Raw genomic sequence first — 72089 nt, forward strand, 5'->3', positions numbered from 1 at the left:
TACGGCCCATGTTATTCGGCCCATGTTCCCCTTGTATATATATAGGTGTTAGGGGTGAGGAGTAGAGATTGATGAACAGAAGAGAGTTTACGGCCTAGAGAGAGAAAAAAGAGTGTGTGTTGTGTGTGAATCTTGTATTTGGATCTACATTCTAATCATCAAATAATACAAGATTCATCTTCTTCTTCTTCTCCTTCTCTTCTATTTAATCTGACATCATCCGTCTGATTGAGATTCCGCACCATCAAAACGGATCTGATTGATACACAAGTAGATTAGGCACTTACATTAGGGTTACACCATGTAAACCCTAATTGTCATGGCCTTTCATTTCCATGATCCATGGGTACAAAAACACCATGGAGCATCCTATGGGTTTTAGCCTAACTTGATAATCCATGGATCATTAGCCCATTATACAAGTATGGATGATTTACACAATCGACTCATATTTAATTAGTTTCCTTTTGATGACTTAATTAATTCCAAATTAATTCTTGATCAATACTAATTAAATAATCTTATTAATATATTAGAACTTATAATACATTACCAAACCTTAAGTGTTCTTTCTCTCAGTTTAGTCTTTCTAAATGCATGATGCCATGCAACCCAAATAGACCATGCCGAGTCGGGTCAAGTGCATACCAAATATAGTTATGGACTTAGACACTAATCCAACAATACGTGGACTCGGGATGTTACAATTCTCCCCCACTAGAATCATACTTCGCCCCCGACGTCATGCTCCCCAAATAACTCCGGATGCTGCTCCCACATCTCGAACTCTAGCTCCCAAGTCATCTCGGACCCTTTCCGTTGTTGCCACTGAACTTGAACCAAGGGCACTTCGTTGTTCCTTAACACTTTCACCTTTCGACCCATAATCGCGATAGGTCTCTCGATATAATTTAGGCTCGCATCCACTTGAATGTCCTCTAAGGGTACCACTGTCGTCTCATCGACCACACACTTCCTCAACTGGGACACATGGAAAGTGTCATGGATCTGACTCAACTCCGCAGGTAGCTCCAAGCGATAGGCTACCTTACCCACTCTAGCAATCACCCTAAAAGGGTCGATAAATCGGGGCCCCAGCTTGCCACTCTTCCTAAACCGTATTACCCCTTTCTACAGGGATACCCTCAGGAGAATGAAATCTCCAACCTAAAACTCAAGTTTGGATCGTTGCCTGTCCGCATAACTCTTTTGGCGACTCTGAGCCGTCATTAATCTCTATTTGACCTGCTGAATCTGCTCAGTCTTCTTGAGCACTATCTCAGTGTCACCCATCACTCGCTTCCCTACCTCCCCCAACAAATAGGGATCCAACACCTCCTCCCATAAAAGAGCTCAAAAGGAGGCATGTCGACACTGGAATGGTGGTTGTTGTTCTAAGAAAACTTAGCCAGGGGTAGGTATGTGTCCCAACTTCCTCCGAAGTCCATAACACATGCTCGAAGCATGTCCCTGAGCGTCTGAATCGTCCGCTCGCTCTGTCCGTCTGTATGTGGGTGGTAATCTGTGCTAAAATGCAATCGCGTGCCCAACTCCTCATGAAACTTCTTCAAAACTTGGAAATTAACCGCACATCCTGATCTGACACGATGAATATCGGCACCCCATTCCAAGCCACCACGTCTCTTATATATAAATATATATATATATATATATATATATATATATATATATATATATATATATATATATATATATATATATATATATATATATCCGCCAACCTCTCCGCAGAAGAACTCTCACTAATAGCAAGAAAGTGAGCGCTCTTCGTCAACCTGTCCACAATCACCCAAATTGCGTCAACACCCTGCGCGGTCCTCGGCAATTTGGTGATAAAATCCATAGAAATTTGTTCCCACTTCCACTGGGTAACCTCTAGTGGCTGTAACATGCCATGTGGATGCTGGTGCTCGACCTTGACCCTTCGATAGGTCAAGCACCTCTCACCTACCCACACAATGTCCCTCTTCATACAGGGCCACCAATATTCTTTCTTCAGATCCAAATACATCTTAGTGGCCCCGGGATGGATCGAGAATTTCGATCTATGCGCCTCTTCCATCAGGGTATGTCAAGCTCCGCCTGTATAGGGCACCCAAATCCTTCCTCGAAAGGTCATAAGCCCTCGGCTGTCCATCACAAACTTGGAAACCTGCCCAATCACCCGCTCCCTTTTGCAGTTCTATGGTCTCACGGCCTCCGCCTGGGCCTCTCGAATGATACCTAAGACTGGAGTCATCACTGTCATCCTCATACACACGTCTCGGATCGGAGCACTCTCTGCTCTGCGGCTAAGGGCGTCGGCTACCACATTAGCCTTGCCCGGATGGTACAGGATCTCGCAGTCATAACATTTCACCACATCCAACCATCTCCTCTATCTCATGTTAAGGTTGGGCTGATCCATAAGATATTTCAAACTCTTGTGGTTCGTGTATATGGTACACCGAACCCCGTACAGATAGTGACGCCAGATCTTGAGGGCAAACACTACTGCCACTAGCTCCAGATCATGGGTGGGATATCTCGTCTCATGAGGCTTCAACTGCCTCAATGCGTACGCTATCACGTGCCCTCTTTGCATCAGAACCACACCCATGACCGTAATAGATGCGTCACAGAAAACCACAAAATCCTCCATCCCCTCCGGGAGGGCCAACACGGGAGCCTCGCACAATCTCTAGCGAAGGGTCTCGAATGAGGTCTGCTGCTCGGGACCCCAAATAAACGCGACACCCTTCCGGGTCAAATTGGTGAGTGGGACCCCAAATACACATTCGGTGTGAACCATCTTTTTTCTTGACAAAAAGGATCGGGGCTCCCCTTGGCGAGCTACTCAGCCTGATAAATCCCTTCCCCAACAGCTCCTACAGTTGTGAGGATAACTCCTGCATCTCCGGAGGCACAAGGTGATAAGGTTCTATGGTGATAGGCACCGCTCCCGGTACCAAATCAATCCGAAACTCTACTTGCCTCTCGGGAGGCATTCCCGGCAACTCCTCCGGAAAAACATTTGGAAGCTCGCACACTATCGGAACCTTGATCTCTCTGCAGAAACCCGAGCATCAAACACATACGCCAGAAACCCCATACATCCCTGCTGCAAACTCTGCCTTGTCCGGGCAGCAGAGCAGAACGTTGATCCAAATCTAGTGCCCTCTCGCGTACACCGTAATTACTCCCCCACTAGGGTCTCGTATAGTCATCAGCTGGCGCTCATAGTCGATCACAGCTCTAAATCGACTCAACCAATCCATGCCCACGATGACACAGACATCCCTCATTGCGATCGGCACCAGATATATCGGAAACTCGACTTCGAAAATATCAAGCACACATCCTCGAAGCACATCAGTCGCAAACACCGAATAGTCATCAGCTATGGAAACTCTCAGCGGTCGACTCAACGCCTCTCGATGGATACTGAGGTGACGACTAAAAACTAAAGATACGAATGACTGACTCGCACCCGAGTCAAATAAAACCAAGGCAGGTACAGAACATACAAGAAAAGTACATATACATAATCACAATATAAGCACACAATATCTCAAAAAAATATGATAAGAATACCTACCGGCCACAACGTCAGGTGTTGCGCAGACCTCCTCTGCTATCAGCTGAAAGGCTCTCCTACGAAACTTCGGTGTCTCGGCCTTCACTGGCCAGCTCTCAGTAGCATGCACAGAAGTAGGTGTAGTTCCCTGCACTAACTAGGGGCACTTGGCCTTCCAGTGGCTGGTCTGGTTGCAATGAAAGTAAACCGAGAATCCCTTGGGGCAATCCTTCGCCATGTGCCCCTCCTTGCCACATTTGTAACAGATCCTTGTATGACAAGAACCCTCGTGACTCTTGTCGCACTTGCCACAAGTGCGGCTCTTATGGCCCCCAACTATGGAATCAGCGGGCTTGGCCCGCTTCATCGCCGGCTGCGACTGCACTGGTCTTCGGTCCCTCCCTAGGACTCCTCCTCATCCTTGCTGGTCTGTAACTCAAGCTCAATCTCCCTCCTCCTGGAATTGGCCTGAAGCTCGGCAATGTCCGGTATGACGAGTTCGCCACGAGCTCTCGTATATCCCTCCTCAGTATGCTCAGATAACGGCTCACACGTGCCTGCTCAGTGGACACGTGTTCAGGGTAAAACAACACCCTCTCATGGAACAACCTCGAGATCTCAGTCACTGACTCTGTCTTCTGCCTGAGAGACAGAAACTCATGTGCCAAACGTTCCCTCTCCACCAGGGGAACATACTCATCTCGAAACATTTGAACAAACCTCTCCCATGTCACTGCAGCATGATCTATAGTGGTAAAGCCAATTGTCGCAAACTTCCACTAGTCCTTCGCTACCAAGCGAAGCTGGTTCAGCGCAAACCAAACTCTCAAATGGTCGGGACAGGAACACGGTTAAAAACACCCCTCGATATTGGAGATCCACCTCATCGCAACAATCAGATCCTGTGTCCCATCAAACTCTGGTGGCTTCGTGTTGCTGAACTCTCGGAACAGCAACGAGTCACCTCCCTGTGGCCTAGCAGCAGCGATGACTGCAGTGGCCGTGGCAGCAGCAGCCTTAGTGATAGCAGCGTATCGCTCGTCAAATGTATGAATCAAAGGTGGTATTGATAGACCCAAACATCTTTGGAATCTCTACTCGGATAGCTGCATCCACCTCCTCGTGGATCATCCTCCGTATCTCCTCGTTGCTACTTCCACTGCTCCCAGGGTTGTGGCATGTCCACACCATGACGTCTCTGAAACACAACATAATATCATCAGATACTCGCTCGAGCATACTCATACTCGATCACCCACCCTACTTGTTCCTTAGCATCCCTAGGATTCTTACTTGGGCCGCTTATTGATACGGTGCTTCCAATAGTACGGGCCCAACACTACCTTCCACACCGCATCAGTGTTCACCGCAAGTCCTCCTCCTTGGATCCCAATTTACAAGTACTCTACGCCTTATAAGCTACTCTCACAGTATTTCTCTCACATGACCTCTAGCAGACTATGAAGACGGTGGCCGAGATCACCGCTTTGTTCAGGGAGAGGGCCCTTCTCGTTCCGCACTACGTGGCAGCCGAGGAGATGAAAAAGGCCCAATATCAAGAAATTCTGTTAAGTGATATTCTCCAGTTTGTGAGCCGATCCAGCTACAAGACGTTGTAGGATATGATTTCTAGGCTCGAAAGAGGGAGCTGGATTTGGAGATGGAGAGGAAGAGGAAACCATATGGGATTCAGACAGGTAGTTCGGGCAGAAAACCCAACATATCAGATCACAGATCGAGGTGCCAGCAGGGCCGCAGCGGGTGTGGCAAGTGCGAGAAGATGCACAAGGGGGCGTGCAGGGCAGGGACTTCGAGCTGCTTCAAGTGCGGCCAAACTGGTCACATGACAGGGATTGTATAGCTACCACCGCCACCATAGTAGTTTCAGATCTGATTTGCGTTCAGTGCAATAAGAGGGGCCACAAAAAGGCCCAATATCCGAGTTTAGCACCAGCAGGACAAGTGGCTACACTCGCTCCTGCCACGTTGAGGATTACAGATGGTCGTCAGGGTCAGGCAGAGGCGCCGACGGCGAGGATCAGGGCTTTAAAGCTTACTGCAGAGGAGACACGTGCGGCTCCTAATGTTGTGACGGGTAATATTCTCTCATTATCTCTTTATTTGTATTGATTATCTCTTATGTTTACTTGTTTTGCTATACGATCGTTCTTAGTGAACGATATATCATCTTTGGTACTATTTGATTCGGAGGCTACCCGATCTTTTGTGTCGCTCGCGCTCAGCAAGCAATTCGTAGGGGATCCGGGGGAGCTGGATTGTCCACTTGATGTGTAGATAGCAGATAATAGGATCGTTCGGGTTGCGAGGGTGCATTGAGGATGCACACTATAGTTTTTCGACGAACAGTTTTCCGTGAATTTGGTCCCCATTTCCATGTGATGGAATAAGATTATAGTGGGTATGGACTAGTTGAGCCCCAATGGGGTAGTGATCGACTGCTAGTAGCAGCTAGTGAGAGTTCAAACTCCTAGTGGAGGAGGGTTAGTGATTCAGGGCAAGAGGCCGCAATGTGGACCAACTGTATGTTTAGCAACGAGAGCGAGGCGTTACCGTCAGCAGGGTTGCACAGGGTATGTCGCCTATGTTATGGATACCCGGGATAAGGGTAGGGGGACAGTGAATAATGTACCGGTCGTGCGAGAGTACCCGGATGTATTCCCAGAGGATTTTCCTGGGATACCTCCAGAGAGACAAGATGAGTTCAGGATTGACCTAGTCCCTGGTGCGGCTCCAATAGCCAAGGCACCATATCGGTTGGCTCCTCCCGAGATGCAGGAGTTGTCTACACAACTACAAGAGTTGCTAGACAAGGGATTTATCAGGCCGAGTAGTTCACCATGGGGAGCCCCCGTCCTATTCATGAAGAAGAAGGACGGGTCACATCGGAAGTGCATAGACTACCGGGATCTGAATAAGGTAACGGTGAAGAAACGTTATCCCCTCCCGAGGATTGATGATTTGTTTGACCGGCTACAGGGTGCATCTTGGTTCTCCAAGATTGATCTGTGATCGGGTTATCACCAGATACGAGTCAAGGACGAGGATGTGCAGAATACAGCTTTTAGGACTTGCTATGGTCACTATGAGTTTGTGGTGAAGTCGTTTGGGCTCACCAATGCTCCAACAACATTCATGGACCTTATGAACCGCGTGTGCAAACCGATGCTGGATCGGTCTATGATAGTCTTCATCGATGACATCTTGGTTTACTCCAAGACCAAGGAGCTGCATGAGGAGCACCTGAGGGAGGTGTTGGAGACTCTGAGGAGGGAGAGACTTTTCGCAAGGTTCTCCAAGTGTGAGTTCTGGTTGCGCGAGGTGCAGTTTCTGGGGCACCTTGTCAACCAAAAGGGTATTCTGGTCGATCAGGCCAAGATAGAGGCTGTAATGCAGTGGGAGGTTCTGAGGTCTCTAACTGAGATTCAGAGTTTTCTTGGTCTAGCGGATTATTACTGGAGATTCATCCAGGACTTCTCCAAGATCATTGTTCCTTTGACCCGATTGACCAAGAAGTCGGTGACATTCTGCTAGGGACCTGAGTCGCAGGCAACCTTTGAGACTCTCAGACAGCGGTTATGCGAGGCAACTATTTTGACTTTGCTAGAGGGATTTGATGACTTTGTGGTTTACTGTGATGCTTTGATCATAGATTTGAGCACGGTATTGATGCATCGGGGTCATGTGATAGCATATGCTTCAAAGTAGTTGAAGTCTCACGGGGCTAACTATTCGACGCATAATTTAGAGCTAGGGGCTGTGTTTTTCTCCCTCAAGATTTGGCGGCATTACCTCTATGGGGTCCGTTGTACCTTTTACATGGACCACACGAGTTTGAGGTACCTCATGGATCGGCCAAATCTGAACATGAGGCAGCGTCGGTGGTTAGATGTGGTGAAGGATTACGATTATGAGATCCTTTACCACCCAGGCAAGGCCACTGTGGTGGTCGATGCTCTGAGCCGCATGACAGTAGCGGCTCCGATTCGAGATATATTTCTGAGGATGACAATGATTACTCCATTGATGATGGAGATTAGAGAGGCGCATGTTTAGGGCTTGAAGGAGGAGCATCGGAAGTGGGAGTGGATCATAAGCCAGGTGGCCTCATTTGATTATGACAGTCGCGGGTTGTTGACCCTGTATGGGAGAGTTTGCATTCCATACTAGAGCGGAGTACAACATGTTCTGATGGTTGAGGCCCATAAGTCGAGGTTCTCCATCCATCTCGAGGCGACGAAGATGTATCGGGATATTCGCCCTGGTTGTTGGTGGTCCTACATGAAGCGGGATGTAGCATGGTATGTGGAGAGGTGCTTGACCTGCAGGAAGGTCAAGGCCGAGCACCAGCGACCCACGACAAGATACAGTTATTCGATATTCCTGTGTGGAAATGGAAGGATATCACCATGGATTTATCACCAAGCTTCCCAGGATCGCACGTGGAGTAGATTCAATATGGTTCATTATTGATCGGTTAACCAAGAGTGCTTATTTTATCCCGATCCAGGAGAGTATATCGGCTGAGAAGCTGGCCGAGATCTCTGTGCGTGAGATAGTGGCATGACATGGAGTGCCTGTCTCGGTGGTGTTAGACCGAGATGTATTTTTCACTTTCAGATTTTGGAAGCGGTTTCACGATGAGATGGGTACTCATCTCCACTTCAGCATCGCTTTCCACCCTCAGATGGACGGAGAGAGTAAGAGGACGATACATACTCTCAACAACATGCTACACGCATGTGTCTTGGATTTCGTTGGCAGTCGGGATACGTATCCTCTGTTAGCAGAATTTTTGTATAACAACAGTTACCATGCCAGCATAGACCGACCTCCCTTCAAGATGCTCTACGGGAGGAAGTGTAGGACCCCAATCGGTTAGGGCGAGGTCGGTCAGAGAGTTATGGGGAGTACTGAGGTAGTACCCAAGACTACAGAGAGGATCCAGCAGGTCCGAAGCAGGCTCCAGACTACTCAGAGTCGACAGAAGAGTTATGCCGACAAGCGATGTTCAAACTTGGACTTTTAGGTGGGCAACATAGTCATCCTGAAGGTGTCACCTTGGAAAGGTGTCATCCAGTTCAGGAAGCGAGGGAAGCTAGGCCCCAGGTACATCGGGCATTTTAGGGTTATAGCCCAGGTGAGCAAGGTGGCGTACCGATTGGATCTTCCTGCAGAGCTCAACCAGATCCATAGCACCTTCCATGTTTCTCAACTACATAAGCTCTTAGTGGATGACTCAGTGGTTGTGCCTCTAGAGGACATTCAGGTCGATAACATCCTAATTTACATCGAGATACCAATAGTTATTCTCGAAAAGAAGACGAATGAGGTGAGGAACAAGAGGGTTGAGCTGGTGAAGGTGCAGTGGCAGCACCACAAGGGTTCAAAATGGACTTGGCATCCCTAGGAGGAGATGAGGGAGCACTACCCGGAGTTGTTTCCCAACGCAGCAGACTTCGAGGATGAAGTCTAAGACAAGTGGGGGAGAACTGTAACGCCTGATTCCTAATACACATTTAATTAGAATTTATTCATTTTTGAAGAGCTACTCGACGAGTTTGAAGCCCCAGACTCGTCAAGTAGAAATGGGATTGGATGTAGGCTTTAGGTCTCCTACTCGACGAGTTGAGAGCCTCGACTTGATGAGTAGCGCTGTCAGGATGAAACCCTAATTTTAGGGTTTTACACACTATTTAAGCATCTTAATCCCCACTTTATGGCTCATTTTCAGCCTCCAAGTCCCAAACCCTAATACACGAAACCCTAGATCCTTATGTGAGCTTGTGAGCCATTTTTTAGTGAACTTAGTGTGATTTAAAGCTTGTAGAAGAAAAAGAAGCTAAAGGATTCCAGGAGAAGATTATAGATCCAAAAGCAACAGCTCATCCTCTTCATTTTCTAGTAAGCAAGCCTCAACCTTTCTTAGTAGCTTGTTAGATCTCCTTCTTATTATTTCAAGAGGTTTTGGTCCAAGAAGCTTAGTCCTTGGGATATGGACGTCCTAAGTGATCTACCTTTCAGATCCGGGGTCTAGAAGCAATTTCATGGCATAAAGGTGCAAACTTTATGACCATGGAAGCCCCATGAAAGATTTAAGGTATTATTATGGCCTTTTAAGCCCCAAAAGGCCATACATGGAAGGAAAGCTAGGAGCTTTACGTGTTCAAATGATGTCTAAGGTGTAGACCTATGTTAGTATGCTTTAGTTCGGAGAATTATGGCTTTTGGACCATGATCTACGTCCTAGAGAACTAGGGTTTTAGCTAAACCGATTAAGAAGGACTAATAATGGGGAAGGTTGGAAACTTTACACTTAAAAGGGCATTTCCAGTATGTGGATGAAATATGGAGTATGGATTTGGAGAATATGGGCTTAATCCTTTAAGATGGTCTAAACAAGCTGAGGGACTCGGCGAGTGCAGAGAGGGACTCAACGAGTTGAGTCGTTCTGTCCCGATTTAGTATAAGGTAGAACTCAGCGAGTCTGAGAATGGACTTGACGATTTGACTCGCCAAATCGCGACTATGAGTAGTCAGGGAACTCGACGATTCAGGGGGATGACTCGACGAGTTAGATCACAATTTTAAGTTTTTTGATTCATAGAACTCGACAAGTTGATGAGTCAACTCGGCGAGTGGATTCAACCCAGGATGTTGAATTTGACCAGGGGTAAAATGGTCATTTTACCCTAAGTAGGATTATTAGATTTTGACTAATTGTTATTGTGATAAAGATAGTCGGGGATTCGTTAGACCAGCCTCCAGAGATTCGTCACGCGGGATTTCCCAACTAGCTTGCGAGGTGAGTTTTCCCCCAGTAGGAACGGATCGAAGGCACCAAGGCCGGCCTGTTTATGTATGATAGTATGTTCTGGATTAAGGTTCGATGTCGGGCGGGGCCCGATGTAGGTTTATATGTTTTTCTGGATTTCGATCCGATGTCGGGATGGTACCTAAAGAATATTAGTATGCTTGACGTCTTTATGATTCTTGCATGTGTATACATTTATATGTTTCCGGACTATGGTCCGATGTCGGGGCGGTTCCCAAGGAATGTTTGTATGTTTTTGGATTTCGGTCCGATGTCGGGCGGGGCCCGAAGAATGTGTATATGTCTATAGTTAAGTGGTTATGCTTATGTTATGTGTATTAATAGTTAGGCTCATATGTATGTCGGGCGGGGCCCAATACCAGATGCGGTCTGATGCCGGGAGGGGCCTGATGGCGGACAAGACGATGTTAGGCAGTGCCCGATGTAGTCGTGCGGGGCCCAATGTATGTTATATGCGATTTAAGGTCCTTTATGTTATACTAGTTTAAGAAAGTGAATGGCTATGTTCCAGAAAATCCTATATTTTCTGCTTTACAATGGATAAGTAGTTTTAAATCCCCATAAAACCATTCTGATAAGTAGTTTTAAATTCCCATAAAACCGTTCTGATAAGTAGTTTTAAATCCCTGTAAAACCGTTCTAATAAGAAGTTTTAAATCCCCACAAAACTATTCTGATAAGTAGTTTTAAATCCACATAAACCGTTCTGATAAGTAGTTTTAAATCCCCATAAAACCGTTTTGATTTTGGAAAGTGATTACTACAGTAGTATTTCTTAAAAAGAATAAACTACAGGTGAATAACTACCCTAATATTAACCTGGTTAATTAGGGTTAAAATGTGATAAAGTTGTAACCATACTGGACTAGAATGAACACGACGACCTACTGGTGTCGAAACTAAATATGTGACATTTGTCACCCCATGGCTGGTCTGTTGGACTGTAGCTAGCAGTCGGGATGTGGGATTGTCAGTCCCATATAGATCTATACACACAATTCCCGATCTCCCTCCAGGAGACTCTGGTTACAAGAATGTAACATAGCAAGTATTGCTATGTCCTGAAGACGTACCATCACATTTTAGTTTGAGTAAAGATTGAATTATACCCTTTTCTTGACAAAGAGATTTAGATCTCATATACTTATCTATAAAATAGATTTCTCGTTGGTTTCATAAATTATATCTATTATAATTTATAAGTTCTATCTGATTAGCATGATTTCTCATGAGTGTACCCCTTTGCTCAGCGTGATACAAAGGTAATGATACCGATTGAAGTAACCTTTTATATTCCCATATGTATAATATATATAATTAAGAAAGAAACGGCTTTCGGACAAATAACCCCGCCTTAAGCCCACATCCAAACAAGGAAAAGGAAATAAGGTAAGTCATTAGTCCTACGCCTCTTTAAGTCTTATTTATATACTTATACATATATGAACATGAATTTGACAGTTTATAAGCTAACAGAATTATAAATACATTTAAAGAGTTTAACGGTATCTTAAAAGAGTTTATGTGATTTTGAAACAATTCACATGACTTAAAGTCATTATGGAAGTATTTGGTAATCCTTAAAAGCATAAGGAAATCTTTTATGTGATTGATATCACATGCAATGATTAACAAAATTTAATTGTGTTCAACTTGTATTTCCCCCCTAAAAAGGATTTAAAATCATTTAAAAGGTAGATTATAGGGGTATGAAGTCACTTGATAGTAGTGAAGAATTGAGCAGCACTTCATTGCTTGAAATGCTTTATGTCTGAAAACCGGGCCTTGTGAGGGTCGGGCATACAAACCAAAAGACTCTATTTTTGCTGACTTCTAGCGTCTCGGGATGTTCTTCGTGTGTTGGATATGATACTGAGGCTTCAGGGTAGCCTAGAGAGGTTATAAAGGGTATGAGAGATGAGAGAGTTTGACATTTTCTAAAAAATTCCGGATACCCTCGCATCTTATTTATAGGGGTGGAACTGGTCCATGTACGTTGGGCGTACATGCGAAGAACGCGTGGGGTAACCTCGTACGCGTTGCGTTCGTTGATACGTGGTGCATCTTCGGTTACCGAGCTTCGGACGTGGCTGGTCCGTGTATGAATGCGACGGAGGGGTGACGTGGTCAATCCAAGGTCATGTTCTTGAGTACGTTGGGCGTAAATCAGTACGCGGGGCATACTCCTTCGGACCAGCCTCGTAATTTGTGCCCAGAACTTCAAAAATTCGTAACTTTCGCATACAAGCTCCATTTTTGACGTTCTTTATACCCACGCGTAGGTGAGATTATACTCTACAACTTTCGTTTAGACTCCGTCAGCTAATTTTGAGTTTATTTTTAATGTTATCTTTTTAACATGTCGGGAAAGGAAACGTCCATTAAAAATTCATAACTTCTTCATCCGACATCTGTTTTCGTTTGTCTTTTTAGCATTGCACTACTATCGACGAGATCTTCAATTCTTGTTTAGGGTGTGTCGCCTAAAAATGGCTCGATGTTTAATTCGATTTTTGGGTTCTGCACCGCTGTGTCGAATCTTAGAAAAATCATAACTTCCTCATACGAAGTCAAATTTGTACGTTCTTTTTATGTAAACTCTCCGTTTAACGCATTCTACGACTTTCATTTAGATTTTTAAGGCTAAAAAGCGTTTTATTAAAAACTCGCTTTTTAGGCTAGACAGTGTTTTGCCGGTTTTGTCGCGGATCTTCGATTGGTCATAACTTCATCGTTATAATTCGAATTTCAGTGTTCTTCATATTTTTGGAAACCTAGTTATGATCTCTACCTCTTTATTTATCCCAATTAAGATTATTGAACAATTGTTTTTTACCTAAATTTTATTGGTGTTACAGCTTACGAGGTGAGTTTTCCTCCAGTAGGAACCGAAGGCACCAAGGCCGACCCGTTTATGTATGATAGTATGTTCTAGATTAAGGTCCAATTTTGGTCGGGGCCCGATGTAGGTTTATATGCTTTTCTGGATTTTGATTCGATGTCGGGATGGTACCTGAAGAATATTAGTATGCTTGACGTCTGTGTGATTCTTGCATGTGTATATATTTGTATGTCTCCGGACTATGGCTGATGTCGGGGCAGTTCCCGAGGAATGTTTGTATGTTTCTGGATTTCGGCCCGATGTCGGGCGGGGCCCAAGGAATGTCTATATGTCTATAGTTAAGTGGTTATGCTTATGTTATGTGTATTAATAGTTAGGCTTATATGTATGTCGAGCTTTGCCCGATGCCGGGCGGGGCCCGATACCATATGCAGTCTGATGCCGGGAGGGGTCTGATGCCGAGCGGGGCCCGATGTCGGGCAAGCCAATGCCGGGCAATGCCCGATGTAGCCGGGCGGGGCCCAATGTATGTTATATGCTATTATGTGATTATGTGTATGGTATGTGGTAGATTGGGGAGACTCACTAAGCTTCGTGCTTACAGTTTTCAGTTTTGGTTTCAGGTACTTCCGCTAGTAAGGGGAAGAGCTCGGGATGACTGCATGGCACACACCATAGCATTTTAGCCTGGGAGGATTTACCTTGATATTTTAATATATCACTTAGATACAATGTTTTGAAATGATGTTTTGAGATATTACCACTTATGTTTTTATGTGAAGACTGGATTACTATGATTTTATAATGATTTAAAACGAAACTTTTGGACTATATTTTTGGGGTGTTTCATCTGGAAACCGGGAAACAAACTTTTGGACTATCAGATTAATTGGATTGCATGTCTTGTGTTTTGAATTAAGGTGCCTAAGCTAGTAACTAAATTGGTATATTCTTGTAATTAGAAGCAAATTTCTTTTTGCATTGCCCTCATAACTAGAACTTGATTAGAATGACATTTATAGAGAGATGATGATTTATTATATTATTATATGATTAATAAACTAACTGGAAATTATGAGGAAATGATTTTTTAATATATTATACTAACAATATATTAATTGGGAACAGATAGTTTATTTGTTAATTTATTTTGTGATTAATAAATTAATATGAGATCAATAGTTAAAATATTTGTTTGTTAATTAATATGGTTAATGAATTAATAAGAAATCAATTAGAATTAATTAATTATTAATCAGAATTAATATGGATTTAATTTAGCATTAATCGGAATTAATTAAAGGTGCAAATGGTGAATTGTAATTGTTCACAAGTTGAACAAAAGAAACAGTTCTAGAACCATCCAAGAGTGGAAAGTTTTGGGAGCCCTTCTAGGGTATATAGAAGCCTCTTAGATGCTAATAAGGAAAGGATTTGAATTGGAATTAAATCCATTACGTAATTATTCAAATCTTGCTTTCTCTCTAAGTTACCTAAGCGATAAATAGGACCCCTTGGGACCTCAAATTCGTTGATACACTTCCCTCTAAGGTGGTTAACGAAATTTATACCTCTTTTCTCTCTCCTCAAGTGTCTTCTAATTCTAGGGTTTAGGTGTGAGCCTTTAGAGGCATCATCATTTTGATGCTAGCTTTCCATGCACTTCAAAGGAATGATTAAAGTAACTTGTTTGCTATAACAATTTTGAGGTATGTATCTTTAGTTTCTGATTTTCAAAATTACTAGGATGCATATTAGGTTTTTGTTATTCAAAGTATGTTGCCTTAATGTGAAGACATATATCCTTTTAGGTTGCATGTGCCCTTCTTAATTGTTAAGTGTTTTCCGCATTGAGCATTTTGTTTTAACCTAATAAATCTATAATTGTGTCCATACGTTATTATGAAGAACGAAGGGATAAATGATCACTTATCTTAGGGCCAATTTTTTATTTGAATCAGAGTTTGACAATTGCTTCGGAAAGAACACTTTGTTGCTTGGTTCAAGGTTATACTTGCAATTGTAATTACAGACTTACCCAAGTGGGAGACTATTGGATTAAGGTGTCTAAGCTCATAACTAAATTGGTATATACTTAAATTAGAAACAAAATCATTTTTGAGTTGTCATCATAACTAGTAACTGAATAGAATAACATTTGGAGAGCGATGTTGATTTATTGATTTATTATATGACTAATAAGTTGTAATAAATGATTTGTTAATTGGAAATATTAATAATTAAATGAGAATTAATTAGAAAGTAATTGAAATTAATTTTGGGATTAATTAGATTAATTGTTAGTGCAAGGACTGAGTTGCAATTGTTCAATAGTTAAACAAGAGGGAATTCCAGAACCTTCCAAAGGCTTGGACGGTTAAGAGGGATCAAAAGAGGAACCATAATATTCCATCCGTATAATTAGGAAACTCGATAAATATTATATTTGAAATAATATTATTATATTTCAAATTAGGGTTTCTAGGTTTTCCTATCAGCTATTGTTAGGTGCATTTTGTGCACCTTTTTGCACACCTTTTAGTCCTTTTTTATGCATTTATTTAGCTTAGTTATACTCCATTCTTCTTGCATTTTATCATATTCATTTTAGTATCTAGAACAACCTTATTTGCACACTTTCATGTCTTTTTCAGGTAAACCAGAGGTTGGATTGTGATTTTGGAGGTGCTGGGAAGCATTGGTGAAGATTTTGGGTTGATCGGACGCAAAGCGGAAAAGTTTAAAAAATGAACTTTGGAATTGGAGTCAGAGGGATACATGGGGTGTGTTGGTTTTATACTGAAGAATGGGCACGGGTCGTGTTTGACCATAAAAGAAGAGTTTGACCTTGCTGAACACGACCCGTGTCATTTTAGCCTATTTTGACACGGGCCGTGTTGGCCCAGCTGAGCAGTTTTGAGCATCGAACTTTGGAGTTGGAATTGAGGATTGAAGACCATTTTTCACTCAACACAACCCGTGTTGATTTACTCTATTTTGACACAGGCTGTGTTCGACCCAAAAACTGCCTTTTGGCAGTTTTCCTATTTTTCATATCACAGGAATTGGGTCATTTTTGGAGACACACATGATACCAGAGCACATTTGGTGAAGGAATTTTGAAGGTTTTTGCAAGGATTTAATCGGTTATCATTTAGAAACATTATTTCCCTTAACCATAAGTTGTAATTTCACATCATTTCCATCTTTTCAACTTGTGATTTTTTTCTAGCCATGTATGGCTAGAACCCTAGTTTCTCCAACTTCATGTTTTGACTTCTTGGTTGTGATTTCAATCATATGGCTTGATGTTTCATTTTAATTTCGATCTAGTGAAATTCATTTTGCTTTAATTGAATGTTTGATTCTAATTGTGATTCTTATTGGCCATTTGAATTAAGGGTAGGTCATTCAAGTTATTCATTTTGAAAATTTCGTAATTGTTTTGTGAATTGGACTAAGTAACAAGCATTAAATTGATTTCCATTGAATGAATTTAGTGTAAATCTTTTCACACACTTTTACACTTCTGAGCTTGTGAGGAGTATTGGGTGTTGTTGGGAACATTCACATAAAGCTTAATGCAACCTTTTAATCTAATTCTAAAAGATTGTTTAGATTAGGTCAGTAAGGCTCGGGTTAATCAAAGAGCTTATTTTGGTTAATTAATGTGGTGAATGGGAAGTGTTAGAGCTTGTTAACACTTTCAAGTACCAACTTAGATGGAATTGAGAAAATATCATGTTATCTTGGAATCACATTGCTAAGTTGTCATACATATAGTTGGAGTCCTTACAAATTATGAACTTAATTCACCCGTTTAGCTGATTACTTGTGTCTTTAATTTTTTGTTTAATCATTGCATTCTAACCCCCCCTCTCTTTACAATTGGCGACCATAGTACCTTGTGCAAAGAGGTATAGACTGATTGTCACGTGTCTTTGTGGATCGACCCTACTTGCCTTGTACCACCTTTTAGTGCAATATAGTAGTGTTCTTTTGGAGTATATCATACCCCTTTATTTGTTGGGTTTGACACGCCTAACAAATTAGCGTTGTTGTTGGGGACACGGTGTTACTAACTGTTTATGACAAGATCTTTTCGTACAGGTACACCACTGCCAATTGACTCGAAGATATAGGAGTATTGTGTGTTGTTAGGAACATTCACATAAAGCTTAATGTAACCATTTAATCTAATTCTAAGAGCTTGTGTAGATTAGGTTAGTAAGATTAGGGTTAATCAAAGAGCTTATTTTGGTTAATTAATGTAGTCAATGGGAAGTGTTAGAGCTTGTTAACACTTTCAAGTACCAACTTAGATGGAATTGAGCGAATATCATATTATCTTGGAATCACATTGCTAAGTTGTCATACTTATAGTTGGAGTCCTTACAAATTCTGAATTTAATTCACTCGTTTAGCTGATTACCTATGTCTTTAATTTTTTGTTTAATCATTGCATTCTAACCCCCCCCCTCTCTTTACAATTGGCGACCATAGTACCTTGTGCAAAGAGGTATAGACTGATTGTCCTGTGTCTCTGTGGATCGACCTTACTTGCCTTGTACTACCTTTTAGTGCAATATAGTAGTGCTCTTTTGGAGTATATCGTACCCCTTTATTTGTTGGGTTTGACATGCCTAACAAATTGGCGTCGTTGTCGGGGACACAATGTTACTAACTATTTATGCCAAGATCTTTTCGTACAGGTACACCACTGCCAATTGACTCGGAGATAGAGAAGACTGCAAAGAGGTTACGGAAGCAAGTCAAGCTTTGTAAGAGGCGAACAGGTTCTAGGACTTCTTCATCATCCACCCCTCCAGTCATTAACATTTGGGAGGATATACCCCTCTCAAGTGTATCCGCATCCGAAACCGAAGCTCTCTCACTCTCACCACAACCATCCTCCCCAAAAAATACCACTCCACCCTCTTCATCTACTTATAACATTCCAAATACTATATCCACAGAAACTTCAACTACTACACACACCATGGGAGACAATCATGGAGGGAATCCACCACCCGAGCAAACCCTTCGTCAATGGTTGAGACAAGAAGTTACACAACAACCTCTTTGTATCACGTATCCGGCAGCCACAAATCTTGAACTTAAATCCGGACTCATCCACCTACTTCCTACCTTTAGAGGCTTGGAGAATGAAGATCCTCATAATTTTCTGACTAAATTCCATGTCATATGTGTGGGAATGAAACCACACAATGTTACGGAAGATTAAATCAAGCTTAGGGCATTCCCATTTGCAGTGCAAGATGCAGCAAAAGATTGGCTTTATGACCTCCCATCGGGGACGGTTACTACTTGGGTAGATCTTGCACGATTATTTTTAGATAAATACTTTCCCGAGATGAAAGCTTCAGCCCTACGGAGGGAAATCATTGGAATCAATCAACATAAGAGAGAGGCTTTTCACACATATTGGGAGAGATTCAAGAAACTTTGCGCCCATTGTCCAAAGCATGGAATCACCGAATACCAACTTCTCTAATATTTCATTGAAGGAATGACTCCAATGGAAACACGGCTTCTTAACGCTTCAAGTGACGGGTCTTTACCCAATAAGACTCCAATCGAAATCCACAACTTAATCAAGAACATGGCTGAAGATTCTAAGCATTCAAGTCATGATGAAGAATGGTACACGGATGCACCCTGAGGTGTAAAAGAAGTACAAACTCCTCAAATTGAAGCTTAATTATCCGAGCTTAAAAAAGAAGTAATGATGGTGGCTAAAGACAAGGATGTGCAGCCCACACTCCGTCCTTGCGGTATTTGTACTCAAGTGGGGCACCCAACTGACATGTGCCCTCAACTTCAAGATGAGGATTATGAAGAAGCAAATACTTTGGGAGGGTATTCTGGGTCAAATCAGAGAGGATATGAGTAGCCACGGGGTGATCAGAGACAAAACAGTAATCAAGGCTGGGAGGAAATCAACATGGAGGTTATCAACAAAGACTGCCATTTCCTCAACATCAACAAAGGACGCCCTTTCAACCTCAAAACTTCCAGCCTAGGCCACCACCACAACAGCCTCCACAAGCAGGTTCATCAAGTATATCATTGGAGGATATTGTAAAAAGCCTTGCCACTAGAACTCAAAGTTTCCAACAAGAAACCAAGGCTAGCATAAAAATCTTAGAGCAAAAGGTGTCACAACTTGCTCAATCCTTGAGTAGGATGGAAACACAAGGCAAACTACCTTCCCAAACCAAGAAGAACCCGAAACATAATGCATGTGCCATTACCTTGAGAGGAGGAAAAAGCTATGAAGGCCCAAGGATTTCGAATGAAGAAGAGGAAGAACAGGAGATTGAGGCGGAAGAAGTTGTCAAAGAAGAGGAAAGAATACTTCAAGGTCAAAGAAGCCAATAGATACTGAAGTGAAAGTAACTCCATCACCATTTTCTTCTAGATTAACAAGCACAAAGAGAGAACGCGAAGATGATGAGATCATGGCCATGTTCCGGAAGCTTGAAATCAACATTCCTCTTTTAGATGCTATTACACAGATTCCTAGATACGCTAAGTTCCTTAACGAACTTTGCACATCTAAGAAAAAGCTTAAAGGAAATCAAACAGTGAAAGTTGGGGAAAACGTTTCAGCCGTGTTACAAAAACGGCTACCGAAGAAATGCAAGGATCCGGGTGTATTCACGGTTCCTTGTAAAATGGATAACCTTTTTGTGCCACTTGCGATGCTTAATCTTGGAGAATCAATTAATGTTTTACCATACTCAAGCTATAAAACAATGGGAATTGGACCTCTAGCCGAAACATGAGTCATAATTCAACTTGCCGATCGATCTTCGGTGCACCCAAAAGGTGTATTAGAGTACGTATTAGTGCAAGTCAATGAACTTGTGTTTCCCACTGATTTTTATGTGCTTGATATAGGAGATGATGACCAAACCTCAAGTTCCAAACTTTTAGGTAAACCATTTTTAAAAACAACAAGAACAAAAATTGATGTCTACAATGGTACATTGTCTATGGAATTTGATGGAAATCATTAACTTCAATATTTATGAAGCAATGAGGTATCCAAGTGATGTTCATTATATAAATTTTGTTGATGTGATCCAAACTTTGACCGGAAAGTGTTTTGAGTTGACTATCCATGATTCTTTGGAGTGAGTAGTGAGCATGAATTTTAATAACAATTTGGTCAAATAAATTGCAGCAAACTTCAAACTTGATGAGGAATTACTAGAAATCATGGAGTTCATGGAAGAGAGGAATAAAATGAAGTATGATAATACCAAGTTGAAACTGCCCATTTCTAACACAAAACTTCTTCCTTCTATTGTGTATGCACCAAAGCTAGAATTGAAGACTCTTCTTGAGCATTTGAGGTATGAATATCTTGGAGAAGAGGAGACATTTCCTGTCATTATCTCCAATAAGTTGTCCAAAAAAGAAGAAAATAAGTTGGTGAATTAGTTGAAAGAGTATAAAATGGCTATTGGGTGGACGATTGCTGACATAAAGGGGTTGAGTCCTTCTTTATGCATGCATAAGATTCTCATGGAGGAAGACTTCAAACCAACCCGAGAGGCATAAAGAATATTGAATCCCCCGATGATTGAGGTAGTAAAGAAAGAAATCATGAAGCTTTTGGATGCATGTATGATCTACCCTATCTCTGATACCAAATGGGTGAGCCCCGTTCAGGTAGTCTCGAAAAAGACTGGGGTCATAGTTGTCAAAAATGATGAGGGAAATTGGTGCCAACCCGTGTGCAAAACGGGTGGTGAGTTTGTATTGACTATAGGAAGTTGAATGCTTCAACAAGAAAGGACCATTTCGCCCTACCATTTATTGACCAAATGTTAGAGAGATTGGCGGGAAAATCCCACTATTGCGATTTAGATTGTTTCTTGGGCTTTCACCAAATTCCGGTAGCCCAGGATGATCAAGAGAAAACCACTTTCACTTGTCCCTTTGGCACATTTGCTTATAGGTGTATGCCTTTTTGTCTATGTAATGCGCCCAAAACATTTTAGAGATGCATGAGCATTTTTTCTGAATATGTTGAAAACATCATCGAAGTTTTCATGAATGATTTCACAGTTTATGGAAATTCATTTGATGAATGTTTGAGCAACTTAACAACAATTCTACAAAGGTGCATTGATACAGATCTTGTGCTTAACTATGAAAAATGTCATTTCATGGTGTACAAGGGATTGATTTTAGTTCATATAGTGTCCCAAAAAGGCTTGGAAGTTGACAAAGCCAAGATTGACATTATCAAAAGCCTCCCTTACCCAACCAATGTTCAGGAAGTTCGTTCGTTTCTTGATCATGCAGGTTTCTATCGGCGGTTCATAAAAGATTTCTCAAAGATTACGGTGCCGATGTGTCAATTATTCCAAAAAGATGATGAGTTTGAGCTTACTCAACCATGCAAAGAAGCTTTTGATCGTTTGAAGGTTTTACTCACTTCCACTCCAATCATCCAACCACCCAATTGGGATCTCCCATTTGAGATCATCTACGACGCGAGCAACACCGTGGTTGGGCGGTGTTGGGACAAAAAGTAGATTGTGCTCATCATGTCATTTACTATGCATCCAAGACTTTAGATAATGCTCAAACCAACTACACCACAATAGAGAAGGAGTTGTTAGCTATTGTCTTTGCATTGGAGAAATCCAGACAGTACCTCCTCGGAACCAAAGTGATTATTTATTCGGACCATGCAGCTATAAAGCATTTACTACTCAAGAAAGATTTGAAGCCGAGGTTAATACGGTGAATGTTGCTTTTGCAAGAGTTCAATATAGAAATCAAAGATTAAAGTGGGAAAGAGAATTTGTTATGGATCATCTTAGTCATATTGTGCCACCCGCAGACACCACACTAATCCGTGACACATTCCCAGATGAGCATTTGTTCGTTATCAAGGAAGCCCCATGGTATGTGGATATTGTTAGCTATTTGGTCACAAATCAGTTTCCCCTAGAGTCCACACGTTGGAAAAAGGACAAAATCAAGGAGGCCAAACGGTATGTATGGGATAAGCCTTACCTTTGGAAGTATTGTGCAGACCAAATGATCTGAAGGTGTGTTAAGCAAATAGAGGTACAATCCATCCTTAATTTTTGTCATTCCTATGCTTGTGGAGGTCACTTTGGACCCCAAAGGATATCTAGAAAAGTCTTAGATAGCGGATTCTATTGGCCTACATTTTTCATGATTCTTATGTGTTATGTGCACATTGTGATAAGTGCCAAAGATCCGGGTCCTTAAGCTCTAGGAATCAAATGCCCATTACTCCCATTTTAGTATGTGAGATCTTTGATGTATGAGGTATTGACTTTATGGGACCATTTCTACCCTCTTTTGGTTATTCATATATCTTGTTGACGGTGGACTATGTGTCCAAATGGGTGGAGGCCAAAGCCACCCGTACTAATGATTCCAAAGTTGTGGTGGATTTTCTTAAGGTATATATTTTCTCCCGTTTAAGGCATATATTTTCTCCCGTTTCGGTACTCCAAAGGCTCTCATAAGTGATCATGGGACTCATTTTTGCATCCGGATGCTTGAAGTCGTTCTGAAGAAGTATGGGGTGACTCATAAAGTCTCAACAGCCTATCACCCCCAAACCAATGGGCAAGCAGAGGTTTCAAATAGGTAAATCAAAATCATTTGGGAGAAAACAGTCAATCCAAACTGCAAGGACTGGAGTATAAGGTTGGATGATGCCTTATGGGCATATCGCACTGCTTTCAAAACCCCCATTGGTATGTCCCCATACCGACTTGTGTTTGGAAACCGTGTTGCCTTCCGGTTGAGCTCGAGCACAAATCTTTTTGAGCTATAAAGAAATTCAACTTGAATGAAGATGAGGCGGGAAACAAAAGGAAGCTAGACATTCAAGAGTTAGAGGAGATCAGAAATGATGCATATGAAAGTGACAAGATTTATAAAGAGAGGACAAAGGCGTATCATGACAAAATGATCTCTCGGAAGACTTTTGCACAAGGAAAAAAAGTGTTTTTTTACCACTCGAGGTTCAAGTTGATTTCAGGGAAGTTAAGATCAAGATGGGTTGGTCCTTTCATGGTCACAAAGGTATTCGACCATGGTGCGGTGGAAATCACAAGCCAACAAACCGGAAAAACATTCAAAGTCAATGGTCATATATTGAAGCCATTTTACGAGGGATTCTAGGTGAAGGATGAAGAGATAGAAGTGGTTGGGAACCCCAAGTACCAAGACTGAAGCATATTCGGGGGCCATGTCCAGCCAACGAATTAAAACAAGGACGGCTAACCGGGAGGCAACCCGAGGGTATTTTTGTCTTTTTCTTTAAAAGCATTTCCATTTCTTTGAAGTTTTTGCTTTTAATGTTCCTAATGCATTTAAACATGTTGTTAAATCACCAAACGGACCTTGGGATGCAAAACCATTTTGTTTGAATGAGAGGGGATTTTTGGGTTCAAAAAGTGGGAAGTAGCAAACAGAGTCGTACACAGCCCGTGTTCATTCTGCATTATATTGAACACGGGTCATATTCATGAGAAGTTAAATTTTTTTTGGAGTCAGAGAGGTACACGGCCCGTGTTCATTTTTTCCTTACACCGAACATGGGTCGTCTTCAACCATTCTCAGCAATTATTTCACCCAACACAACCCATGTAGATTTACACTATATTGACACGGTCCATGTTCGCGCAGCAAACCATGTGGGTTTTTAAGTTTAAAATCGGCTTTTTCACCTCATTTACCCACAAGCACTTCCCAAAACAGCCTCTTTCTCCGAAGAAACCCCCAAGGTCCGATTTTCTTCAAAAATCACTTGATTCACCATAAATTTTTGCTTAAACCATCAAAGAGGTTTGATTTTCTTCTTCTACACTTCATCTCCTACATCTCACACACCATTTTCTTGCATTTTCATGGTGGATTTGGAGGTTTTAACAAACCCTAGGTCCAAAAATCACTAAAGATTTTGGTGTTTTTTTTGCTCAAATCTTTATGTAGGCAGGCTTGGGGAGGTCGAAGAGCAATTTCCCACCAACAACAACGCATATCCGCTAGCGATTAGGTACAATCTTTCCTATTCTTCACTTGTGAATTTTGTGTTCTTCAGGTCAAATTGCATGTATTTGTGGTTATTTTGGACTTAACAATAACTTGAAAATCATTCAAAACTGAGTTTCCTGCGAATTTCTGGTGGCCAAACTCGAGTTGACTAGACCCGTCAATGGTTGACTTTTTGACCCATTGACCGGTTGACTCTTTGTCCCAACAACAATTTTGCATATGGAAGGCGAACATTCTAAAAGACCTAGACACACCAAGTCATCGGCCCGCCATCGTAGGTGCCCATCACCCCCACCCAATCCGACACATGGTGGTGTGGTTTGTTCCGGGCAAATTTAAGTTGTAAAACTTGAGGCCTTTCTTCAGCGCACTCATACCATTAAGAAATTTGTGCATGTGTCATCTCTCCGTGAGTTGCACATCTATAATCAAGTCCACACCTTGTTCTGGAACATTAGATGGAAAAGGTTGTTGCAGGTCCACAAGCTTAGTTACAAAGTCCCGAGAGCCGAGTTCTTATCTTCACTCTATTTGGACCACAGTGTCCTACATTTCCGGCTTATAAACTAAGATCATGCCTTGTCCCTAGACCAAATCAATGCCATAGTTGGGGCCCCACAGAAAACACCTTTGGCCCCAATGACGCAATCCCAGGATACAATGATCTTACGTGGTGGACTGACCTTACACATCAACATCCATATGTCTCAAGTTCTGCTAAGCCCTCATCTCTCATCCACCTTGTGATGAAAGTGGCCCACAGGATTGTTGCTTCCCTTGTCGACCCTAGAGAAGAAAGAAGCACCATTAGCACTCTTGAGCTCAAAATACTCTATGCGATGGCCCACCCAGACGATAACCTCATTCCTCAATATGGCTCATTCCTTTGCAGCAAGCTCACCTGCCTCAGCACATCACGGTCCGGAAAAATCTATTGTGGCGGTATTGTCAGTTTGTTTGCTAAAAGTGCTCCAATCCGGGCCCCATTTCCTGGAATTCACCAACCCTTGCCCGGTGACCCCTACCTTACCATAGCAGTACTCGAGAGCATGAAGATGTTTCGGACAGAGGAAGGGAACCACAATTGGACCGTGGGCCAAAACCACGACCCACGACTCCTTATCATTGCCGAAAATCGGAACATCCTTGACCTCAGGCGGCCTACTAACTTCACCGACTAGCAAATCACACCTTATCTTTTCCCCGTCTCTTTCTCCGATGAGGAAGATGAGGAAGGTGGAGAAAGTGACGAGGCTGACGAGAGTGGCGGGGCGGCACCACAAAATTCTCCTCCCATGGGTGGAGCCAGCTCATCCCATCATGTTGGGCACCCATCATATCACCAGCAATATATGGATCAATTCCAATTGATCCATACCTGCGTCGTCACTTACCATCGAGATCTCACGAACCTAACCCAAAGTTTTCCCTCCTTCACCACTCAATACGCTCGGGATCAAGAGCGTCAACGCAAGCATGAGGAGGACTTTTGGGCTTGGACTCGAAATCCCAGTTACTATCCTCCTCCTCCTTCATAATAGGTTGTTTCGCCCTCTCCAAGCATCGGGGACGATGTTTATCTTTCAGCTTGGGAGGGGTAGATTTGTACACTAGGTTCATTCATTCATTTCATTCATATTCATGCATATTTAAAAAAAACATAAAAAATAGTTTATTTTGCACCCTGCATTTTAAAATATAAAACCCAAAAATATTTTTCTTCTTTGCTTTAGTTTCAAAGTTTTTCGCATCCTATAAAAAAATTATACGAGATGATGACACTCTTTGCATACCATGAAGGGAGAAAACGAGAAATCAAATGAAAAACAAAATACCCAAGGCGGCCGAATAGTTACCGGAAGTGTAGAATCAGTTGTCATAACTAGGGGACCTAAACACCGCAATTCGAGACCCCTATCCTTAGATAATAATAAAAAAATGGCATACCGAAACGTTTTTGTGGGCGGTAATAACAGCTTTATGATGATTTGCTTCTGAATGTTCAAAAAGAATCTTTATCGGCAACTCTGGACCCACATAACATGGACCTACTTGTTGACACGCGTTACGCTCACGGTAACAAAGAGCTTAAGTATCAGATCCACACAGTCAAGAAAGAAGAATGGGTACAACTGTTATATCCAGTACCTCAAAAAAAAATCAAGCACTTAATCAAAGAAACTATCAAAAATTCAAAAGTTGATTGAAGAATTCAAAGCTCGAAACAAAGATACAAATTTAAGTTCAATCAAAATCAAAAGCCACCTCGAAGTCAACCCTGCCGAATGAAGAACTGTGATATGTGGAATGTAGCAGGATGGTCGCCTAGGTATTAATGATTGGAGCCCCATTGATGTAAAGTCTGATCGTATTTATATTTATTTATAAAAGTAAATAAATTGCTTTTGTTCTTAAATTTTTCTTTGGTTCCTTTTGTTTCTCAAGTGTTTTTGCACATTTTTGTTTTCTTTTTCATGATTTTCATTGCATGCATTCATTCTTAGCCTTTAGGATCTTTCTATCCCCTGTTGCTCTACGTTTTTTTTGCCATCTAGAAATCGTCATGTTTCATCTGATTCTTGTTCTTTCTTGGGGACAAGAAAGGTCCAAGCTTAGGGAGATTTGTTACCTTTTTGCACACCTTTTAGTCCCTTTTTATGCATTTATTTAGCTTAGTTATACTTCATTCTTCTTGCATTTTATCATATTCATTTTAGTATCTAGAACAACCTTATTTGCACACTTTCATGTCTTTTCCAGGTAAACCGGGGGTTGGATTGTGATTTTGGAGGTGCCGGGAAGCATTGGTGAAGATTTCAGGTTGATCGGACGCAAAGCAGAAAAGTTGAAAAAATGAAGTTTGGAATTGGAGTCAGAGGGGTACACGGGGCATGTTGGTTTTACACTGCAAAATGGGCACGGGTCGTGTTTGACCATAGAAGAAGAGTTTGACCTTGCTGAATAAATAGATCTCCTTGGTTCCCTATTTTCGTCCATCACATACATCTAAAGGATAGCCGATTTTCTCATACTCTCATCCTCTCTCCTCTTGTCTTCTAGTTTCTAGGTTTTTGGTAAAACCCATTAGAGGCACTAAGCCTTTTGGTGCTATGCTTTCTGAAGTGCAAAGGAAAGATCAAAGATTTATTTGCTATAATAAATCAATGGTATGCAAACCCTTACTCATGAATTTCAACTTAAATAGGGTTCTTTTAGGGTTTATGATGTTCAAAGTATGCTGCCTAGTTTTGTGAAGACATAGATCCTTATAGGTTGCATGTACCCTTTTAATTGTTAAGTGAATTTCCGCATTGTAAATGTCTTGTTATAACCTATAAACCTATAAAAACACATTGCATTTCTCTTGCCTTTTCGATCTGTCTACATTGACAACTCCTTACCAGTGGGAGTTCCTCCTCTCGAGCATCTCTTTATCAGAGATCTAATGCATGAAATTTTTTACATCGATGGAAATGGTCATATGTGTTTTCTGCGATCAAACGACCTTACAAAGGCTCTCACTAAGCATTTGTTTCATCTTATAATGATTTATATGGATAAATAACTTGCATATAGTTATCACTAGTTGATCTCCTTCGAGCTAAATAAGAGAAAGGAAGAACTTAAATAAATGATTTTAAATGGGTCAAGTCAGAGATTATTTGTGAAACTACTAAAGTCTCATGTGAGTCCTATGAGCTGGATAAGTTTTGACATCATCAAATTGGGAGAAATTGTAAGGTCGAACCTTATAATTTGATGAGTCAAACTTACTTCATATTGATCATTTACCAACGTCTAATACGCTGACCGATCTTCATTAACGCCAACGTGAAACTTTCTTATGCACAACTTTTAGCATATGTGATATCTTTGTGATTAGGTTCTTATCTTGTAGTTTTGTTTAAATTCCTGATTTGTGGGGATTTTCATATTTTGTGTATTTCATAGTATATATATAAGTAATACTATGGTTCATTGTAAAATATACGACTTTGTGCATTCACTCTTTGTGAGAGTTATTAACCAAAACTAGTTTTTGATTATTCCTTATTTCTTATTGCTTGATTTTAATCCTTAAAATCCTTCAAAAAGGAATAATCAAAAGGTACCATAAACACATAATATTTACTCAAATTATTAGGAATATGTGGATAAAATCCAATGCATACATCTATAGCATAAATGGCATAAAGATCAAGGAAAACTGGCATAAATTGCATAAAGATAAAGAAAATTTGGTATTTACTAAGCAAGAAATAAACCGAAAATTGATATTCAGATGTTCTTTTAAAGTAATCATGGTTATGATTTTTTGATTATTTAAAATATGAAAATGACCTAACTATTAAACTTCAACCATCTCATTAGCTGATAATGTAAGTTGCAATTACTATGAAATAATGCACTTTGCTACGCCCAATCATTATGCTATGGGTGATTTATTATCGTTATGATTATGATTTTAATTATGATTTCCCGATAGCAATCATTATCGAATAAACCTAATCCCTTTAAACTGTACATAATCGGATAATGCTATTTGAATCAAGAAGAAATCATTTTAATCATATAAGTGCAAACATGATGGATTCATCATACCCATCAAATTGCTCTCTTTTTTTCTTACAACCTGACCCTGAGGCGTGAATTCCCCATGTAACTGGGCACTTAAAATTAAAATATTGGGCTCTTGAAATTTTGATAATGGGCTAAAATTCAAATAAGTTGCGATAGTTCTAATATAGGATTTTTTTTGCTTCTGTTCAAGAGGCCAAAAACTAGACGAAAGTGGTCCAAATCATATATCCACCATTCACATGAACAACGAGTTCGGGAAATACATATAAAATTCATAATAATTGAACCAAGTTTACCCCTCAATTCAATCAATTGAACAAGATCGTATAGTGTTGGACGAAAATAAAAATAAATATTCATTTATATCACTTTGTTTCTATGCTTTATCACGATTGTTATAAAAAGATTTCAATCGTAGTTACAAGGCCTAGCATTCGACCCCTATCAATGCCCGAAAATACAAATGTCCACTTGCATAACACTACATAAACATGACATAAATAAGTAAATTGTCCAAAACGAACAATGGAATAATGAAAACATAAAAAGAATGTAAATCATGCAAAAATTAATATAACATGCTTGCTAAAATAAAATAAATAAAAAACTAACATAAATATAAAATATTTTTTTGGAACGGCAGAAATATATTAAGAAAGCAAAAACTAGCAAGAAGCTAGAAAAAGATTACATCAATGAAGTAGCTACAGAAGGGTTATGAAGCCACTCGGTCCAACTTAAGTTTACCCTAGAACATCTATTAGAAATCCAAAAAAAATGATTTATCAACAACATCATCAAAAATAACCGCTTTCTTGGGCAAGGCCGTTCCAAAAATAGAAGTGTTTCAAAATTTTCATAGGCACCAGAAGGAAGTAATAATGACCGCATCAAATGCCTTTCTTTGACCTCTCCGCAGATTAACATCCTCCGACCAGTTAATTAAAGACAACACTGAAATTTGAGAAGGAAGAGACACACCCCACCAAATAGCTACCCTACCCCCAAACATCTCTTAACTCATGGCACCCTGCAAAATATGATCAATAGTCTCAACTGCAACCATACAAATAGGACACATGATAGAGGGAACCATAACACCCCTAACTGATAATCTCTCCCTCGTTGGAATACTAAAGAGCTGAATCCTCCATATTAGAATATTTATCTTAATAGGAACCCAATTATTCCACCGTGTACCCATGTCCCCCAAAGGAACAAAACCACTATCCAATGCATGTCGCACAGACGCAACAGAAAAAGAATCGGAACTATCAAGAGACCAACCGAGCCTATCAGGGACGTGACAAAGTTGAACACCCTGCACCACCTCCAAAAAAGAAATCCATTGAGTTTCTTCAATTCCACCTCTAGGCATACGTCTAAGATCACCCGGGTTCCATCCAATTAAAAACCGATCCCTAACATTGGCTGCACGATTTAAATCCAAAGAAAAAATTCTATGAAAAGGAATCGAAAGAGGATTATTTCCTTGCCATTTATCATGCCAAAAAGAAGTATAAGCCCCATCACCAATTCTAATAGGAGCTAAGTTATGGAAGTCAAAGCCCCGATCTTTGAGATTATCTACAATCCTCTTAATACCATTCCAAGGACCCTTGAAGTGAGACCTTGGAATCAAAGGATTAGAAATCTCTCCCAAACCATAGATTCTTTTGACCACCCTCACCCATAGCAAATTAGGGTTATGGAAAAATCTCCACTTCCACCGCAATAAAAGAGCCCTGTTAAAGGCATAAAGACTACCAATCCCCAAACCTCCAACTTCTTTAGGGGCTAGAATTTTATCCCACCTAACCCAATGTATACGACGATCATCCAAATCTGCACCCCAGAAAAACACCGATCTCAATCTCTCCAACTCCTTTATCACTGTCAGAGGCACTGGATAAATGGACATTAAGTAATTGGCTATCAAACCTAATACTGCTTTAACTAGGGTCATCCGTCCCCCAAAAGAAAGAGTTTTTGCTTTCCAAACGGCTAGTCTTTTTTGGAAAGAATCTACAATTGGACCCCAAGAATTAATTCTAGCCATATTCTGACCAACCGGGACCCCCAAGTGACTAAACAGAAAAGAGCCCGGAGAACATCCCATGCAATTAGCCAAAAGTGAAATTTGACTAGTCGTGACCCCAACTCCATACACCTTACTTTTAAGAATATTTATTTTCAAACCCGATGCTAAAAAGAAACATCTAAGAATTCGAACAATACTAAGAGCATTATCATGAGACCATTCCGTCAAGAGGACAACATCATCAGCATAAAGAAGATGAGAAATGGTAATTCCTCCAATATTGATACCCCTGAACGTATTAGCTATCTGGGCCCTAGTCAGGGCCACAAGTAAACCCTCCATGGCCAACACAAAAAGAAAAGGAGATAAGGGGTCCCCCTGTCTCAGACCTCTAAACATGTGAAATTCCCGGGAAGGAGAACCGTTGACCAGGACCGAGACTGTGGCAGAAGATAACATCTCCAAAATCCAATTACACCACAAAGAACTAAACCCCATAATTTGCATAAGTTCTAGCAAGTATTCCCATGATAAAGAATCATAAGCTTTTTCAAAATCCAATTTAAAAAGCAAAAGAGGATTTTTAGAAGATTTACTCCAAGCAACAATTTCATTAAGAAGAAACGGACCATCTAGAATCTATCTGCCTTTAATCAACGTCGATTGCTCTACACTAACCAGACTATCAATAACCTCAGCCAATTTGTTAGCAAGAAGTTTACCAATAATCTTATATTGACAACCGATCAAGCTAATAGGTCTATAATCCCTAACAACCTTCGGGTGTCTAATTTTTGGTACCATAGTGAAAAAGGAAGCATTACAACCCTTAGGAATAGAAGAATGCTCATGAAAATGAGCCACGAAATCGAAAATATCATTCTGAACAATATCCCAATACCGTTTTAGAAAACCAAAAGTGAACCCATTAGGGCCTGGAGCTTTAGAAGAGCCAGAGTCCCACACTGCCTTTTTAATTTCCTCCCGAGTAAAAGGAGCATGAAGAAATAGGACTTGACTAGACGAAAGTCGCGAAAATTAGGAATCTCCAGTCCGGGGCCGAGTACCAGCCTTGTAACACCTGGTTCCTAGTATGTAAATCTTATTGAGTATTTTTTCCTTCTTTTTAGCCTTGGACTCGGCGAGTCATAGGTCCGACTCGCCGAGTAAGGACGAGACCCGGGACATGTTTAAGTTGGCGACTCGGCGAGTCCATATTCCGGACTCGGCGAGTCACCGCTGTTGGATGAAACCCTAAGTTTCAGGGGTTGCACCCTATTTAAACGACGTTTTGTGCCTCATATCAGCCCCCATTGCGTCCAGAACACTCCCTCTCGAAGCTCTAACTCCTCTTTTGGTAATTTGGGTGATTTTGGTGCATTTCTTTGAAGTTTTGGAGAGAAGAAGAAGGTAGATCAAGAGGAGAGGAAGAAGATCCAGAATCTTTGTGCCATTTCAGAACTTCTAGAGGTATTGGACTCGAAAACCTCCCTGTTCCTTCATTATTATCTCGTTGAGAGCTTGTGATAGCCATTTCAAGGCTTCTTCTAGTCTTGACCTTTGTGTATTGAGCTTATAGTGTTGAGGGACTTCGGATCTAGGCATGTTTGGGCTCTAAGGGCTCGGATCTGTAGCCTTTATGGACCCTCATTGCTTGAAGGCCTTGGATCTACCATTTTAAGTATATTTTGAACCCTAAAATCCGTATTGGCAAGACAACTCGACGAGTCAAGTCAACTGAAAGTTGACTCTGACTTTGTTTAATGACATGATCAGGGGTAAAATGGTCATTTTACCCAAAAGGCAGTTAGCAATGTTTGATTAAGTATGTTGTGGGAATTGCAGCCGGAGGATTTCCGGAGCAGCAGCAGCAGTAGACAGTCAGTTCCCGATCAGATCAGCAACTACTTCGAGGTGAGTTACCTTCCAGTAGCGGTGGGTCTACGGCCACAATGTCGGCCCACCAGTAGGAGTTGTTGTTAGATGATTGTCTTTGTGATATCATCTTAGTTTGCTACTACTTGATATGTTATGTGCTAGCATGACCTGTTTTATGTGATAGAACGAGGATCGGTTGTTAGGATCGAAGGGTAGTGCAGACACCCCAGAATTTGTCTGACAGTATATGATGATATGTTTGCATGCTGGCTTGTTATGTTATATGTGATAGAGGTAGTAGGAGGGGACTAGTCCCCAAGGATCGGTTGTCAGGACCGACGGGTAGTCAGCACCCCAGAATGGCTTGACACGGGTATGACGGCACCCTAGAATGGCCGCACGGGTATTCGGCGCCTCAGAATGGCCGTACCGGGTAGTCAGGCACCCCAGAATAGCCTGGCAGTATTTGTGTTATGTGTTTGCATGGTATGTGGTAGGTTGGGGGAACTCACTAAGCTTTGTGCTTACGTTTTTTAGTTGTTGTTTCAGGTACCTCCTCGGCTAGGGGAAAGGAGCCGGCGCGGTAGCAACATGTCACACACACACACACACACACTCTCTTGTTTCCGCAGTTACGAGTTTATTCTGGGATTGATACTCTGATATATGATTGATCGAATGTTGTGGTTTTCAATTTGGTTTTCGATGTGTAATGGTTAATCAAACAATGTTTTAACTATTAATGCTTTCATGTAATGTTTTATAACGAAATTTTTGGACGTGAAAATTGGGTCGTTGCAAGTTGGTATCAGAGCCCTGGTTTGAGGGATTCGGACACACCTTCGGGGGTGCCTGAACTCAAATCGAGGGATTAAAAGATTTTCTAAAAGAAAATGTTTTTAGAAACTAAGAAACGAGTTTTGAAAAAGAACGAAGTGTGTGATGTGCGCGATCGGCCGAGCTCAAGTAAGTGTTCCCCAAAGTACCCATACGAGTTTATGTTATGTTTATCAGCTTTTGTAGAACAGCATGCTAGAATAGGACTAAGGATCTAGGAGTGATGCCTTATGTGCCTGCTTTATGTGTCTCAGTTGTATGAGAATTGCATGCTAGTTATTGAGTAGACAGCAAGTAGGATAGCCTGATTAGGTTATGCCTGATAGTATGAGCTTAGCACTTTATGCTAGTACAGTTCCTGTAAGCAGATAGAGTTGATTGAGATTGTTACCCTTGTCTGAATGTTGCTTGCTTCGTGCTATGTGGGACTCTGAATAATGGGAGTTAGCTATTAGGCGAATACGTCATGTCACATGTGATCAGGGTTGAATAATCTTAGAGTGTCGGATTTGATCCTACTGCGCAGCTCTTGTTTGAGTCCAACCGTTGTAGGGACGAGTCGGGTACTCGAAGGATTATCTGAGCCTCGTCACATGTGATGGTATTTGGGTAATGGCTAATTGGCATTACAAGGAGGCCTGCAGCAGCTGAGAGCTGGATAGAGTAGAATCAAAGATTTCCCTAGGGCAAGCCTAGGATGAGTATAGCAGTGATCAGCAGTAGTGAAAGGGATCTGGTGGAGTCGATTCATTCCTTGAAGAAGGTACGGATAGATGTGGAAGGTAGTATGGGCCCGTACTACTGAAAGCATAGGATCCGTACCCGAACCAAGGAAGGCCAAGATAAGACCAGGGAACTTGTAAGTAACAGTGATCCCTCAGGAAGTATCAATATCACTAATGATTGTATTATGTATTGCAGAATGGTGGTACTTCGATCGAGGCCGGTAGATGTCGGTTCAGGAGAGGGGTCAGGTTCGGGATCAGGTTCCGAGCTGGTAGATGAGGGACTACGCGAGTTCATCGCGTCAGAGATCACCAGAGGCATCCTTGAGTCGACCCCCATCCTCTTTGGGTCGATCAAGGAAGGGATCATGGAGTTGATGGAGGATCGCCTTCGGGCATTCAGTAGTGATATGGCATCTAGCCAGTCGGGATCTCGCACACTGTCCTTCAAGGACTTCAGGGGTAGTGGTGCGCCGGATTTCCATGGGGTGAAAGACCCCATTGCTGCCAGGCGATGGATTGCAGACATCGAGTCTGCACAATTGACTAGCTTCTACCCCGAGGGGTCGAAGGTGAGGTATGCAGCCGGGTGTTTACGGGACCGAGCCCGGGATCGGTGGGAGTCAGTGGGTGACTCGTTGGGAGCCTCAGCTATCGAGGCTTTGACCTGGTCGGACTTTGTGACCAGGTTTAGGGCAGAGTTTGCGCCGGCTGTCGAGCTTCAGCAGCTGGCCAGGGAGTTCCTAGACATGAGGCAGACGACAGAGACTGTGGCGGAGATTACTGCCAAGTTCCGGGAGAGGGCATTGCTGGTGCCCCAATACGCAGGAGATGAGGACATGAGGAGAACCCGCTACCATGACATGCTACGGGCTGATATCCGGGAGCATGTCAGTTTTTCAGCTTGCCCCACCCTAGACTCCATAATTGCCAGGGCGAGGGAGAGGGAGATAGATTTGGAGCACATCCGGAAACGGAAATTAGAGGAGGGTCAGACAGGAGGGGCTTCGGGGAAGAAGCCCAAGGGATCAGACAGGAGGCCGAAAGGCCAGTCAGGACCGAGCCGCTGCAGGAAATGCGGCAGGCCGCACGAGGGGGCGTGCAGGTTGGGATCAATTGGCTGCTACAAGTGCGGCAAGCCTGGGCACTTCAGCAGGGATTGCACTGCTCCGACAGCAGTTATTCAGACATCCGAGTTGCTGTGTTTCCACTGCAACCAGAGGGGCCACAAGAAAGCCAATTGCCCCCAGTTGACAGTTTCAGCGCCGGTGAAGGCGCTAGCTCCAGCAACCCTGCGGATCACGGATGGTCGGCAAGGCAAGGCAGAGGCTCCAGTGGTGAGGAGCCGAGCATTTCAACTGACTACTGAGGAGGCATGCGCCGCACCCGATGTGGTGACGGGTATGATTCTTTCCCTCTATCTTATTTTTATGATGTTATGTTATTGATATGTGCTCTATATGTATATGTATGCATTAGGATCGTTCCATGTGAACGGCCTTCCAGTTCATGTGTTGTTCGACTCGGGTGCGTCCCGATCATTTGTTTCCCTTACGCTTAGCAAGAAGTTTCATGAGTCATCGGGTGAGTTAGATTGCCCTTTGGAGGTGGAGATTGCTGATGATCGATCAGTGCGAGCATCGATGGTATTTCGAGATTGCGTGTTGCGTTTGTTTGAGGAGCACTACTTGGTAGATTTGGTTCCCATTCCGCTGTGTGGGAACAAGGTGATTATAGGCATGGATTGGCTGAGCCCTAATGGGGCAGTGATAGATTGCGCGCAGCAGCTGGTGCGAGTCAGGACCCCAGGAGGGGGAGAGTTAGTGATCCATGGTGAGAGGCCACCTTGCGGACCCACTGTATGTTCAGCAACGAGGGCTAGGCGCTATCTTCAGCAGGGATGCGCAGGATATGTCGCGTATGTGATGGATACCCGGGAGGCGGGTAAGGCGACAGTGAGCAAGGTTCCGGTGGTTCGAGATTTTGCAGATGTTTTCCCGGAGGAGCTTCCTGGGATACCTCCGGAACGACAGGTTGAGTTTAGGATTGACCTCGTTCCTGGTGTGGCTCCGATAGCCAAGGCACCGTATCGGTTGGATCCTCCTGAGATGCAGGAGTTGTCTACACAGCTGCAGGAGCTGTTAGACAAGGGATTCATTCGACCGAGTAGTTCACCCTGGGGAGCCCCGATTTTGTTCGTGAAGAAGAAGGACGGGTCTCATCGGATGTGTATAGATTACCGGGAGCTGAACAAGGTAACGGTAAAGAACCGTTACCCGCTTCCGAGGATTGATGACCTCTTTGACCAGCTTCAGGGAGCATCTTGGTTCTCCAAGATTGATTTGCGTTCGCGTTATCATCAGATGAGGGTCAGGGAGGAGGATACGTAGAAGACCGCGTTTCGGACGCGCTATGGTCACTATGAGTTTGTGGTGATGCCGTTTGGGCTCACCAATGCTCTTGCCGCGTTCATAGACCTCATGAACCGCGTGTGTAGACCGATGCTGGATCGGTATGTGATAGTCTTTATCGATGACATCTTGGTTTATTCCAAGACTCAGGAGAAGCATGAGGAGCATCTGAGAGAGGTGTTGGAGACCCTGAGGAGGGAGAGCTTGTATGCCAAGCTCTCCAAGTGTGAGTTTTGGTTGCGCGAGGTGCAATTTCTCGGACACCTTGTCAACCAGAACGGGATTCTGGTCGATCTGGCCAAGGTCGAGGCCGTGATGAGATGGGAGGTTCCGAAGTCTCCATCTGAGATTCGGAGTTTCCTGGGTTTAGCAGGCTACTATCGGAGATTTATTCAGGACTTCTCCAAGATAGCCGTACCCCTGACGCGGCTGACGAAGAAAGCCGTAGTCTTTCGGTGGGGACCTGAGCAGCAGGCTGCGTTTGAGACGTTGAGGCAGAGATTGTGCGAGGCGCCGATCTTAGCCCTGCCAGAGGGTGTAGAGGATTTCGTGGTCTATTGTGACGCGTCCATTTCAGGGTTGGGCGCGGTGCTGATGCAGAGGGGGCACGTCATTGCCTACGCTTCGAGGCAGCTCAAGCCTCACGAGGCGAACTACCTGACGCATGACTTGGAGTTGGGGGCGGTGGTTTTTGCCCTCAAGATTTGGAGGAATTACCTCTACGGGGTTCGATGTACCATCTACACGGATCATAAGAGTTTGAGGTATCTCATGGATCAGCCGAATCTGAACATGAGGCAGCGTCGGTGGTTGGATGTGGTGAAGGATTATGATTGCGAGATCCTTTACCACCCGGGGAAGGCCAATGTGGTGGCCGATGCGCTTAGCCGCAAGGTGGCGCCGATCAGGGACGTTTGCATGAGGATGACCGTGGTGACTCCCCTGTTGGAGCGAATTCGGGAGGCTCAACAGGAGGCTATCAAGGAGGAGCATCGGAAGAGCGAGCGTATGGTGGGTCAGGTTTCCTCCTTTGATTATGATAGCCGAGGACTATTGACACTACACTGTAGGGTGTGGGTACCGTATCACGGAGGCGTGCGCCAGATTTTGATGGAGGAGGCGCACAAGTCCCGATTCTCTATTCATCCCGGGGCGACGAAGATGTATAGGGATCTTCGACTAGATTATTGGTGGCCCTGCATGAAGCGGGATGTGGCATGGTACGTTGAGCGCTGCTTGACCTACAGGAAGGTCAAGGCCGAACATCAGAGGCCGCATGGCAAGATGCAGCCGTTGGATATTCCATTGTGGAAATGGGAAGATATCACGATGGACTTTATCACAAAACTTCCCAGGACCACGCGTGGAGTGGATTCGATTTGGGTCATCGTGGATCGATTGACCAAGAGTGCTCACTTTATCCCGATTCAGGAGAGCATATCAGCCGAGAAATTGGCCGACATCTATATCAGGGAGATCGTGGCGCGGCACGGGATGCCAGTTTCAGTTATCTCGGATAGGGATGTACGTTTTACTTCTAGGTTTTGGAAGAAATTTCATGACGATTTGGGCACTCGTTTGCATTTTAGCACCGCCTTTCACCCGCAGACGGATGGTCAAAGCGAGCGGACCATCCAGACTTTGGAGGATATGTTGCGGGCATGCGTGTTGGATTTCGGTGGTAGCTGGGATACCTATCTTCCCCTGGCCGAGTTCTCCTACAACAACAGCTACCACGCGAGTATTGACCGTCCCCCATTTGAGATGTTGTACGGTCGGAGGTGCAGGACCCCGATATGCTGGGGTGAGGTTGGCCAGAGAGTCATGGGAAGCACCGAAGTGGTGCTCAAGACGACTGAGAGGATCCAGCAGGTCCGGAGCAGGCTTCGGACTGCTCAGAGTCGGCAGAAAAGTTATGCCGACAAGCGTCGATCCGACTTGGAATTCCAAGTCGGGGATATGGTTCTCCTGAAGGTGTCGCCTTGGAAGGGCGTCATTCGATTCAGGAAGCGAGGCAAGTTAGGTCCGAGGTTCATCGGACCATTCCGAGTCATGGCCCGGGTGGGCAAGGTGGCGTATAGACTAGATCTGCCAGTCGAGCTCAGCCAAATACACAACACTTTCCATGTTTCCCAGCTGCGGAAGTGCCTAGTGGACGATTCAGCAGTAGTGCCTTTGGAGGATATTCAGGTTGATGACAGCCTGAATTACATTGAGCGCCCAGTCGCAATCCTCGATAGGAAGTCGAAGGATTTGAGGAACAAAAGGATGGAGCTAGTGAAGGTGCAATGGCAGCACTGCAAGGGTTCAGAATGGACTTGGGAGCCGGTGGATGAGATAATGGAGCATTATCCCGAGCTGTTTCAGGATCGAGCAGCAGACTTCGAGGACGAAGTCTAAAATAAGTGGGGGAGATTTGTAGCACCTGGTTCCTGGTATGTAAATCTTATTGAGTATTTTTCCTTCTTTTTAGCCTTGGACTCGGCGAGTCATAGGTCCGACTCGCCGAGTAAGGACGGGACCTAGGACATGTTTAAGTTGGCGACTCGGCGAGTCCATATTCCGGACTCGGCGAGTCACCGCTGTTGGATGAAACCCTAAGTTTCAGGGGTTGCACCCTATTTAAACGACGTTTTGTGCCTCATATCAGCCCCCATTGCGTCCAGAACATTCCCTCTCGAAGCTCTAACTCCTCTTTTGGTAATTTGGGTGATTTTGGTGCATTTCTTTGAAGTTTTGGAGAGAAGAAGAAGGTAGATCAAGAGGAGAGGAAGAAGATCCAGAATCTTTATGCCATTTCAGAACTTCTAGAGGTATTGGACTCGAAACCCTCTTTGTTCCTTCATTATTATCTCGTTGAGAGCTTGTGATATCCATTTCAAGGCTTCTTCTAGTCTTGACCTTTGTGTATTGAGCTTATAGTGTTGAGGGACTTCAGATCTAGGCATGTTTGGGCTCTAAGGGCTCGGATCTGTAGCCTTTATGGACCCTCATTGCTTGAAGACCTTGGATCTACCATTTTAAGTATATTTTGAACCCTAAAATCCGTATTGGTGAATATCTACACGTAAAGTTGGAAACTTTACGTGTGATTCGTTTTTTAGGAGTCCAGATCTGTGAATGGAATGGACTGGAATCGAGCAAATCTGTGTATTTAGTGGGTGCATGGCAACGACTCGGCGAGTCGTTCATGTGACTCGGCGAGTCTGTTCGCGAGTCTTCGAGTTTTTCCCCTTTTGTAGTGTCGAGTGTGAGCAGTGAGTCACACGGTGTGACTCGGTGAGTTGGAAGCTGAACTCACCCATGGAAGGACTCGGCGAGTCATTGCCTGACTCGGCGAGTCCAAGGCAATCTTCATAGATCAAGAATAGACTCGGCGAGTTGTTCATACAACTCGGCGAGTCTCAGCATGAGCGTTCATCGAATGAAGATGAACTCGGCGAGTTGTTCATACAACTCGGCGAGTAGGATGAAGGACTTGAACCTCAAGTTTAGAAGGAGAACTCGTCGAGTCAGCGCCCAACTCGACGAGTAGCGACTGGATTCAGGTCAGACGATTTGCTAGGGACTCGACGAGTTGGCAAGACAACTCGACGAGTCGAGTCAACTGAAAGTTGACTCTGACTTTGTTTAATGACATGATCAGGGGTAAAATGGTCATTTTACCCAAAAGGCAGTTAGCAGTGTTTGATTGAGTATATTGTGGGAATTACAGCCGGAGGATTTCCGGAGCAGCAGCAGCAGTAGACAGTCAGTTCCCGATCAGATCAGCAACTACTTCGAGGTGAGTTACCTTCCAATAGCGATGGGTCTACGGCCACAATGCCGGCCCACCAGTAGGAGTTGTTGTTAGATGATTGTCTTTGTGATATCATCTTGGTTTGCTACTACCTGATATGTTATGTGCTAGCATGACCTGTTTTATGTGATAGAACGAGGATCGGTTGTTAGGACCGAAGGGTAGTGCAGACACCCCAAAATTTGTCTGACAGTATATGATGATATGTTTGCATGCTGGCTTGTTATGTTATATGCGATAGAGGTAGTAGGAGGGGACTAGTCCCTGAGGATCGGTTGTCAGGACCGACGGGTAGTCAGCACCCCAGAATGGCTTGACACGGGTAGGACGGCACCCCAGAATGGCCGCACGGGTAGTCGGCGCCCCAGAATGGCCGTACCGGGTAGTCAGGCACCCCAGAATAGCCTGGCAGTATTTGTGTTATGTGTTTGCATGGTATGTGGTAGGTTGGAGGAACTCACTAAGCTTTGTGCTTACGTTTTTCAGTTGTTGTTTCAGGTACCTCCTCAGCTAGGGGAAAGGAGCCGGCGCGGTAGCAGCATGTCACACACACACACACACTCTCTCTCTTGTTTCCGCAGTTACGAGTTTATTCTGGGATTGATACTCTGATATTTGATTGATCGAATGTTGTGGTTTTCAATTTGGTTTTCGATGTGAAATGGTTAATCAAATAATGTTTTAACTATTAATGCTTTCATGTAATGTTTTATAACGAAATTTTTGGACGTGAAAATTGGGTCGTTACAAGCCTGTTTGCAAAAAAGATTCTGAAAGTGGCCACGAAATTCCTCCTTAACCGCATTTGGATCATCGATCCAGCACCCGTCCTTCAAAACACCCCTAATAGCCATTTGTCTTCTCTTATTGTTTATGATCCTATGGAAAAAACCCGAGTTTTCATCACCTTCAATTCCCCACTGAATTTTTGCCTTTTGGGCTAACTCCAGGTTAGTAACATGATCTAAATCTGTGATGTTCTTAAGAGTATTAACTCGATTCTCCCGTAGAGTGGCATCTCCCCCATCAGTCATGAGGCGAGAATCAATGGATTCTAACAATTTTTGGAGCTCCAATCATTTAGAAACCATTTTGACCCTAGTAGTACTATTCCAAATCCGAATGTTAGATTTAAGAAGTTGAAGTTTCTTCTTAAATTTAACCCAAGGATGAGAAACACTGATTAAATTCTGATCTTGGGACCATGAACTTCGGACAACATCATCAAACCCCTCCAAATTAAACCAAGAAAAAAAGATACGGAAAGGAATTGGACCATAATCAACTCTATACTCCGATAATAGAATATGTCTATGGTCCGGGATGTACTTCTCCAAGACCATACTTGTTAAGTGAGGAAAAGCCTCCAGAATACCATGGGAAATTAAAAATCTATCCAACTTACTAAATTTTGAACCCCACTTATCACTCCACGTATATCGAGGACCCCCCATAGAAACATCAGATAAATCCGCCTGCTCAATGAAATTGTTGAAGCTTCTAGCTGTACTAGAATTAAAGATAGTACCAAATCTTTCCGTTTCATCATGCACCTCATTAAAATCACCCATCAAAACACATTCACCTTGGAAAGAATTAATAATCTGAAGAAGATTATCCCAAAGAATTCTCTTACATTCAGCCCCTTGTGGAGCATAAATCACAAGAAACATAACCGGCAACCCCGAAGAAGCCCATATAGCCTCAATAATAGTAAAATTGGCAGAAATATGGGAGGAATTAACTATGATAGCGTCCAAATCCCAAAGAAGAAGAATACCACCCGAAGCACCACGAGAAAGAGAGAAAACATACGAAAAAGAATTGTTACCCCAGAAAGAGCGAGCGATACAAACATCAATAACTTCCATCTTCGTTTCTTGAATAGCCACCAAATTAACCTTATGTTTAATACACAAATTCCGTACCCAGCTCTGTTTATTTTTACAACCCGCTCCTTGAATATTTATGGAGAGACAATTCATCTCAACACCATTTTATCTCCGTTCCCTTCAACAAGTTGTTTAACCCGATCATAACACCCCTCCAAGTTATAACCCATTGCTTTTCCCATCTCCAAAGTTTTTTTAATCTCACTTAAGAAAGATCCTTTATTGTAAGAATTACCAAAACAGCCATCTAAACTATTACAATTTGAAAAACCTGGAGGGTGAGTTAAATTATCTTCCGAATCTACAACTCCCGCAACCCGACCAAATCCTCCAGAAAACCCAATTGAAGCATTATTACATTGTTGATACGAGGCTGAAGAGAGAGCTGCACCTGCTGCCGGACTGGCTTCATTTGCCGAAAGAGTTGTTGTTGCCGGAATAGTGACTATCGGCTCCTGTTTTGATGGCTGACCAACCATCAATGTTTGTTGGCTAGTAACTTCTCCTGCGAAACCTTCGTTCTGCTGCTGCACTGGGGACTTAATAGAGGACAAAAAATTCTGATCCTCTGTTTTATCAAGTAAGTTCTTCAACTGCCCCTCATCATGAACATGTATTTTTTTACTTTCATGAGTCCGAGTTTCTCCATCATTAACATTTAAATTTTCTTCCTTAGCATTACTTCCATCCTCATTCATTTTTTCAATTGTTTCGTAGATTCCAGATGGATCATATGATCCTTCCTCCTTATCACATTGTGAATTCTCATCTTGATTTTCGAATACATTACCACGCTCGTTTGAATTTTCCAGACTGACGTTACTAGTTTCCCATGCAAACGTTGGAGTCCACCCAGGTGCTTCTTTTTATTCTAACCAAAAATGGTTGACCATCAATACTAATTGTCACAACCTCAGAAATAATCTCTTGGAAGGAAGAAAGAATACAAATTCTTTTTTTTATAAACATCCTCCCCCAAGTCATCATCAAGATGTACTATATTTCCCCACTTAGTCAAAATATTTGTAAAGGCTTGCTTACTCCAAGCCCGTAGAGGTAACCCTTCCACATCAACCCAAATCAAGCGATCCAAAGGCACAAAGTTTCTATCCCATGGTCTCTTCTCTACTATCCAATGATCCATAGCATCGGTTTCCAGAAAGTTTTTACATGTATCTTTATGATTAAACTCAAACATAACCCATAGCTCTCCAACATAACGGATATCAAAATCCTCAAATCCTTTATCATAACAGAGCATACGTAGATTGGGCAGCGTAAGAAAATCCCTACCCCTAACAATGCAAGCCCAATTATTTTTTTCAACAATAAAGTCACCTGCAGAAACTTGAATAACCCCATCCTTGTCCTTCGGAACAGATAAATATAAAATATTGAAAAGAAATACATTTTAAATATACAAAAGATGTTATGAATAATTAAAAATATATACTAAGATAATACATAACAATGAATCTAACAAAATCATTATAAAAAAAAATGTATTCCAAGGGCTAGCATCCCAAATTAAGAATTAAAAGTTCATATATTGCAAATTCGATATCATAGTCAATAGGCTTTTGATTTTTTTTTTCTACCTTTATCTTGAATTTGAACAAGACTTATTTCTAGAAGTGGGATTTCAAAACCTTTCACGTTGGATTCAATGAATGTCTTCCTTGTTTTGTTCCCCTATTTTAATAAATACTTAACAATACTAGCAAGTCTGTGTTTCACGATTCACCAAAATATTTCGTGTATTCATTGCAAGTAAATGGAGATTTTTACTAGAGGGGTATTACTAGGAGTTTAAGAATCTCATGGAAAAAGTATCGCCTTCATGATTTCTACATGTCTTCATCATGGTAAATCAAATTGTACAATACAATTATTCTATATTATAAACATAGAAGAATACATTGTGAAATTTAGATACGCATACATTCCCCAATTTTCATCTCGACACTTAATATTCAGTTTCTTACAACATTTTTGTCATTAAGGCTTATGTAAATATATTACTTGTCATCATCTTAGGCATATATGGTTTAAGCATGGTGTGTGGTCCCACTAACAACACGACTAGGTTGAAAAGCTATATATGACAAGGTTTCACAACAATGTCAAATATAGTCGAAATATATGTTAGGCCTTTTCATAACCTGTTGTATAACCTCCTCCCATAATATCAAATGACATGATTCATATATAGGAGTCACGTCTATTAATATGTTAGAATAGATAACCATGTATCACTTAACTAACCATGGTCGATCATATATGTATAACAAAGTTTCATTTAATTAATCACTTCCAACAATTTAATATGTAATGGAATTCCTTAACCGGAATGACAGTTAATAATCTATATATACTCTGAAAGGGATGTATGTGCTTAAGTTTTCTACCCAAGGATGGTGTTTGGAAAAAATATTTACCAAACTCTAATTGTTTCAAATAACAAAAATATGACAAAAGATGTTTTTATTTTTTTAACCGATTTTTCAGTTCGGTTTGGTTTTCTTAAATATAAAAACCGAAAAGAACCCAAGCGAGCCGAACTATCAATAATGACTGTCATTTTATGTATATATTTAGTTTAACCATTATATGCGTGTGTATTTTATTTCAAAAAGTTACAGTGATGTCTTAACAGTATTTCGATTTCATGCATTAAAGTAATTCAAAAATATCTTGATTATTTTTATATTAATCTTGAATAAAATATTTAGAGTAAATTACACGAATGGTTCTTATGGTTTGGAGTAATTTGCATTTTTGTTCATAACTTATTTTTTTAATTTGGAAGATCATTACGATTTGTTTTTGTTGTGTGGTTGGTCGCTGTCTTACCTAAAAAGACTATTTTGTCCTTAATTTTTTAATTTATTTAAATAAACACACCCTCAACATCACTTCTACTTCACCTTACCTTACCTATGTCATCTTATTTAAATAAATTAAAAAAATTAAGGTCAAAATAATCTTTTTAAGTAAGACAGGGATCAAACATGAAACAAAAACAAACAATATGGATTTTCCAAGTTAAAAAAAAAATAAGTTAAGGATCAAACGTATAAATTATAAATTACCCCAAACCATTAACCATAAAGACCATTCGTATAATTTACTAAAATATTTATAAATATTTCACATATATAAATTGAATAAATGTTCATATGTTATGTAATAATATAAAGTTTTTCCATATTGGTTTTGGTTATAAGTGAAGCGAAGAAAAGAAAGTATAAGAATGTAAAACATCTTGCAAGGTTTTCTAGGTCCATATTATTATAAATTAAAAGACCTTTGGTATGTTTCGTAGAATGTAGGAGTATGTATTGATGATGCCCATCCTAAGTTGAGTTTACGTAATTAAAAAATAATAATAGTTAAAAAAAAAAAAAAAAAAAAAAAAAAAAAAAAAAAAAAACCGAAGACAGAAACCAAAAAAACTGACAGTTTGGTTTTTTTAAATTTTAGCAAAAAATTAAACCAAATCGAAGCATCCTTACACCTATTTTTTATGCACCGGGTGCTAGTCTAGTGCAACCACAAAATTGATGAATGCTGGTGATTAAAAAAAAAAAAAAGACATTGAATAGGAGAAAGATGACGGGATTGGTGGTCCATTTACTTTTTTTACTTATTTTTATTTAATAAAAATTGAAAAATATTGGTTCACTATTTGACCGTTTTTTGGTAAATGTATTTGAAACTGCCATATATTAGTAAATAATTTTTTTACTTATTTTTATTTAATAAAAATTGAAAAATATGGGTTCACACCTATTTGACCATTTTTTGGTAAATGTATTTGAAACTGCCATATATTGGTAAATAATTTTTTTATGTTTACTATAAGTTGGTAAAAAACTTTATGCTTAACTTTTTGTTTTAGAATATTTACATATGTGATTTGGACTCGTATGTTAATATTTTTACAAAACCGTCTTTCGTATGATATATATAGCATATATTATCATCAGTCATCACACATTCATTGAAATGATCGGTAATTGTTTGTTTTTGAATGATAATGTTTTTTCTTCATTTTCTTGCACACCATGTGTTGAAATAAATATCCAATGTATCAAACTTGTCATTAATTCTTATACAGGGTAATTTGTGAATATTTGTATTTGTGTTGGGTGTGTTGTGTATATCTTGTGCAGGTTACCGGGTTTACACGCGGGTTAATGGATAGCTCCGTGGAGCTGTATACCCGAGATATATATTGTGCTCTGTGTGTGTAGATAAGAGCATTCAGTAGATATTTTGTGTGTGATTCTCTCTTTCTCTCTACTCTCTAAAACTAGGGTTTTCTCCAGTGTATTCATACTTAAAATCTATGAAGATCTTTATGTAAAAGTCTTCTTGAGATTCATGTAAATGTTGAGTGTGAGTGATTTTGTAGAGAGTTTTCTGATGTAAGTAAATGTTTGATCGAACTGGTTTATAGTGAATAAACTGTTCAAGTTGGGAATTGTTGGTGTTTTTACTTTCTTTTCACCATGTTATAAAGAAAATCAAGGGAGAAGATAATTGTCATGGTTGCTAACCAAGATTATGGTAAATGATGGTATTTTTGGTCTTTATTGTAAATGAAACAAAGAAATATTTTTTTCGTAGTTTACCAAAACCTTGTTTATTAGTATACTTTTACGTGGAATGACACATTGTGGTAAAGTATGGTTGCTTTGTGTGTCACACCCTATAATAATTTCCTCTCTTCCAAAATGTTTCCCCTTAGGCTATTTTTGGAAATTGAGATTCCATCATCCATTAACAATTTCATTCAAATTACTTATTTATGTTCATTACATTTAATTTTGTTTATTCATTTTTCTTAAGATAAGTTGTGCATTCATTAAACAGTTGTATATGTATATATCTATTAATTGTTGCTGATGTCTTTACTATTTTTACTATTATGCTCTTGGCACTTGGAGGTTTCTGCCACCAGGTTCCCCTCTTTGTTTATTTAAAGTAGGACGCTATAATAAACATATAGGAAAAATGACTTAAAAACCCATCGAAGTTTCCAAACCGTTCAAAAAACCTCAATCATGTTTTGTCTGTTCAAAAAAACCCAACAAACTTAACATTTTGTCTAAAAAGTCCAACTAAGTTACACTTTCTCGAAAGTCAAATAAAAGAAACAGATGACGTGGCTTATTACCGTATCGGAAAAATGACTTGTTAGACCAACGAAATTTCCAAAATATTTAAAAAACTCCAATCATGTTTTGACTGTTCAAAAAAAAAAACTTAATGAACTTTTTCTCCTGTTGCTAAAATGGTTTCTGTAAGAGTAGTGTTATCTTTAGCAGTTCATAGTTCATGGCCTCTGTTTCAACTTGATGTGAATAATGCTTTTTTATATGGTGATTTATCTGAAGATGTGTATATGAGTCAACCTGAAGGATATCATTCAAAAGGTGATATTAGGGTTTGTAAACTAATAAAGTCTTTATATGGTCTTAAACAAGCCCCTAGGAAATGGAATGAAAAGTTATCTCATTCACTTTCAATTTTTGGTTTTAAACAAAGTATGAATGATTATTCTATATTTGTGAGAAATCATGAGAATACAATTGTTATTTTACTGGTATATGTAGATGATATTATAATCACAGGAAACAGTAATGCTGAATTGGAAAATGTTAAGAAGTTCTTAAAATCACAATTTTTTATTAAAGATTTAGGAGAGTTAAAGTATTTTTTAGGTATTGAGGTTATTAAAACTGATAAAGGTATTTGTCTGAATCAAAGAAAGTATTGTTTAGAGTTGTTGCATGAGTTTGGTATGCTTGGCTGTAAACCTGTTAAAACTCCTTTAGAAACAAATTTGGTTTTAAAAAGGGAATCGGATTTGGATAAATCTGATTGTGTTGTTAATATAACTGAATTTCAAAAGCTTATTGGAAAATTAATTTACTTAACAAAGACACGTCCAGATATTTCTTATGCTGTGCACATTTTAAGTCAATATATGCATAAACCTCATAAATCTCATTTAAAAGTAGCATTTAGATTGTTAAGGTATTTGAAGAATTGTCCAGGTAAGGGTGTACATATAACAAAAGATAATTCATTGAATATTACTGCTTATGTAGATGCAGATTGGGCTAAATGTTTGTTTAGTAGAAGATCTGTTACTGGTTTTCTTGTGTATTTTGGAAATTCCCTTGTATCTTGGAAAAGTAAGAAACAAAGTACTGTTTCACGTTCTTCAACTGAGTCTGAATATAGAGCATTGGGCTTTGTAGCTTGTGAGATAATCTGGATTTTAAAATTGTTGTTTGATTTTGGTATTAATGGTTTAACTCCAGTTAATGTTTTTTGTGATAATGAGTCAGCTGTTAAATTAGCTTTAAATCCTGTTTTTCATGAAAAAACTAAACATTTTGAAAATGCATAATATCACATAACTCATGTAAGCACATAAGACCTTCCGGTCACACATAATTACCACTCCAGGTAAAGCATAGTGAGAAGACTCACCCCACACTGCTGAAGTCCCGTAGACTCAACCCTAGCTGCTAGATGACAAATTCCCGAACTGTCAACACCAAAATAACACCCAATTAATAATTGGGTTCCAGTAGATAGCCATAAGTACCTACTTTGGATAATTACTATATTACCCCAAGCTTGGCGTATTCAAGCCCAAGGCCAAATCCATAGGCTCAAAGTCGACTAGGAATTAAAGCCCAACATATGGCCCAATTTTCCAAATTGGGCCCAAGCCTTTACATGGTCTTATTCTAAGGCCCAACATCAAGTTATCATTAAGGCCCAAACTATGGCCCATCTATGGCCTAATTTTCCAAATTGGGCCCAAACCCCTTACAAGGGCCTTACCCTAGGCCCATTAAATTATTCTAGTTCAATTGCTTGCTCTTGGATGGCCCATTATTATCCCAATCATCTAGGCCCATTAGAAAGGCCCAACTTAAGGCCCAAGTGAAATTTAGGTTTCACATAAAATGATGATTAGGGTTAAGTTTCCCACTTAACCCATTAAGGACTTAATCCACTAAGGACTTAATCTATTAAGTCCAATATTGCTTAGATTAATCTTTGCCAATGATTATTATTTATAATTTCAAGCTTATTAAATAATTCTCGTGTGTATCCTGATTAATTCTCAAAATTAGGCTTTTATTGGCATTAGGGTTTTCCAAACCTAATTAGGGTTTCCAACCCAAATACTAGCCTACTTATCAATTTGTTGGGCTTTTAGGTCAATTATGGCTTTATTGGGCCTATTAGGCCCACTAGAATATCATTAAGCCCATTAGGGTTTTATTGGGTCACTTAGGGTCCATTAGACCCATTAGGGTTTTCACTAAGCCCATTAGGCTTCATTGGGTCCATTAGGTTTTACAAGGCCCATTAGGGTTTCAAGCACCCCAAACGAATCAAACTCAACGAGGTAAGCACACCGCCACCCGACACGGCGGCCAGTGGCAGCCACCACCTTAAAGTGGTGTTTTTCAATTTCTTTTCATTAGTCTTCTTTTTAGTTAAATTTTACAATGCTAACTCCCATAATCATACACACACACATGCTAATACAAACACATATAGATAATGACCTAGCGGTGGCCGGCGGCGGCATGTTGTGGCAGCTACCATGGCTGGCAACCATGGTGGGTATTTTTCCATTTCCCGGCCATCAAACAATCCCTACACAGCACCCACTCCACTGTAGCAATAAACCACACACACCAAAGCACGCACAACCACCTTCTACGGTGGCTAGCGGCGACAGACAAGGGTAGCGACCCCTATGCATTTTGCTTGGACTCCGAAAACAGCCACTCACATGGTGGCATTCAAAGAACGACAAAGACCCACGAAGGTGGCAGCAACGGCTAATGACCGAACAGAAGCGGCAACCACGCTCCAGCTCCCCAACGACGGTAGCAGTAAAGTAACAATTGCTGTTGGTGGCTCCCGGCCTCGTCGTCGACTGATCTTGCGGCTCCACCGACGGCGTAGGTGGCAGTCGGTCTTTGCGGTGGTCGATTTGAAACCTCATCAACAATGATGGTGCCGAAGATCGTAGAAGCGAAGTGGCGGCAGCCATACTTGGTGAAATAGCCGCGTAACCGTGCTGTCCATCGTGAGACCCAACCACAACCCTTCGACCGGTCCTTTCCAATGGCAGCGTCGATCTCGGCGGTTCTTCTCAGCAACCCGACATCCGGCAACGGTAGAGATGGCGAAGAGGAAGGCAGGCGAAGGCTGGAGTCTTCACATGGCGGCTAGAGAGAAATGAGTTAGGGTTAGGGTTTGCTTAACCCTTTATACCCGGCTCCACTCAAGAGTTTTCCATAATGGCAATAATAGTCCCTCCATGCCCCTTTTATTCAAATGTAATCCATATTTTACCTTTTTAACCCCTGCCATCTAAATACATTACAAATTAGGTCCGAGATTTACAATACATCCCCTACCCTACCAATCCTTTTCATATTTGGCCCAGCATTTACCAAATACCCCCTGTCTTCTAAAAATCTTTACAAACTAAATCCCAGAACTTACACTTTTAACCCTAAACTTCAGAAACTGACAATTAACCCCACGAGACCAACACTTTGCCATATAATTATTGATTTCTTGGCTACGATTCATTCATCGATTAATTTATTTATTTATTACATAAATAAACGGGGTGTTACCGTTTCATAATCACTAAGATAATCAAGATACTCAAGTACTGTCCTATCTTTTCAAATTGGAGAAACTTTTATCTTTCTGCCTAATTTGATTCTTCTTATTCGTTTTGCCTTACATTGAAAGTTTTTGAATGTTTCAGAATTACACTTAAACTTGTAAGTATAACCATATTCACTAAACTTTAGTAAATCATGATGAATAACCTTATCGATCTTTGTGGTGGACCTGACCAGCGCACAACCAAGTGTACCCCATCCTATAGTCCTTAACTTGACTCACATGAACATGTGAACAAGGAATTAGTCTTAATTTTCCAAAGATGAAAATTTCTCATTCATCATACAATACAAGTTACACGATTCCATGTTTCTATCCAACTGAAACGTGGGTGATGAGTATCTTTCCTTATTTGGTAAATTATAACACTACCACAACCGAAAGAATCAAATCCATTTTCCAAAATTGTTATCAATGGAATCATATAAAACAACAATTTTTTCACAAATGCCATTGTAAGGATATTTAAAATAAATAAAATTAAAACCTTTTCTTTTATTTTAAAACTTGCGGAAAAAACTTATCCTTACAATGCAAATGCATATGAAAACAATGTTGTTTTTTATTCTTAGGCAATCTATCATAACTCTTAAGCAACAACTCAAAATTCTGATTATCGAACCATGCGATCAAAATCCATCTTCACGATCAGGATCAACATATTCTTCCTTGAAGCTTCCTCTTTTCTTTGAATCTTAAAACATCAAAATGCGACGTAGTCACATCATGCATTACTTGCACTGAACAATCTAGGCTTGAATTTATTAAACACCATCAGCAACAAATGTGTTTAGAGTACATCAGCGGTGTTTACGACGCTTTGTCCAAAGGCGATATGGATAGTCGTGTCATTGGTAAGCGTACCTTTCTACCTGCAACTTTCGTGGGGGGACCTAGGTATATGTATAAACACTATCAGGATGCTCTAGCCATATATAGGGTTCATGGTAAGCCACAATATTTTACCATTTTCACTTGCAATGTTAAATGGCCTGAGTATAGGAGATACGTGGATGTTGTTGGTCAGCGTGATATTCAAAACATACCAGATATCATTGCACGCATCTTTAAAATCAAAGTTCATGCTTTCATTAACTTCCTTAAAGAAGACAAAACTTTTGGAGATGTTAGTGCATGTACGTTTCTAATCTCTTATTTCATTATTCTTATTTTTTTGCCTTTTGTTACTTTTATGCCTTAGTAACATATCGTATATTTTTATTTTCAGATCTTTACACCATTGAATTCCAAAAAAGAGGTTTACCATATTGTCATACGTTATTGTGGGTTACATCGCCCTTTAAAATACAAGAAGGTGAAGATATTGACAAATACATAACCGTTGAGCTTCCTGATCCCCTACTCGAACCAACACTATATAGGACTGTTACTACATGCATGCTACATGGTCCTTGTGGTTTACTAAATACATGTGCCCCATGTATGGTAGATGATAGATGTGTGAACGGTTTCCAAAACCATTCAACTCATTAACAATTTTTGATGAAAATGGTTACGTGCATTATAGAGGACAAGTTGGACCGTATCATGTCTTACAAAGTGGTGTTCGATTTGATAACGAGTTTGTGGTGCCGTACAACAAACGTTTGTGTAGTCGATTTGACGTTCACATCAATGTAGAATATTGTGGTTGGAATATGATGATTAACTACTTATTTAAGTACATTTCAAAGGGGGTTGATCGTGTTCGTTTCACTCTTTAAACATCAGAGATAAATACAACTGCTTCTTTCTCTACCATACATGTCGCTGCAAATGAAATCAACTCATTTCTAGATGGTCAATATATATGTCCACACGAAGCGGCATGGCGAATCCTTAATTTTTTCATTCACGAACGAGATCCAGCTATACAGGTCTTGGCCGTCCATTTGGAGGGGATGCAACCTACTATTTTCAAAGAAAACAGTCAAATAGGTTCTTTAATTGATACCCCAGGTTTTGGTATTATGACTTTAACGAAATGGTTGCACAATATCAGTGTGATGTTCGAGGCATTGACTTGGCGTACAATGATTACCCTTCTAAATATAGTTGGGACACCACTGTAAAGAGATGGATTCATAGGACTATCACAACAAATACTACCATTTGCAGACTTGCAAATGTACATCCAACAGCAGGGGAGTTATTCTATCTACGAATTTTAATGTGCCATAAAAAAGGATGCAAATCCTTTCGTGACATCAGGACTGTTCATGAAAGAACATACTCAACTTTTCGAGAAGCATGTGAAGCGTTAGGGTTAACTGGTGATGATAAGGAATGGCTAAAAGCATTTGAAGAATCATCCTCATGGGCAACCTCATCAGAACTTCGTTCTCTCTTCTGTCATCTACTTCTTTTTTGTGAAGTAGGGAACCATTTTTTGTTATGGGAAGTCGCAAAAACTAAAATAGGCAATGACATTACCCACACATTCACTTCCAGTTGTACAGTTCCCGATGTTATTCTACGTGTTGAAACACTAGAACAATAAACACTTCTCGGAATCCAAAATACACTACTAGCTTCAACGCCTTCAAAATCACTTACTGATTTTGGATTGCCTATGCCATCTCCATCTCTCCTTTCCATTCTCAGAAATCATCTTTTTCTTGAAGAGACTAATTACGATACACAATTCTTGATTTCTCATAATGCAACCATGGTATCACAATTAAATCCAGATCAACTTACAATTTATGATAGTGTTGTTGATGCAGAACAAAACAAAAAGCAACTACTATTATTCGTATACGGCTCTGGCAGTACAGGAAAAACATTTTTATGGACGACTATATTTTCATATTTTAGATCTAGGGGAAAGATTGTACTGGCTATCGCAGCCTCAGGCATTGCATCGCTTTTGTTGCCTTCAGGTCATACTGCTCATTCTAGATTTGTTATTCCAATTGAATTTATAGACAAGTCCTCTTGTAATATTAAAAAAAACACAGCTAGCAGAGCTCCTGAAGAGAACTTCGATGATCATATGGGATGAAGCTCCAATGAGTGATCGCCGCTGCTTCGAGTTTCTTGATAAATCACTAAAATATGTCCTTGAAAATGATAACCATCTTTTTGGTGGGATGTTAATACTCCTAGGAGGTGGCTTTCGACAAATGCTTCCTGTTCAACCTAAAAGTAGAAAATCACAAATAATTGTCCTAAACACTACCTAATTCATATCTATGGCCACACTTTACGATATTCAAATTACATTACAATATGTGTTTATCCCAACAAGAAAATTCTACCATGGATGTTAATTGAATATCATAGTTTGCCTCATGGCTGCTCGATATTGGAAATGGAAATATCGAAACACCAGAAAGGAATGATCCGGAAAGCACAAACATTATACAAATCCCTCAGCGTTTCCTTATCCAATCAAGAGACAAAGCATTAGAATCACTAATACATTTTGTATATGGAAAAGATATAATTTCCAATCCATCACCTCAGGATTTATCTGTTAGAGCCATTATTCGTCCAAAAAATGAAACTGTTGATCAAGTCAATGCTTTGATACTATCAAAAACCGGTGGTCAAGGGGTGGTGTACAACAGTTGTGATTCCATTAAATCACAAACCCATGATAACTTAGAATTAGATGCCTTATATCCCAAGAGTATTTAAACACTCTTCACTTTTCTGGTACCCCTTCACATACATTATTAGTGAAAGTTAATACCCCCGTAATGTTAATAAGGAATATCAATCAAAGAGAAGGTCTTTGTAATGGAACACGTTTGATTGTTACATAATTATTACCATCTATTATTGAATCTTTCATAATAACAGGAACAATTATTGGGAAAAGGGTGTACATTCCAAGAATAAAATTTGTTCATAATAGCTCTAACCTACCATTCATATTTTCCAGAAAATAGTTTCCTCTTAAAGTGTGTTAGCGATGACTATAAACAAAAGTCAAGGCCAATATCTTGAGAAGGTAGGTTTATACCTCGCAAACTCTGTCATGGGAAACTATATGTCGCTTTGTCAAGAGCTACCTCACCAGATTCGATAAAAATTCTGCTTCAACAAGAAGATGCATTACCATTAAACTGTACCAGAAATGTTGTCTTCAAGGATTTGTTAGTAACGATTAATATGATAGAGGTTATAACAACACATTTATGTTTTCAAAGCATCTAATAGTTTAGATAAATGCTATCATCCAAATATCATCTCTTCAACATGTTTTCGATTATAGTTAGTACATACATCTAATACCTAAGATAAATGATATAATTAACTTCATGTTTTATAACTATTTTGATTCATTCTTTTAAGCTAATATGTAAACATTAACAAATGTTTTTTTTATTTACAGAGAATGTCCTCAGCAATGGATAGAATATCAAACCTCCACTTTGATTCACCGGGAAATTCACTTAAAATCCATGTCTTGCGAAAATGGACATTACAATTCAGAAGAGACGAGACATGGTTTATGGTCATTGATGAGCATGTAAGGATTGATATATATATATATATATATATATATATATAAACACTCTTTCGTAAAAAATTATTCATTATAAAAACACCCTAACACATTTACTTGAGCAGGGAGATGTAATTCAACTACTTGCACATAAGAAAAATCAAGGATGCATTGAAACTTCATTATTAGTCTCTCGATGTTATCGTATCAAGGACTATACATGCACTGAGCCATAAAAATATCAAAAGGTCTTAAATCACCCAGTGCACATGAATATTGGTGAAGCATCAACAATTGAGGAAATTTCAAACCGCAATGCACTTCCAGTAACATGGTTCCACTTCCGTCCAAGATCACACCTTTAAATAATAGCAGACATAAACTTGGAGCATCTAGGTATATTTACAACATCAATGCAAACATCATTACATATTACACTTACTATTACATTCAAATTTCATAGGCGTACTCATCAACATGAAAGATCGCGAAAAAAACAAGGAACCTTTCGCGGTAATCACCTTAACAGATGAAAAGTAAGTAATAACTCTTCATATACAACACATATAACCTACTATACTCAACTAATAATTATTGATGATAATATTGTTCAAGTGCGGAGGAGATTAGCATACTCTTATGGAAGGAATGCATAGATTCGCCAGACAAGTTCAATCGAAACGCCTTTACATCAAGCTCTAACATGGTTGTACTAGCTTTCAACAATGTGAAGTCCACTATGTACAATAATAAATAATAAAACAAGACCTTCATTATATGATCACTTCATACTATACTTAATAACCATGTTAACAACACAGGAAGATCAACATTAACAAGTAGGAGTGCAACATACATGCACGTCAATCCCAAAATACCAGAAATGCACACACTCATTGCAAGGTATGCTATACTTGTACTACCAATCTTAACCGTAGTTTTCCAACTAAAAGCAACCAAAAAAATCACTACATACATTCACTAACAATGTTTTCGATAATTACATATTTGGTACCCAATTTCAATAAAAAACAACACCAGCTGTGATAAATACTACCTTACAACATTTAAAAACCTCTGAATACTCTCAAATAATGGTAAAAAATTATCTTTTGTAAAATACTACAATTTCATACCAATAGTCACTAATATACATCGCTAAATGTTCAAGGAAAAAGTATATGTTTTGAAGACCATAATATCTGATTTCACATTCAAAGATGTTTGGTACCACGTTACATGTTCCACATGTGGTAAATCAACACACAAAAAAGGTGATGGATAGTTTTGTGTTTCCCATGGGCCCATAAATGAACTAAAACTTTTGTAACTACTCCCTCTCCTATATGAAACTAGTATAATCTATAAAAACATAAACAACATCACTTCTCTTTCCACATGTATAAAATCTCAGCAGTACTCACAGACAATACAGATAAAACAACAATTTTCATGTCTGACAAAACAGCCCGTAGTCTAGTAAATGTTACTGCACAAGAAATCATGGACCTCTTTCCCAATCAAGATGGAAAAACTTTACCAGATCCACTACAACGTTGTAAAGGGTTGACAAAGAATGTTTTTGTACAATGCACAAAGCTTCCATCGACTAAAAATATTCGTTTCACAATCACCACAACAATGATATAAAAGGTCCACAACCAAAAATCACATCACCTCGAAAAACACCACATACACCTTCAACAACAATGGATCAGCAAACCACAACAACTACGGAGTCCTTCACCCGTACTAAATCATGTGAAATCGGAAAACGACTCCAATTAGAACATACATGTATGAATAACATATAACAATTTATTTATAGCCAACACATAATCAACATCTATCCATTTCACAGAAACTACACAGAAAACACCACGCCCCAAACGAATGAAATACAAAAACCATGGCGAAACGGACGAAGGAACATATGCCCAAAGCAGTAAAACTATTTGATCTTTTCAAAACATATATATACTTATTGTAGTACTTTGTTGTATCAATTTTGCGCCTTACAATGCTACATTCAACAAATTATCTTTATAAACACTAATTTATAAATATTCACTAAAAACTATGTCATCTCCAGACGAACATATTCAAACAATTGTTGTAATCTTTTTTTGTATCTATAAATTTGTTTGATATCAAATAATATTTACTTTTCAATTTGTTGCTATTAATATTGTGGATGAACTTCATTATCCTGTATTATTTTGTAATTACATCATACCCTTTCCCTATAATATTTTAGTAGAATAAATATGTTACATAAATGGCCCTTATGGCAACAATCTATTACAAAAATGGTCATTTCTAAATTATCCGTCGTCTATCTTTTCAACTTGTTTTTTAAATATAGTTACATGGTATCATTGACTTGATCTTTATGCCAACAAAAGTAAGGTTTAATCTTTCATATTACCCTTTTAATACGAACTTGGCATTCTCTTTCCAAAAAGGTTGTTCTCCATTATTTAAAAAATGAGAAGACTTACAGATGTCATCAGATTACTTCAAAAATGAGAAGAGTTACATATCTCATCGGCCCTCATCTTCATAATTTGCAATACAAATATAAAACATTATCTTATGTAACGTTAACGACATTATCAAATACACTACTTATCTAACTGTTCTGGTTAGAGGAAGTAGTTATCATGTTTTTAATAACAATCGTAATTGAATGTGTCACACCCCCAAACCAGACGGCGGAAACGTCCGAGGGTGGAGGACTTCATTTGTAGTATCACAACACATGCATCATAATAATCAAAGTACAAACAACCATTGTATTTAATAGTATAAGTATTTACATGTGTTCAATCATTGTATATTATCCTGTTGCAAGTTGTACTTGAAGTGGACATCTATTTCCAATTCTTTAGAAGATTTTTGTTTAATTAAGTGTTTAAGTTCAGAGATATCAAATTCATATTCATTCTTGATATCCCACTATCTTTTTATCTATTGACTTTTATAGAAAAAGATGTCTCCTCGTAGAAATCCAAGACGTAACAATGAAAATGAAGTACCAACGCCACCTCAACCACCACCTCCGCAATTCGATGTTGCTATGTTTCAAGCACCAGTCACGACAGTTGTAGCGGCTGCCATGTCTAATATCAATACTTCTGGTGCTAGTGGGTCGGGAGCTGGTGCACATCCTTCTAACCATATTGAGGGTCATGAGCACTCGCGAGAGTGCACTTATAAAGACTTCTCGAATGCCAAACCTAGGACCTTTAATGAAACTGGAGGAGTGATGGTTTTAAGGCAGTGGATTGAGAAGACAGAAGCAATCTTTCAAATTTGCTCTTGTCCAAAGGGTAGTAAAGTTAAATTTGTTGCCTGTACTTTTTCAGATAGGGCCCTAACATGGTGGAATGGCCATGTTAAGTCACTGACTTTGATAGTGGCTAATACTATAAGCTGGGAGAACCTAAAAACCATGTTGATGCGGGAATACTGTCCGCGAGGGTAAATTCAGAAACTGGAGCAAGAACTCTGGGGTCTTACCATGGCCGGTGTAGACATAACAACTTACATAAATCGGTTCTGTGACTTGGCGATTCTGTGTCCAAAAATGGTTGCTCTAGAGAGCAAAAAGATTGAAAGGTATATTTGGGGACTGTCGCCCCAGATATTGGCAAGTGTCATTGCATCTAGGCCTGTTACCTTTGATAGTGCCAAGGAACTGGCACAGTCACTTATTGACCACGAAAATCGTCAAAACTCTGTGGTTATTGCTCCAGAACAACCTAAGGAGAACAAAAACAATAGCAAGAAGAAGGGCTAGAACAAAAGGAAGGGTAAATCTCCTCTGGAACCTTCAAGGAAGCAACAAATAGTGGCAGACCTGTAGTGGTCACGAGTATGTTCCTTCTCAACTATACTTATGCATGTATTCTTTTTGATTGCAGTGCTGAGAAGAGCTTCGTGAGCCATAATTTTAAACATCTACTAAATCAAAACTCCCAACCACTAAATGAAACTTTTACAGTAGAAATGGCTTACGGAAAATCCGAATCCACCAATGATATATACATAGGATGTACCCTTACCTTAAATGACTTGTCTTTCCCAATAGAACTTATACCGATCTCTATCAAAAGTTTTGACGTCATAATAGGTATGGATTGGTTATGCCCCAACCATGCCGACATCTTGTGTTATGAAAGAGCTATTCGCTTGAACTTGCCAAGTAATGAAACTCTTATTATTTACGGCGACAAACCCGGAACGAACCTTCAGATCATTTCTTGCATCAAGGCACAAAAATACCTTCGCAAGGAGTACTGTGCATTCTTAGCTCACGTGGTAGACAAAAAGCAAGAAGTGAAAGACATTGCGAGCATTCCAGAGGTCTGCAACTTTCCCGATGTATTTCCCGATGATCTTCCAGGGGTGCCTCCCGAACGACAAGTCGAATTCCGAATCGACTTAATCCCTGGAGCTACCCCTGTAGCCAAATCACCCTATCATCATGCACCTTCTGAGATGCAGGAATTATCCAGCTAGCTTAACAAACTCCTAAGCAAAGGTTTCATAAGACCAAGCTTCTCACCCTGAGGAGCACCGATTTGGTTCGTAAAGAAGAAGGATGGATCATTCCGCATGTGTATAGACTACCACGAGCTTAATAAACTTACCATCAAAAATCGATACCCTCTGTCTCGCATTGACAATCTGTTCAACCAACTTCAAGGTGTGAACTACTTCTCGAAGATAGACTTAAGATCCGGGTATCACTAGTTACGAATTTTGGAGGAAGACGTTCCCAAAACTGCGTTCAGAACTCGTTATGGTCATTACGAGTTTATAGTGATGCCATTCGGATTGATGAATGCACCTGCAGTGTTCATGGACCTAATGAACAGAGTGTGTCATCTATTCCTGGACAAATTTGTTATAGTCTTCAATGACGACATCCTTATCTACTCAAAAATCAAAGAGGAACATGGCCAACATCTTCGTCAAATATTATAAACTCTTAGACCAGAGAAGCTCTATGCGAAGTTTTCAAAGTGTGAAATGGATCAGGAAGGTAGATTTCCTAGGTCACGTGGTTAGTTTAGAAGGAATACACGTCGACCCTTCCAAAATAAAGGGAATTGAAAACTGGTCAGCACCCAAAACACCTACAGAAATCCGTCAATTCTTAGGTCTTGCTGGCTATTATCGCAAATTCATTCAAAATTTCACTCGAATAGATAAGCCTCTTACTATCCTGACCCAAAAGGGTGAAACCTTTAGCTGGGGAGAAAAGCAAGAAACATCGTTTCAAACGCTGAAGCGAGCTTTGTGTAGTGCACCAATCCTGTCTCTCCCTAAAGGGACATAGGATTTCGTAGTGTACTGTGATGCTTCTAATCAAGGGCTTCGATGTGTTCTTAGGCAAAGAGGAAAGGTTATATCCTATGTCTCAAGACAACTAAAGACACATGAAGTCAACTATATAACACATGACCTTGAACTAGGAGAAGTGGTGTTTGCTCTGAAGATCTGGAGACATTACTTATATGGCACGAAATGCACAATATTCATGGACCATAAAAGTCTCCAGCACATCTTCGATCAGAAAGAGTTGAACATGAGACAACGACGATGGGTGGAGCTACTTAACGACCATGAATGTGAAATTCTTTATCACCCTGGTAAAGCGAACGTAGTAGCTGACGCCCTTAGTAGAAAAGAATACTCGGGATGCCGGGTAAAGTCATTGACCATGACAATCCATTCACATCTATCCACGCAGATCAAGGAAGCTCAACTTGAGGCCTTGAAACCAGAAAACATGGCAGGTGAAACCCTTAGAGGAATGGATAAGAACTTCAAATTCAGGGATGATGGAGTCTATTATTTCATGAACCGGATCTGGACACCAAAGTTCGGTGGTTACAGAGATGTGGTTATGAATGAAGCACAAAAAACCTCGATATTCCATCCACCCAGGTTCAGACAAGACATATCTAGACCTTAAGAAACTATACTGGTGGCCTAACATGAAGGCCGAAATCGCTACCTTTGTGGGAAAGTGCCTTACTTGCACCAAAGTTAAGGTAGTGTACCAGAAACCTTCAGGTTCATTACAACAACCTAAAATCCACGAATGGAAGTGGGAGCGGATTACAATGGATTTCAGAACCAAGTTACCTAAGACATAGAGTGGTTATGATACTATTTGGGTAATCGTCGATAGATTAACCAAATCTGAACACTTCTTACCAATCAAAGAGACCGACAAGATGGAGAAGCTAACAAGAACATACCTCAAGGAGATTGTTAGACCGCATGGTGTGCCAATATCTATTATTTCGGACCAAGATAGTAGATTCACATCTCGTTTTTGGCAGTATTTACAAAACTCTCTTGGAATTAGGTTGGACATGAGTACAACCTACCATCCACAAACCGATGGACAAAGTGAGAGGACGATTCAAACATTAGAAGATATGTTACGAGCTTGCGCGATAGACTTTGGAAAGGCATGTGATATTAATTTACCCCTTGTTGAGTTCTCTTATAACAAAAGTTATCACACTAGCATAAAGGTTGCTCCATTCAAAGCCCTTTATGGTCGCAAGTGCAGATCCCCTCAGTGCTGGGCTGAAGTGGGTGACACGCAGCTAGCTAGAGGTCAAACTCCTGACAGTGCTCTCACTGGTCCAGAAATTATTCAAGAAACTACCGAGAAGATCGTACAAATTCGGGAGAGACTTAAAGCTTCCAGAGATAGACTGAAAAGCTACGGTGACAAAAGGAGAAAACCCTTGGAATTCCAGGTTGGTGACTGTGTTTTGTTAAAGGTCTCACCCTGGAAGGGCATGATACGCTTTGGAAAGCGTGACAAACTGAATCCAAGGTACATAGGACCATTTGAGATTCTTGCCCGAATCGGTCCTGTAGCTTAAAAACTTCGATTACCCCAAGAACTAAGTAACATTCATCCTACCTTCCACGTTTCGAACTTGAAAAAGTGTCTATCCGACGAGACTCTTGTGATTCCACTCGAGGGAATTGAGTTAAACGAGAGCCTCAATGTTGTGGAAGAATCCATAGAGATACTAGACAGGGAAGTTAAGAAAACCAAACAAAGCCGTATCCTGATAGTGAAGGTTTGCTGGAATACAAAACGGGGACCTAAATTCACTTGGGAGCGAGAGGATCAAATGCAACAGAAATACCCACATCTTTTTCCCTAGTCTATCTGTAATGTAAATTTCGAGACGAAATTCTCTTTAACGGGGGGATAATGTAACAAACCGTTATTTCAAACCTATGTAATAGTGTAGGTTAATTTGTACTTCTTTATAAAATAATAAAGAGAAATTTTAGCATACTGTGTATATTTACATAATTGACCCTCAAAAATAAATTATTAAACAATCTCGATTGGGATGAACTAAGTGATAGGGATTGTAACAAGGTTTCCAAAAACATAAAGAGCATTAAAATCCGAGTTATAACGAAGAAGTTATGACTTATTCTAGGTCCTTTCCTTGTTTGGATGTGGACTTATAGTACCGGTTATTTGTCCGAATGTCGTTTAAATTTTACTTATATATAAAATTGTATATGTATATAAATATAAAAGTTATTTCATCAATTCAAATACCTTTGTAACATGTTGAGCAAGGGATTACATGCAAACAAAGTTAAATACCGATTCATAAAGTACATATAAATTATAATAGATAAAATTTATGATACATAGAACAATAATTCATGATTCAAGTATACTAGAATACACTGTTTTACAAGAAACAAGAGTTTTGATTCAGAACAAATCAAGGGTTTACACATGTCCAATACATGTTCGGAATACTAATTCAAGAACATACTGCCAATCATTTATTTCAAAATGATTGGGTTTTCATAACCAATATACATGTAACGTTTATATACTTTTTATGAGACATTCAATTCATGTTATTTAATTCATTTTAGACAACCAAGGTAAAGCCCTGACATTATAACCAGAATCTCCAGCCCGGGGATCGAAACAGGTTATGTGTAGATCTATATCAGGATTGACAACCCCGCACTCAGGCTGCTAGCTACAGTTAGGCATACACGCCAATGAGTGGCAATTATTATCAACAGTTTAAACGCCCACAAAGTGTTTGTTTCAGGCGATCATGTCTTAGTATGGTTATAATAATTCATTAAAAAGATATTATCAACACGTTAGTGTATAAACAACTAAACGTAAGTACATCTTCAAAGTACCAGTTTACAAAATACAAAGTACAATGGTATATTACAGTTTTCAATAACAGCTGGTGAAGCCATGAACACTCTTAGTTGCAAATTTTACAAATACAGAACATTGGTTTACAAATAGAATAGTTTTATGGGAATAAAACTATTTTTCATATACAACAGAAAATATGGGATTTTCTAGAACAGTTTTCATATTCAAGATACAAAGACACCCTTTCAAACATAAAGACTTATGTACTCACTCAACTTATTGTTGATACTCTCTTTTCAAATTACTTGTATTCTCAGGGAAATAATAACATGTACTCCCCGAGCTTTTTGAGAAGATGGAGCTAATATGAGTCATGTCTTCTTCTTTTGTATAACTATTTTGGTTTCAATATACAATGATTGAACACATGTAAATACTTATACTATTAAATACAATGGTTGTTTGTACTTTGATTACTATGATGCATGTGTTGTGATACTACAAATGAAGTCCTCCACCCCCGGACGTTTCCGCCGTCTGGTTTGGGGGTGTGACAGAATGCATTTACTATTTACGAAACAGTGGCAAAAAAACAAAAATTAACGTGACCTGTGGTTACCCACGGGTTCACACACTAGTTTATATTTACGTTATTGGGTATAATTCATTTTATTTATTTTTTCCATTATTTAATGATAAAATTATCTCATCTTTCAAAATTTTACATCTTTTTCCACCGGAGCCAGGTGCAGGATCCCTATTAGATGATCTGTTAACTATACTTTCAAAGGTATAATTTTAATTATTATTATTATTATTATTATTATTATTATTATTATTATTATTATTATATTTTTTTTTATAAATGAAGGTGTGAGTTTGAGCCAAACTAACTACATTTATGATACAAATTTATTTTGTTATATAGTTAAACAGATTAGTAAGCAGACCTAGACATTCTGGAGTTATTGGTGATCGAGGGTCATGGTCTATATAAGGAGAAAGTATCTATCAAATCTACTTGAGAAAAACTTTTGATCCTCATTGTTTATAGTTTATATTTTCTATAAAAACAATTTGCATGCTCATCTGCCTAGACTAAATAAAAAAATGAATGAAACTAAGGAAAAATCAAATATAATGCTAAGTGACACAAATAGATTTGAAAATCATCCTGGTCAGTCTTGTGACCTTTGTCAACCTAGAAACCACAAGGTTAAATGGTTCCGCTTAATTAAACTAAACAACAAGGTATAAGATAAAGAGGGGTAAAATAGTTTTTTTAGGTATGACAATGATTAAACGCATAACAAAAGATTTTATAGGGAATGTCCTAGTTAAAAAAAGACATTAGGGGCGAAACACACAGATTATAGCAAACCATAGGGACCATTCATGTAATTTACCTTATATTTTATTTGGTTAGGGTTGTCGTGGACAATGGATGAACACGAATCGTTCTTGTTCGGTTTAAAGAAGCTTGGAAAAGGTGATTGAAGAGGGGTTTCGAAGAAGTATATGCAAAGAACAATCTCAACTTAAGTAACTAGCCATACTAAGAAGTATTTCATCATAATCAAATCATAAGAGAAAGGAAAACCTAGATCAAGTCAGTTTGATATGCCCATTCAATTGGTGACTGTTTTGTTTTTGATTTGTTTATTTTGATTTTTTGATTTTTTATTCTTTTTTTTGTAATTTTATTGTATAATACATATTTGTGTGGTATAAGTCGGAATTAATTTAACTATACTTCATGCTTTATTGCTTTATTATCACGCAGTGTCAACAATTATTTTGTACTAGAAATATTCATCGATTTATTCCCGTATGAACTTATCTTGAAAACAGAATATATGTGAAAAAAATTCATAAAGAGCTCGTCTTATAGAATAGAATACATGCCTTCATCCCAATCTATATCCACAGAATACACAACTCAAATTCGATGATTTTTTTGTAATGCTTATTGTGCTCATTCCAAACTAATCGCTATGAAGAAAACGATCCTGTTTGTCATGTACTTGTTTTACTGCAAGCTAACACGGTAAAATTATCTAAATTTTTTACCCTAATACACTTTTATGCTTATTTTATAGTATAACTGTTAGTTTATAATAAAAGTAAATATAGTGATTCTTTGCAAAAGAATCTAATGAAAGAAATTAGAAGAATCTTTAAAGAAAGAATCATGGCATTTGAGAATGAAGTGAATGGTGATGGGTGTTGCTTGACATTGAAGTATTCTTCTTATTGTGTTGAGTTTGCTTCCTAAGGAACCTCTTACGTATCACATGCAATATGCATGCATGTCCCACACATAACTATTATGCTTTTTTTTAAAGATATTTTTTTCTTTAAATATATATACTACTAATTTAAATTACTGTTTGCTTTTCTTCTACCAGAAAAAGTATAGCTTCTTTTGCTTGTTTGGACAAGGTGCAATTGTATTGTTTGCTTTAATGTCGTGCTAGTGCATGGTATTTAAAAAAATAATAATCTAAATGAGGATAGAGAAGGATGTTTCGACAAAAAGGTATTGGATATATATATATATATATATATATATATATATATATATATATATATATATATATATATATATATATATATATATATATATATATATATATATATATATATATATATATATATATATAGAGAGAGAGAGAGAGAGAGAGAGAGAGAGAGAGAGAGAGGGGATCATTTGAAAACTCATATATTCCCGAGAACTTGAGAACTAAAAGTGGTCTATTAGATCAAAAAATTTAAGGGCTTTGATTTTTATGGCAATCTCGTACTTAACAAAAGCTTGAATGGTGTATAGAGGCTTTTAACAAAAATCGTGAGGATAAACTGGGAATGACATTTTCACATCCCTAAAACTCATTCTCTCTTTCTCTTTCTCCCCTCTCTCTCTCGTACGTCGTCCACTCGTCCTCACCGTCTCCCTCATCTCTTTGGTCACGACGTTTGCTCCATCTTTGCCTCTGTTTGTGGCGATAGTATCCTCGCCGAATCTGGAGGATTGTACATCAACCAACGACAACCACCTGCATCGGCATATCACTTTTTTATCGTCTCCTTATCGGCTTCAGACAAGGATCCATAATCGATCAATATTTCATAGTCATTATAACTGATTGATGTTGAATCTGAAATCCTCTAATGATTTTGGCTTCATTCTCGTCGATCATGAACAATTTCTATAAGTATTTATTTTATTTGCATTTTAAATCTGAAATCCTTCGTAAATCACTCTGTCAAGTACATCCTCTTCACTTCCTCACCTCTCCAATGAAGTTAGGGTTTTTTCATCTGTGATTTTCTGGTGATTGAAATTGGACTTACAAATCTGTTTTATCATGTCGTTCCCCAAAATCCTACTGAAATAGTGTAACACCCATAAAAATCAAGCCAATTTAAAACTTTTTCAAACATCCAAAAGTCGTTAGTTATTACAAAATGTTTTCAAAATAGTTTAATATCAGAGTATCCCAGAAACAAAGTCATAAAAAGTGAGGAGCTGTACGATCACGCCTTTGCCTTGCCACAATCCCCTGATGTACCCGAAACAATAAATTGAAACTGTAAGCCCGAAACTTTAGTGAGTTTCCCCCAAAATACCCATACCCACAACAATATACATAGAATAATAAACAACATACTATGGGTCCAATCAACCATCGGGTTGGAATACCCCAGGCCCTCAACCATCCGGTTGGAATGCCACCATACTATGGGTCCAATCATCCTCAGGATGGAATACCCCAGGCCCACAACCAACAGGTTGGAATGCCCACACTCTATGAATGAGTCTAGCATCCTCGAGATAGAATACTCACGACCCACAACCAATAGGTTAGAATTCCCACATACTATGAGTCCAATCATCATCGGGATGGAATACTCACGGCCCACAACCAACAGGTTGGAATGCCCAGGTCTATTGGCTTTCGCACAAAGCCGATAAGCCTCAACCGCCAAACAAACATGTGTACATATAACAAATAATCACATAACAGTCTATAGACAACAACTGGTCTAACCGACCATACCACATACAACATAATATTATCCTACCCTCTAGGATTCCGAACTAACAGGTCATCCCACATACCACATAATATCATCTCACCCTTTAGGTTACCGATCTAACAGATCATACTAACATAACAAAACCAGAAAACAATCCAAAGGGTCGGCCTTGGTGCCTTAGACCCTTGAGTATAGTGAGGATAACTCACCTGGCACTGCTGAAGTCCCGCAGATAAACTCCAGCTGTCGGTTGATAAATTCCCGAACTGTCAACATCAAACAATACCCAATTAATAATTGGGTTCCAAGCGCAAGGTCTATCTTACACTCCAAAGACCCAAAAATCAAGTAATGGGCCAAAGCCCAACATATGGCCCAGACCTCTACATGGTCTTTTCTTAAGGCTCGTTCAATTATTCTAGTCCAAACTATTTGTATTCCCATGGCCCAATATCACATAATCATAAAGGTCCATTTATGGCCCATCTATGGCCCAATTTTCCAAATTGGGCCCAATACTCTCACATGTGCCTTGTCCTAAAACCTATATAATTATTTAGTCCATTTGCTTATTCTTGGAAAGCCCATTAATAGTCCAATCGCCAAAGCCCGATAGAAAGACCCAACACCAAGTCCAAGTAAAATTAGGGCATAAAATGACAATTAGGGTTAAGTGTTTCTCACTTAACCCATTAAGGACTTAATCCATTAAGTCCCTCACTTTACTATATAAGTCATATGGTGTGATTGGGCTTAATACACAATTTCATTCCAATGGCCCAAATATGGGTCCCGATAAGTCCAAGCCCATAATCCCAAAATTAGGGTTTTCATATGAAATGATGATTAGGGTTAAGTGTTTCTTACTTAACCCACTAAGGACTTAATCCATTAAGTCTAATATTGACTTAGGTTAATTTGCCAATGATTATTATATAATTTTTCAAGTTATTAAATAATTCCCATGTGTGTCCCGATTAATTCTCAAAAATTAGGGTTTCATGACATTAGGGTTTTCCAAACCCTAATTACTAGCCCATTAATCAAATGGTTGGGCTTTTATGTTAATTAGGGCTTCATTGGGCCTATTAGGGTTCTTTGGGCCCACCAAGGTCTCTTTGGGCCCATTAGGGTTTCTTTGGGCCCTTTAGGTTTTCATGGAGCCCACTTTGTCCAAGCATCCCTAAACGAGTCAACACGCAAAAGAGGCACACCGACACCCAACGCAGCGGTTGGTAGCGGCAGCCACCACCCTACAGTGGTGGTTTGAGTTTTTCATTTCATTATTTCAATTTTTGTTACAATGTACAATACTAAACCCCAAAGAAAACACACACACTAATACAAAACACACACACACACAACCCCCTTGTAATGGCCGACGGTGGTATATGGTGGCAGCCACTACCTCATAGTGGTGGCGTCCATTCCCGATTCTCCAACTAGACAAACTACACTCTACAGCAGAATAAACACACCCACACACTTTCTTGCTTGCAAATGGATCCAGCCACCCACCTGGTGGCGTTTGGCGATGGCAGCAGCACTGCAAGCGGCATAGCGGCGGTAGTAAGTTGTGGTGATAAGTTTCTTCCCGATTCTCTGTCCAAGAGATATTCCTTACCACATAAATCCCAAGAAATATATTCACACACATACTAATTCACGCACACAGCTACCCCTCACGGTGGCTGGTGGCGGTGTCGGAGCTAATAGGAATAGTGGCTGAGGCCGGAAGCAACCATGAGGACGTGACCCACGTCTTAGTCGCAGGAAAGAGGAAGGAAAGGGATAGAATATAAATCCTGAATTTACAGCGCTTCCGTGTCGCTCATGACCCTACGCAACAACGATTATGGCCATTCATCGTCCTCCGACGGTCGTCCCAGCTATTCACAACGCTTCCGATAGTGGTACAATGGTGGTGGTGTCCATCGGCGAGGCGACGACGGATGTAGGTGTTCCGAAGGTAGTAGCGGCTGGAGGGCGAATGTAGTGAGGGTGGTGACTGGAACATAATTAGGTTTAGGGTTCCTTTAGTTTGAGGGAAAGAGATGCAAGGAGGGTGATGAGTTTAATCCTCGTCTCCAATATAGAGTTTGTGCCATTTGACGCATCCAGCCCCTCCTCCCTTACGCTTCTCAAATAAAATCTGAATATTACCATTCAGCCCTAAGCACTTCAATATCTTTTCAATTTAAGTCTTAATCTTACCAAACACGCCTTGACTTTTAAAAATCTTTATGAAATAAATCCTGAATTTACACTTTAACCCTTGAAAGTCCAAATTGTATAATTTGGATCCTCGAAACCACTCTTTGCTAAATGTTATTGGTTTTAGGGCCATTATAAATTAATATAAAATATAAATTTACCTTTTGGGGTTCTGGTTTTATTATTTAATTACTCTATTTCAAACAGGATGTTACAAATAGGCGTGGGTTTGACCATGTCGTTCGGTTAGGGTTTAGAAACCAACAAAATTGATATCAAATTAGAGTTTTAAATCCTTCAGCGGCTTGCGAATAAACAGTAACATAAAAAAGTGATTGATTTTATTCATTTTGTTGATGTGGAACTGTAACTGATTTTAGTTGTATCTCTCACAAATCACAATTCCATACTAAAATATACCATCAGTATGCATTTGGTCAAAAATGTCGTATATGCAGTGATATTTTATGTATCAGACAATATTTGGCTCATATATCTTTTATCAATTAGCATGATCTTTGTTTCATTATTGCTTTTAAAACTATTTTGCTATTGAATTTTGCTCTGATTTGAGGTTGTTTGGCATCCTGTTTCTGTTATCTTTGGTGCTATATACTATTCATTTTGTATCAAATACAACATGTAGCTAACGATTTTTAATAAATGTGATTGTAATATTCCTAGATCCTTTTTTCAATGTGCTACATTTGTGGGAACTATAACCTACATGTCACCTAAAAGAATCAGAAATGAAAGTTATTCATATCCAGCTGATATCTGGAGCCTTGTTCTTGATCTTTTTGAGTGTGGCACTAATGAATTTCCTTATACAGCAAATGAAGGACCTGTTAATCTTATGTTACAGGTAATTTTATCAACTACACTATATTGGTTTCTTCTTTTATTCTTGTTGATATATAAATTTTTATTTCCCACGTGTTAATAGATCCCGGAAGGTGCATCTCAATATTATGCATATTTATAGATACAAACATGTTTTTTGATTTCATTCATATCTATATACACTAGATTACTGTAGAACATAAAATCCTAAAATAGTTGCATTGTTTATTGGATTTAGTTATTTGGGTCAATGGAGGATATCAATGGTAAAAGAAAATGGAGAAAAGTTGCTTATGGAGGTATCCAGTCTGGTTTTTTGACAATCACACATACAACACTTTCCTTCAAAAAATGGTGATGAATGCTGATGCGGTCAAAAGAGACATGCTTAAGGTGATGCTAGATTTCGTTTCACCTTTTCAGTATCTTTACATCTTTAACTATTAGCTTGTAAAAGATCATAGAAAGAGACATGCTTAAGGTGATGCTAGATTCCATTTCAATTTTTCAATATCTTTACATCTTTAACTATTAGCTTATAAAAGATCATAGTATTTTGTTGTGCTTGTTTGATTTAAATTAACAATGAGGATAACAAAAGAAGAACCTAAGTTAACAAATGACTTACATTTATTATTGATGCAATTACTTGTTGTGTTTGTTTGATTTAAATTTAATTAGAAGGTATGTATGTATTTTTTTTGCAGGATGTGGCTTTTATGATTGATGGATAGGCTCTTGAAATTGCACTCAATTACTTCCGGAAAGCAATCATATAGTTGGAAATATTATCACAGACAACTATATGATGTTGGATTACACCATCCCAGGAGGTACAAGTACAACTAGCTACACTTTGTTTATTTTGTGATTACAAATTACAGACCAAATATGTATGTCTAAAGTATCTTTACGTCTGTAACTATTAGTTATCTATGATTCAAAGCCAAAATGCAGGTACTTTTCAAGTTGACTAAAAAATTTCATTTCTTCAAAAATAATTAAAAAAAGTTACTAAAAACTGTTCCTTTTTTATTGATTAATTGTTGTTCTTGAATCACATGTA

The 72089-nt window shown here is 39.7% G+C and overlaps 3 protein-coding genes across 3 annotated transcripts in view; all 3 read left to right on the forward strand.

Annotated features, from left to right (window-relative positions):
• The first annotated feature begins 47820 nt into the window (after positions 1-47820).
• Positions 47821-48945, forward strand: LOC111920196 (uncharacterized mitochondrial protein AtMg00810-like). Its single transcript, XM_023915794.1, has one exon. The coding sequence runs from the start codon at positions 47821-47823 to the stop codon at positions 48943-48945; it is 1125 nt and encodes a 374-aa protein (XP_023771562.1).
• Positions 48946-54256: 5311 nt separating this feature from the next.
• Positions 54257-54911, forward strand: LOC111920198 (uncharacterized). Its single transcript, XM_023915796.1, has 2 exons — positions 54257-54436; positions 54555-54911. The coding sequence occupies exons 1-2, from the start codon at positions 54257-54259 to the stop codon at positions 54909-54911; spliced, it is 537 nt and encodes a 178-aa protein (XP_023771564.1).
• Positions 54912-69821: 14910 nt separating this feature from the next.
• LOC111920199 (mitogen-activated protein kinase kinase 1-like) overlaps positions 69822-72089 on the forward strand; it is a 3188-nt gene continuing 920 nt past the window's right edge. Inside the window, exons 1-3 of the mRNA XM_023915797.1 lie at positions 69822-69958; positions 70865-71045; positions 71262-71322. Coding sequence (XP_023771565.1) covers positions 69822-69958; positions 70865-71045; positions 71262-71322 — 379 coding nt within the window. The remainder of the gene's footprint in view (positions 69959-70864; positions 71046-71261; positions 71323-72089) is intronic.

Source organism: Lactuca sativa, chromosome 1, assembly GCF_002870075.4.
Source record: "Lactuca sativa cultivar Salinas chromosome 1, Lsat_Salinas_v11, whole genome shotgun sequence".
In the NCBI taxonomy this organism is placed as follows: domain Eukaryota; kingdom Viridiplantae; phylum Streptophyta; class Magnoliopsida; order Asterales; family Asteraceae; genus Lactuca; species Lactuca sativa.

What these genes read in the sequence shown, in the direction of transcription:
- LOC111920196 (XM_023915794.1), top strand. Translation starts at nt 47,821, where the DNA reads ATGGTTTCTGTAAGAGTAGTGTTATCTTTAGCAGTTCATAGTTCATGG.
- LOC111920198 (XM_023915796.1), top strand. Translation starts at nt 54,257, where the DNA reads ATGATCATATGGGATGAAGCTCCAATGAGTGATCGCCGCTGCTTCGAG. An exon ending in GTAGAAAATCACAAATAATT is followed by an intron (nt 54,437 to 54,554) that starts GTCCTAAACACT and finishes TGAATATCATAG; the next exon opens with TTTGCCTCATGGCTGCTCGA.